The 69,750-nt window shown below is 40.3% G+C and overlaps 1 protein-coding gene across 5 annotated transcripts; it reads right to left on the bottom strand.

Annotated features, from left to right (window-relative positions):
• Positions 1-13,225: 13,225 nt before the first annotated feature.
• On the bottom strand, positions 13,226-64,272 carry TSNAX (translin associated factor X). Of its 5 annotated transcripts, none has more exons than XM_060125797.1 (7): positions 64,116-64,272; positions 63,575-63,679; positions 60,608-60,722; positions 56,133-56,263; positions 37,357-37,484; positions 21,143-21,295; positions 13,226-13,390 (listed from the first exon to the last, which is right to left on the bottom strand). In XM_060125797.1, the coding sequence occupies exons 1-6, from the start codon at positions 64,129-64,131 to the stop codon at positions 21,185-21,187; spliced, it is 606 nt and encodes a 201-aa protein (XP_059981780.1). In that variant the 5' UTR covers positions 64,132-64,272; the 3' UTR covers positions 13,226-13,390; positions 21,143-21,184. The 5 variants fall into 5 exon arrangements, 4 of the variants coding, with proteins under 4 accessions (XP_059981780.1, XP_059981777.1, XP_059981778.1 ...); XR_009535985.1 differs by lacking the exons at positions 13,226-13,390; positions 21,143-21,295 and adding exons at positions 33,145-33,298; positions 34,209-34,373; XM_060125794.1 differs by lacking the exons at positions 13,226-13,390; positions 21,143-21,295 and adding an exon at positions 31,373-33,298.
• Between the last annotated feature and the right edge of the window lie 5,478 nt (positions 64,273-69,750).

Genomic DNA, 69,750 nt, shown 5'->3' with positions numbered 1-69,750 from the left:
AGCTAGTGGGAAGCAACCGCATAGCACAGGGAGATCAGCTCAGTGCTTTGTGACCACCTAGAGGGGTGGGATAGGGAGGGTGGGAGGGAGACGCAAGAGGGAGGGGATACGGGGATATATGTATATGTATAGCTGATTCACTTTGTTATAAAACAGAAACTAACACATCATTGTAAAGCAATTATACTCCAATAAAGATGTTAAAAAAAATGACCCCAAAAAAAAGAGATGGGAATTTGTAATATGATTATGTTGAAGGAGAAGGGGACATTACAGCACCTTCCTATTTAAGGTAAACATTTTATATCTTATCACATATAGATGGCACATTTGTCACTGACTCTAAATAAAGCCTTTAAAATCTATATACCATAGACAAAAACATAATTGGTTTTTGGGCCAAGCGCAGTAGGTTTGAAAATGATGTTCTTTTTATTGTGCTTTAAATCATTTAATAAACGAAAATACATAACTAAAAAAAACCAAGATATATTTGGAGGGAAAAAAGACTGGGCATACAACCAGGATTTGTAGCAAAGTTAATACACACCTTTTTTTTTTATAATTGGACTATAATTGCTTTACAATGTTGTGTTAGTTTCTGCTGTACAGTGAAGTGAATCAGCTGTACTGATACATATATCCCCTCCCTCCCACCCCCCATCCCACCCATCTAGGTCATCACAGAGCACGGAGCTGAGCTCCCTGTGCTATACAGCAGGTTCCCACTAGCTATCTATTCTACACATGGTGGTGTATGTATGTCAATCCTAATCTCCCAGTTTGTCCCACCCTCCCCTTCCCGCCCTGTGTCCAAATGTCCGTTCTCTATGTCTGCGTCTCTATTCCTGCCCTGCAAATAGGTCCATCTGTACCATTTTTCTTGATTCCACATATATGTGTTAACATACGATATTTGTTTTTCTCTTTCTGACTTACTTCATTCTGTATGACAGACTTAAGGTCCATCTACATCTCTACAAATGACCCAGTTTCGTTCCTTTTTATGGCTGAGAAATGCAAATCAAAACTACAGTGAGGTATCACCTCACACTGTCAGAATGGCCATCATCAGAAAATCTACAAACAATAAATGCTAGAGAGGGTGTGGAGAAAAGGGAACACTCTTGCACTGCTGGTGGGAATGTAAACTGATACAGCCACTATGGAGAACAGTATGGAGGTTCCTTAAAAAACTAAAAATAGAACTACAATATGACCTAGCAATCCCACTACTGGGCATATACCCCGAGAAAACCATAATTCAAAAAGAGTCATGCACCCCAGTGTTCATTGCAGCACTATTTACAATAGTCGGGACATGGAAACAACCTAAATGTCCAACGACAGATGAATGGATAAAGAAGATGTGGTCCATATATACAATACACACCTTTATTTTACTTATTTATTTTGTCTCCCATGGTGCCTTCGAAATACATTTATGGAAGTAGCTTCCCCCATCTCTGCATGGAGACATGGCCAGAGCCCATGACCCCTCTGCTCACTCTTCAATCACAGACGGCTGTACACTGTTACATCACAAAGCCAAGGTTAGTTTAGTAATCTGTGTCCATGGTAAGAGATGGACAAACCTTTCAGCCCCCGTTCAGAGTCCTCCCTTTCTCCCTTGCTTAACTGAGCCAGGCCTGCGATTTGGGGAGGAAGGTGTGATAACCTCCTCTGCTCGTTCACCAGCTGCAGCTGAAGCTCCGCCCTGCAGGGGAGTGGATTTTCCCTGGGTGGGTGGCTTCCTGTCCTCTGGGCCTGACACATAGTGAAAGCAAACTCTTTCTTCCAAGAATCCAGTTCACGAGCTTTTGTTTTAATTCCTGAGGCCTCTCACCTAATTCTCATGCTTTGAATCCTGCACTCTGTTCTCCCAGGCTGCTGCCCTGTCCACTCCACACAGTTTCATGCAGCTGCAGACTTTTTCCAGAAGCTTCTCCTGGGCAGGACTTATAAACACCTCCTGACAGCTCTGTCCCTGTGTGGTCCACTCTGGTCAGCAGGACATACTCAGGGATCCTTGGCCTTGAAGCTCCCAAGGCCTCAGCACAGACCTGACTCCGCCACTGGTAGTGAACCTGCCTCTCACCCTCTACATTTCCTAGGAAGTGTCAGACCCTGTTCCAAATGGGCTCCAGCTTCAGTAAACACACGTGGAGCCCATGAAACTCCTGACCGTAACCTTGGGCGGGGTGGTGGGAGCAGATTTGGAGACAGGGCATGGCATGAAGCCCCCTCCTCTGGACACACTCTGATCCCCCCTTTTTCTTTTTTGATTATTGTAATATACATAACGTACATTTTACCATTTTTAGGTGTACAGTTCAACTGTATTAAGTACAATCACATTGTTGGGCAACCATCACCATCACCCATCTCCAAAATTTTTTCATCTTCCCAAACTGAAACTCTGTACCTTTCACAATAAGTCCTCAACCCCGTGCCCCCCAGCCCCTGACACCTACCATTCTGTTTTCTGTGTCTATGAATCTGACTGCTCTGGGTACCTCTTATAAGTAGTATCATATAGTCCTTTTGTGTCTGGATTATTTCGCTCAGCGTAATGTCCTTCAGGTTCATCCATGTTGTAGCATGTGTCAGAATTTCCTTCCTTTTTTTTTTTTTTTTTTTTGCGCTATGTGGGCCTCTCACTGTTGTGGCCTCTCCCGTTGCGGAGCACAGGCTCAGCGGCCATGGCTCACGGGCCCAGCCGCTCCACGGCATGTGGGATCTTCCCGGACCGGGGCACGAACCCATGTCCCCTGCATCGGCAGGCGGACTCTCAACCACTGCGCCACCAGGGAAGCCCTTTCCTTCCTTTTTAAGGTTGAATAATATTCCCTTGTATGGATAGACCACCTTTTGTTTATCCATTCATCCATCCATGGACACTTGGGCTGCTTCCACTTTTCAGCTATGGTGAATAACGCTGCTATGAACATAGGTGTGTAAATATCTGTTCTGATTCCCCTTTTATACCCTTGAACTTTTCTAAATTTTGCCCATGTAGGTTTCATTCTCACATTCATTTTGGTGTTTGATGCCCATTGCATTGGTACCTCAGTCAAAACTCAGGAAGAAATTCATCTTAACATTCTGCTACAGTAAGACTCAAAGGTAACCTTAAGCTCTAAGCAAAGTCCTGTAACTTTAGACATTATTCCAGACAGGTCTTGTCACTCAGGGAAAAGGAGCCTGAGTGAAAAGGCCTCCAAAGCTCATGACTCCTTTTTCCAGTGGAAGTTTTCGGTACAGATTGGTCCCGGTAAGCTCCTCAAGAAATAGAATCCAAATGCTAGCACAGGGTTTACATACAATCCAGCGATTGCACTCTTAGTTGTACACCCAGGAGAAATGAAAACGTGTCCACACAAAAACTTGTGGACAAATGTTCATAGCAGCATAATTCAGAATAGCTGAAAAGCAGAAGAAACTCAAATGTCCATCAACTGACAAATGGACAAAATGTGTGATATCCAGCCAATGAACTACTTACTATTCAGCAATAAAGTCAATGAAGTATTGATACAATTTATGATATACTGAGCCTCAAAAACATTATACTAAGTGAAAGAAGCCAAACACAAAAGCCCACATATTGTGTGACTCCATGTATATGAAATGTGCAGAAAAAGCAAATCCATGGAGACAGGAAGTTGATTAGCGGTTGCCTTAGGCTGGTTGGTGAAAGTGGAAAGTGACTCCAGATGGACACAAATAGAAAGAAAGGGCTTCTTTCTGCGGTGATGAAAATGTTCTAAAATTGGATTGTGGTGATGATTGCACAACTGTCATTTTACTGAAAATCACTTACTTTAAATGAGTGATTTTTATGGCATAACAATTATACCTCAATAAAGCTGCTTTAAAATATAATTCAAGGACTTCCCTGGTGGCACAGTGGTTGAGAATCCGCCTGCCAATGCAGGGGACACGGGTTCGAGCCCTGGTCCGGGAAGATCTCACATGCCGCGGAGCAACTAAGCCCATGCGCCACAGCTACTGAGCCTGCGCTCTAGAGCCTGTGAGCCACAACTTCTGAAGCCCGCGCGCCTAGAGCCCATCCTCTGCAACAAAAGAAGCCACCGCAATGAGAAGCCCACGCACCGCAAGGAAGAGTAGCCCCCGCTCACTGCAACTAGAGAGAACCCGCGCGCAGCAACGAAGACCCAACGCAGCCATAAATTAATTAATATATATATATAATTTAAATATTTAACAATTATAGCTCCTGACATAATCAAAACACAGCCTTAATTAATTATCAAACAGAATTAAAGACTGGAACTTTCTATGGCAAAATGTTCATAGTGGGCTTTCCTGGTGGTGCAGTGGTTGAGAGCCCGCCTGCCAGTGCAGGGGACACGGGTTCGTGCCCCGGTCCGGGAAGATCCCACATGCCGCGGCGCTGCTGGGCCCGTGAGCCATGGCCACTGAGCCTGCGCGTCCGGAGGCTGTGCTCCGCAACGGGAGAGGCCACAACAGTGAGAGGCCCGCGTACCGCAAAAAAAACAAAAACAAAAAAAAATGTTCATAGTGACTATCTCTGGCAATTAGGACTCTTTTCTTTTGGCTTATATGTATTTTACAAACTTTCTTCATTGAACATATGACTTTCCTAACAATAAAAGGGGTGTGTGTGTGTGTGTGTGTGTGTGTGTGTGTGTGTGTGTGTGTTTTAAATAAAAGGCATGGGTGAATTGATTGACTGATTGTAAGTAGTAGTAAGTAGTTCATTGACTGGATATAATTAATTGATGGATTGATTGTAGTGGGGAAGGCGTTTCAAAATTAGATGGACAACCCACAAGCATAAAAGCACTCTGCCAAATTTGTTAAAATCTGTAAAATTTGTTAAAAGTTCTCTGTTGCAAAAACCAAACCAAAACCAAACCAATAATTAAACACAAAGTTAAAACACAGAAGGCAAATTGGGAAAACATTTGCAGAACACAATGACAGACAAAAGGATAATTTCTTTCATTTATAAAGCCCAGCTGAATCAGTAAGAAAAATGCAAAGAATGTGAATAAGCAATTCAAAGAAAAAGAAATACTGACTGTCATTTTACATATACAGAGGTGTTCAACCTCATTCACATTTTGGTGAGGGTATAAATTTGTGCAATTTTTTAAAAGGGCAATTGAACAAAATCTACCAATACCTCTTTAAAGTGTAGTTCTATAGTTTAGGACTTAGCATTTCCACTCCTAGGAAGATTTTAGTTTTGTTTCCAAGGTTTAAGAGGTCCATGTTTGGTAGCATTAAGTTAAATGACGTCACGAAGATGTTTTGGTGGCACTTTTGTAAATGAATTGCTTCCAGAGCACCAAGAACCAAGCCTAAAACTCGTCTAGCTGTGAATACTTAGATCTGTAGATTAGTTGTGTTCTAGATTTGTGAGTTGAGTGACAAGCACTTGAACAAAAACGTAGCATTTAAAAATTTCTTTATATTAGATAAAATATGGTACTTTACAAATGGAACTCTATGCATCTTTAAAAATTACTAGATTTAGATGTTCAAATGTGGAAATATCCCTAAGAACTATGAAGGGGGGCGGGGGGGAGAGCAGAAGAATGATCAGTAAAAATCCATATTGTATAACTATTAAAAAGGTAAGAATACAAACATATATAAATATGTACATATTTGGGGGGAACATAATATTGGTTACCTTTGGAAAGAGGGATTGCTGGTAAGGAGGGCTATTGACTTTTCATTTTGAATCTTTCTATGCTGTTTTGCGTGTTTTAAGCCCATGTCTGTCTTTTCCTTAAAGTCCAGAAAGGTGGTCGCAAGGATTACGAGACATTTTTGTTTTCTTCTTTTTAACTTTTCTGTATTTAAAAACAACTGAATGGATTTGTAATCTAAACAGGTTATTTTCTGCTTGACCTCCAGTCACAGAGCTGCCAGATGTGGTGGTGAAGGATTCCCGTTGCCGCCAGGGCGCTGGGGCAGCGCGCACGTGCGGGCGGCCCGGCGGCCGCGCCCCGAGCATCCCGCGGTCGCCTGGGGTCGCGGGTCACACCCCTCCGCGGCGAGCAGACAGTGCGCATGCGCGGAAGGGCGGCCTGCGCGCGCCGAGCCGCGGCGAGACGGGAGCCGGGTGCGAGCGCCGCGGGGCTGGGGCGGTCCTCGCTCGGCTCCCGATGGTTCCCCTTTCTCCTTTCTTGCGGTGATTTGCCTTCTCGTGCTGGAATTTCTTACCTAAGCCCATTCCCCAACGGGCACCCCTAGGGCGGCGAAGGCCGGGCCGGGAAAGGAGAAGAGCTGGTGGGCACACGCTTTGGGGTCCACTTGACTGTATCCTCCCAGATTTTCTCTTTCATCGATCTTTACAGAATTTGCCATGAACCTGCGGTACTCGGCTCCAGCCGGTTGATTTTAGAATGTTCTCACACTGAGTCAACATGCGTACATTTACCGAGGAAGCCAGGATAAACAGGCGTGGTGACCCCTCCTGCGAGGCGCTAGATGGCAGAAGCGCCCAGGAAATGCCTCAAGTCCCACAATGCCCAAGGAGGGGACCGCTCCCGCCCGACTGTGGCCGCCTCGGCTTCAGTGTTTAAGACCATGTCACCGAGTCGCTCTTCTCTCAACGTTCTGCCTCATGATGAAAGAAAAGGAGAGAATAAAGAGGGAGGGAGGGAGGGAGGGAGGGAGGAGTGGAGAGAGAGAGAGAAAGAAAGAGAGAAAGAGAGAGAGAGGAGGAGATGGGGAGAGAGGGAGAGAAAGAACCCACAACTTTAATTCCGTGTTGGCCTCATTAGGCCAATAGGTTCTTTTCTAGAGACTCGATTCCCCCAAGTGTTACCTTGGGGATTCTCACCTCTTGACTCTGGGTATCCTTAACGCTCTGCTCTTCTGGGCGGTGTTTGCTTCTCCACAGGATGAATGCTGTGCATTTGAGCTCTGAGAACCAGAGTTTATTCAGGATGGAGGGTGTATACAAAGGAGGGGGAACTGGGGCACAAAGAGAGGAAACTGGTCCCCATTCCTTAGCTTGCTCCCCGTTCCGGCCTCCTTTTCACACAAAGGCAGGCGTAGCTGGCAGATGCCGACGGGGACGTCCTGAGGTCTTCCACTTCCTGGCTTCAGGTTGACTCCGCATGGCTTTGTCAGCGCTCCTCTGGCAGCCCCCTGTGTTCTCGGGTCTCTTGCCCTGACCCTCGCTCGTTTGTGTGAGTCCCCACCTGCGGTGTCCCTAGCCCTGGATGTGCCCTCTCCCCGAGTCTCTCCTACGGGCCGCTATGTGCCCACAATTTCTGTCCTCTCAGTGTCTTTCCACTGTCACCTTCTCAGCTAACCCCCTTTATTTATTTATTTCACCAAAACAGTTTTTATTTCCAGGGTTTAATTGGGTATGCACACAGGCATGACACAGGTTTGGATCCATTAAGTCCTCATGCAGAATGATATTCTCCATAAAGAAGCCAGTTTCACCCAAGCAACTATCTACACACCTATGTTACAACACTTAACATCAAATCTGGTATCTGAAGAAAAGATACACATATAATTAAATTACGTATTTTACAGAAAGATTAAAACTTCAAGTCACACAAAACTCAAAAACTGTATTAAAAGTTAGAATAGAAAACTCAGAGATCCACCTGGAATGACTAGAGAATGGAAGCTCTGTATCCACCTGTGTTAAAACTGGTAAATGTGGTGAAATTTGTTACCAGTAAAATGCATTCGTTTACTCAATGTAAGTTATCTAATTTTAACAATATGGCATCCTAAAAACCAAATGTATTTTTATGACGAGGCACTTTCTCAGCTAACCCCATTTAAAATGAGGTTTTGTTCAGGTTATTTGTATGGAAATACGTTAACATAAATGTTTCAGACATTACATGAGATTTCTAAAAGTTTTTATTTATTTATTTTATTATAAAATAATAATTTTATTATTTTATTATTATATAATAATAGATATTATTTATTTTATTATTTTATTATATAATAAAAATTTATTATAAAATAAAATTTATTTTATTTTTTTAAGTATTATTTAAAAAATAAAAATAAATAAAATGAGGTTTTGCTTTGCTCATACCTTTGGAATGTGATGAACAATCAGGCTTCTTTTGAGTGCCACCACCAGATCTCCACCTCATATGGCTCCAGGAAATCCTATGCTTTCCCGCCATTTGTTGTTACTCAGTAAACCCCTAACTTCTTGTTGGGGGATTCGAAGGGGTACTAGAAAGATTTATTGCTTTCAAAAAGACTAAGCACACGCAACAACTAGCGAATAATTCAGGATGACATTTTAGGACAATAATGTTTAAAGTTATTTTTAAAAATAAAAGTGTAGGGACTTCCCTGGCAGTCCAGTGGTTAAGACTTCGCCGTCCAGTGCAGGGGGTGGAGGGTTCCATCCCTGGAAGGGGAGCTAAGATCCCACATGCCTCGGGGCCGAAAAACCAAAACATAAAACAGAAGCATTATGGTAACAAATTCAATAAAGACTTTAAAAAATGGTCCACATCAAGAAAAAAAATCTAAATAAAATAAAAAACACAATAAAAAATAAAAGTGTAATGAAACAACCATGTCTGAAAACAAGGCTACTGCGGGAGATCTTACCTAAAAGCTGCACAGAAATATAGACCATTAAATGACAGGGATGCAATGATGCTTTGAACGCTTGGATGGCTGGGCTTGCAGCTCAGTGAAACGCGTCTGAGTTTCGTGAGACCAAGCAGCTCACGGATCAGTGGTTTACAGGTCGCCACCGCGGCTCTACCCAGAAGAGTCTCTGTTGAGCTTTGTTCCTAAACGAGATCTCCTGCAGTGGAGGAGAAAGACAGGAAGCTCTCGCCAGGAGTGAACATGAAGAGGAGACAGGGAAAGACTCCTTCAGGGGGTTCTGAGAGCGTGCTTTGTGTAGGACAAGGCTGCTCTCATCCTGGTGCTTTCCTGCTCAAAATCATTGGCTTCTCGTTGCCTAAAGCAGCATTTCCAAAGTGAATTCCACAGAACAGCTGTGCTTTATTCCATGAAAAGAGGTTCCACGGGTTAAACCAGCACTTTTCAAACTTTAATCGGTGTATCAGTCACCTTGGGACCTTGTGAAATGAAGATTCTGATTCTGGAGTGGAGCCTGAGATTCTGCATTTTCTACCGAGCTCGCCGGTGGTGCTGATGCTTCTGGTCTGCAGACCACATGCTGAGTGACCAAAGGATCAAAACTGGTTAAACAGATATCTTTTTCTTTAATTTTATTTTTGGCTGCGTTGGGTCTTCGTTGCTGCGCACGGGCTTTCTCTAGTTGCGGCGAGTGGGGGCTACTCTTCGTTGTGGTGCACGGACTTCTCACTGCGGTGGCTTCTCTTGTTGCAGAGCACGGGCTCTAGGCGTGCGGGCTTCAGTAGTTGTGACACGTGGGCTCAGTAGCTGTGGCTCGCGGGCTCTAGAGCACAGGCTCAGTAGTTGTGGCGCATGGGCTTAGTTGCTCTGCGGCATGTGGGATCTTCCTGGACCAGGGCTCGAACCCATGTCCCCTGCATTGGCAGGCGGATTCTTAACCACGGCGCCACCAGGGAAGCCCTTTTTTTTTTTTTAAGGAATTTTAATGCCTTTAATGTGCTCATGTGTACTGTAAATCTCCAAGAGGCATGAACAGAATCCAATGTTTCCCAAATGTATCTGCTCTTGGAATCCTTTCTTCATGGAGCATCTCTGAGGAATAGGTTTTTGGGAAATGCTAATCGAAATGACAAAGCCAAGTTCTGGCATTCCAGAGATGCGTGCTGCTCTCCTACTCACCCTGTTCGCTACTCCTGCAGACTCCTGAGTTCCTAAACAAAGGCTTTGAAAGTTTTAAGTTCGCCATCAGACCCCTACATCACTCTCCTACTCACTTACTCTTTATCTGCATCTCCCCCTTTCCCTTCCTGCCTCCTGGTTCGATTCCCATCGTGCCCACTACTCCTAAGTGCAGTGCCTCCTAAACTTCAATAAGCTTAAGAATCCACCCCCCTCACTGGTTAAATGCAGATTCCTTGGTCCCATCTCCAGAGACCCTGATTTAGGAAGTCTGGAGTGCAGCCTGAAAAGCTGCATTTCTAACAAGCTCCCGGTGACACAGATGCCACCGTCCAAGGACCACACTTTGAGATAGACTCTCCCTCACCAGAGAGGCCCCCTTTCCCACTAACTTTGGAACTTCCTAGTACTTAGCAGGCAACCACTGGATGGCTGTTTACTTTTTCTTGACTGTGTTTTATTCCCTGTAAATCTGTAAGCCTCGAGTGAAGGGACCACGACTTAATTCTTCTTTTCTAGTTGTCTAGTTCAGTACTTTGAATGAACAGCAAATGAAGGCCACCCCTCTGTGAGCCAGGCACCGGCTGCTGAGGCTGGCGGGGGCAAGATGAGCCACCTTCCCTGCTCCAGCCACATGCTTCCCCTCCTCCCGCTGAGGGGCCCAGATCGGCTGGACTTCCTTCACAGTGATGCAAGCTTTCTGGAAAAAGGCAACGGCCTGGCTCATCATCAAATTCGCTTCTTGCTTCTGGCACGTGTGCTGTGTCGCCCAGACCCTTGGGCGGGCACAGACGCGGGCACAGACGCGGGCACAGATATTTTGCCCCTTTACCATGTATCCTGGTTACCGGTATTGGTTTTGTTTTCATGCTCACTCCCTCCCTTCATACCCTGCAGGACCTCTGAAAGGCATACTTGTTTCCTTCTCTCTCTGTCTCTGCCTCTCTGTCTCTCTCTCTTCCCTTCCTCATATTCCTGGCTGATGCCGTGGACTGTCATAGCCTGGGTCGTCTGCCTGACTTTGAAACCCAATCACTTTGTCCTGCCTTCAACAAGGGCACACAAACGTAACTGCATGCAGACAGGTACAGAGAAAAAGTCTGTATTGCCTCCATTTTAATAAAATCCTGCCTCTTGCCATTTGGAGGTATAGCCCAACCTACGTACCAGAGATGACAGCCATAGCGAAAAATACGTAAGGCCCCTGACAAACATTTATCCATCCTCTGTGCTTGGCACTTCAGGTTATATGAAGATGAACCAGACTTCAAGGATCTTGCAGTTTAGAAGGAGAGGCAACACAGCCACATAGAATGTGACACGTTCCATGAACAAAATATAAGTGAAGTAGGGGAAGAACTTCAAAAGAAGGAATTTTATGGGTTGAATCGTGGTCTCCACCAAAATCCACGAGTTGAAGTTCTTACCCCTTTCACCTCGGAATGTAACCATATTTAGAAATAGGCTGTTGCAGGTGTCATTATTTAAGATCGCGTCGTACTGGACTAGGGTGGCCTAATCCAATGTGCCTGGTGTCCTTAATAAAGGGGGAATTTGGAGACAGAAATGCACACAGGGAGAGTGCCATATGAATATGAAGGCAGAGACTCGGGGTGACGCCTCCACAGCCAAAGAACAACAAAGACGACCAGCAAACCACGAGAAACTAGGGGAGGGGCCTGGAGCAGAGCCCTCCTCATAGCCTCAGAAAGAGCCCATCCTGCGCTCAGAACTGTGCCGCAAATTTCCGTCACTGAAGCCTCTCACGGTTCGTGTTACTTTCTTAGAGCGGCCCTAGGAAACAGGGAGAGTTCTTGTGGCAGGCTACTAAGGAAGATTTCATAGAAAACGAAGGAGGCAGAATCCAAGCTCAGACTTAAAGAGAAGACATTCGAAGAAAAGGAAAGAGCATTAGGAAAAACAAGACAGAAAAACACTAAAAGCACTTGGGAAATTGACATGAGCTTTAGAACCTTCGGGGGTCAGGGGAACTGGCAGAGGTAGTATTAGAGATGTCAGAGATGAGTATTGTAGGTTTGGGAAAATGTATTTTGAATTATGACATTATTTCTGTAATTCTGTATATAAGGCACCCAGCTATGCACATCTTATAAATAAAATCTCATTTTTTTTATCCAGAGCATAACATAATTGCTGAACCCAGCTTTGACCATTTCACTACTGCATTTTTTTTTTTTTCACAGTACACGGGCCTCTCACTGTTGCGGCCTCTCCCGTTGCAGAGCACAGGCTCCGGATGCGCAGGCCCAGCGGCCATGGCTCACGGGCCCAGCCGCTGCGCGGCACGTGGGACTCTCCCGGACAGGGGCACGAACCCACGTCCCCTGCATAGGCAGGCAGACTCTCAACCACTGTGCCACCAGGGAAGCCCTCACTACTGCATTTTGAACTTGAACATTCTCAGTTTTATAGCCACTGAATGGAATTTATGATATCAGAATAAAAATTCAGGCCTTAAATTTTTTAAATAAGACAGCATCAGAAGTTTCCCTACTCACTTATCAGCAATAATAACTTTTTTGCTTCTCTTTTAAGCGCTTGTTAGTCCTAGTGCTCTAGGAAGCACAACAGGAGAAGAGTTCTGGGATGGACGTCTAAAGGCCTAGACTCAGGGAAATAGGTCATTTCAATCTAGACTTTTCTAAGTGGCAAAGCCACTCATCCCCCACCCACCCCGCCCCTGCCATACACACATACAAGGTCTCACTGTCATGTCTAAAAACAGAGAAACATCTCCATCGTTTACCTTTCAAAACTGTGGTGAGGGTAAATGAAACGAGATTTTAAAAGATGCTTACGCAGGAAAATATATGTGTTTTACTTGATTTCTTCATTTACTCCGGGGAAAGGGCAGACTACGTGGTCTTTAATATTCCTTCCACTATTAAATCCTAACCAAAGAAAGTAAATTAACTGAATTCTTACAGCACAGGTTTAGAGCAGTGGGAATTGTGTATGTGTATGGGGGCGGGGAGGGAAGTGGGCTATGTAGTGACACAGACACAGCCATACCTCTATCTGTGCCCTTAGATGGCAGCAGGGAGCTAATTCGTGACAAAGTTGGCTTCAGCCGGGCTTCTCTCTTTGTCAGAAAGGTTTCCCTTGACTTTTTACCTCAGAGATTCAACAGGATTCTCAATCGCTCTCTCTCAATCTCTCTCCTCTCCTCTCTCTTGCCCTAGGTTAAAGAAAACACCTTTTTACTACATTATGAAAAATGTCAAATGTTCACAAAGTGAGAATAATATACTGTAATGGGCCCCTGTAAAGTTTTGCCATATTTGCTTCAGTTATCCACCCATTCCTCTCTCCTTCCCTCCCTCCCACGCCATTGAATTTTAAGGCAAATCCCAGACTTCGTGTGCTTTGATATGCCGTCTAAAATACACGTGCACAGGACTTCCCTGGTGGTGCAGTGGTTGAGAGTCCGCCTGCCGATGCAGGGGACACGGGTTCACGCCCTGGTCCGGGAAGATCCCACATGCCGTGGAGCGGCTGGGCCCGTGAGCCATGGCCACTGAGCCTGCGCGTCCGGAGCCTGTGCTCCGCAACGGGAGATGCCACAACAGTGAGAGGCCTGCGTACCGCAAAAAAAAAATAATAATAAATAAGTAAATAAAATACATGTGCATATATTTCTATGACATAATGCTACTACGAAACTTAACAAAATTAATGATAACTTCTTAGAATCATATCATGTCTCTTTTCAATGTTTTTAAGCAAGAAAAATGGCAAGATTTTATATAATCTACAATTTAACCAAAAGAATACTTGAATAATAAACCAGTTCCAGTTGGGAGGTTTCTGATACAGCATTCCGTTATATAAATGGCTTTAGAGAAAAGTATAGCTGGATTGTAACTGGAAGACCTGAGGAATATTCTCCTCTAAATTTTAGTCCATCTCATCACTGTTCTATGCTTCAGTTCTAGTAACCCCAGAATGGTGCTGTTACCTGGCAGGGCTCTAATGAAGATAAAAGAAACAGCATCTGTTAACCTCATTAAAGTTCACCGAGGCAGGATGGGGCTGCATGCTAGTAAATGGAGCACACAAATGTGAGGCATGTACACTGCTCTTCACGTTGAAAAGTAATCACAGAGAACCCTTTCTCCTTCAGCACACGTACTGATACTTCAGAGCACGTGTGACACATGGAACTCCTATTAACTATGACAGGGTGGAGTTAGGTAGGAAAGACATGCCAGACACCACCTCTTAGTGACCTTGGGAGAAAATGCTAGTGCTATGCCTATAGCTGTGGGAAGAGATACATATAAATATATGTTCATGTCATTTAGATCTTTGATACCTGGAAAACAAGAATTTAGGAAAGGGAGTCTGGCTGATAACTGTTCCAGAAGAAAACAACTCAATTTGTCAGTAAATAACAAAAACCTTCATATTACTCAGCTATTCTGTTTTCAGCAACTTACCCTAAATAAGTGAATATAGATGCAGGCAAACATACACTTCTAAGGTCATTTGTGTCAGTCGTGTTTATAACCATAAACATTTTTTATATGTTCAACAACACAGTTGGTTGAATAAATTACATTACAGCATCATGATGAAATACTTTGTAGCCTTTAAAATGCACCTAGCGGGAATATATTAATATGTAAATGTTTTGACATTATCTTTAGTAAAAATAATCATGTTATAAGATAGTACAATGAGGATAATTCCTCTTTAACTATATTAGTGTATTTACACCTGCACACACACATACACATATGCACAGAGAAACAAGGTTAGAAAGATACAGAGTTAACATAATGCTAATAGTAATTATCTCTTTAAGTAGAATAATTTTTTTGCCTCTAGATTTTTCTATAATGTACATACAGAACTTATGTAAAAAATTCTTTTTCTTTCTAAAATTTGACTATCAGATCTGACAACATGGAAGACTGACCTAAAGTAGAATGCCATGTACTACCAACCCAGAGAAATAACACATACAAGGAAGACAGAAAAAGAAAACAAGTCCCTCAGAAATAGAGAGAAATTTGAAACCCAGAATGAGATGCACATGAATTGACCATGCTCATGGTTGAAGGCACCATAGAGAAGGGACCCAGCAGTAGGTACCTAAACACCAAGAGCTTGGATTTTAACGACACACAAGGACAGGAGATGAAACTTTAGGTTAAGTGGTCCACCACAAATTTTAAAAATACATAATATACCTGAACAAATGACCCCCATTCATGCAGCAGGATTAGCCCCTCAAGAACAGTCTGAAGGGGATTATGAAATAAGCATGTTTAAAATTATTAGATATTAAAAGAAAGGAATAGAAACTATGAGGAAAGAATAAGACACTACAAAAAAAGAACAGGAAGATTTGAAAAATAGATAAAACTTACAGAAATTAAAAATAGTTATTGAAACAAAAAATATAGATTCTCTCCTCCTAACAAGTTTAAAAGAAGGATTAAATAGTAAATTAAGTTCCAATGAAGAGATTATGAGAGATCTGCAAGACAGCACTGAGAAAAATTAACCAGAAAGAGTCCAAAATGATAATAGAAAATGTGAAAAAGAGGCTAAGAGATATAGTGGATAAAATAAAAAGGTCCAAGATACATACAAAAAGGAAAAGAAAAGAATATAGATGATGAGGTAAAGGCAGTATTTTAAGAGAATAGGCTCAGAGGTTTCCTGAGTTGATGAAAGGCATGAATCCACATATCCATTGAATCCCAATGAGTCCAAAGAAATATAAACAAAAAGAAGGACTTCCCTGGTGGTCCAGTGGTTAAGACTTCGCCTTCCAATGCAGAGGGTGTGGGTTTGATCCCTGGTCAGAGAGCTAAGATCCCACATGCCTCAGGGCTGAAAATCCAAAACATAAAACAGAAATAATATTGTAACAAATTCAATAAAGACTTTAAAAAATGGTCCACATCAAAAAATAAATAAATAAATTTCTAAACCCATTTTAATGACATTGCAGGATGGCAAGAAAAAAAATCTTAAAAATAACTGGGGGGAAAAAAGAATTTCTACAAAGGAAAAATATAAGTAGCACAATAGAGGCCAGAAGATAATGAAATATTATTTTCAAAGTGCTTCCACAAAATTACTATCAAATTAAAATTCTCTCCTCAGGTAAACTGTTATTCCAGAGTAAGAACAAAATCAAAAGGTTTAAAGACAAAGAGACTAAAACAATTTAACATCTACAGAACTTAGTAGGAAACTAATCAACCCTAGAAGAAAGAAATGGGAGCAAGAAGCAATGATAAACAAAGAATCTGGTCACCTGTGTGTAAACCTAAATGAGCACCAACTGTAACTAAACAACAATATCTAGGGGACGGGCGGGAACAAAGCGCAACTAAAAGACTGGACAACAGTAACAACATATAAAATGAGGGATTGCTAGGGTTACAGCATCCTAGGGGCTTATATCATTCCGAAGGAGGGTAGAAACACTAATTAACCTTAGACTTTAAGAAGACAGGAAAAGGCTTCCCTGGTGGTGCAGTGGTTAAGAATCTGCCTGTCAGTCCAGGGAACATGGGTTCGAGCCCTGGTCCGGGAAGATCCCACATGCCGCAGAGCAACTAAGCCTGTGTGCCACAACTCAACTACTGAGCCTGTGCTCTAGAGCCCGCGAGCCACAACTACTGACCCCGTGTGCCACAACTACTGAAGCCTGCACGACTAGAGCCAGTGCTCCACAACAAGAGAAGCCACCGCAATGAGAAGCCTGCGCACCGCAATGAAGAGTAGCACCTACTCGCTGCAACTAGAGAAAGCCCACGTGCAGCAACCAAGACCCAACACAGCCAAAAATAAATTTTTTTTAAAAAAGAGAACAAGACAGGAAATAAGGAACAACATAATGAACAACTACAAGAGAAGACTTGGTAGATATGAAACATAAAGTAAGAAGAGGAAAAAAATCCAAATCTAACAGCAAACAAAATAAGCTGCTATAGTTAAATTAATGCCAGGCAAAGACGACTCAGAGGCACAACCCCATCCCCCAAATCATTATAAATAATCATGGAAAAGCTTCCCATGCTATGGACCAGGTCTAGAATAAACTTGATAACAAAACCAGAGAAGGACGGCACAAGAAGGAAAAATTACAGGTCAATCTCATTTGTAAACATGGATGCAAAAATCCTAAATAAGATATTAGCAAAACCAAACCAGAAGTGTGTATTTTTAAAAAGGAAGGAAAACATCCTTGCATTATTCCAGGAATACACAAATAGTTTAACATTAGAAAATCCATTAACATAATCCACCATATAAACAGATTAAAGTACAGAAACTATAAGATCTTCTTAGCAGATGCAAGAAAAAGATTTGATTGAATTGACAGAATCATGATTTTAAAAAGAAAAAGTCTTGGCAAACTAGAAAGAGAAGGGAACTTCTTTAAAGAGTATATCAGGGGCTTCCCTGGTGGCGCAGTGGTTAAGAATCCGCCTACCAGTGCACGAGGCAAGGGTTTGAGCCCCGGTCCAGGAAGATCCCACGTGCCGCGGAGCGGCTGGGCCCGTGAGCCATGGCCGCCGAGCCTGTGCATCCGGAGCCTGTGCTCCGCAACGGGAGACGCCACAACAGTGAGAGGCCCGCGTGCCGCAAAAAAAAAAAAAACAACAACAAAAAAGAAAACACAATGTAGAATTCTATCAAATATTGAAAGAAAAAATAATACAAGAACATTAAGAAAATTTTGAAGAAAAATGAGGTGGGAGTAGTTGTCCTCTCATTTATCAAAACTCATTGTAAACTCATAGTAATTAACAAGCATGTTAATGGTACAAGGATAGGCAAATAGACCAGTGAGATAGAAAACAGAGACCCTAGAAAGAAACCCATATTTCTTATGAGAAATTGATGATCGAAAAAGTTTTCAATCCACGTTGAAAAAGAAGACATCTTCTTCATACTACACACCATATTCTGGAATACCAAAAAATTTCCAGATTGATTCCAAACCTAATGGAAAAAAGCAAAACTTTCAAATTTCTAAAAACTTACTGACAAAAATATAGGCTATTTATGACCTCAGGGTATGGCTGACATTCTTAAATAAGACAATAAAAACACAATGCATACAAAACTGGTAAATTTGATGTCATTAAAATAACACATTTCTGCATGAGAAAAGAAAATGCACGCCCAACCACAGATCAGGAGAAGGTATTTATATAAAGAAGAACTACAAAATTAGGGGAGCAGCCACGAGGGGTTTGGGGGAAATGACCTAACAGAAAAATGTCAAAATTATATGAATAAGTAATTTATGAAAGAATATGAGTGGCAAAGAGTTTTAATTGTAGAGATAGTCACTGTTAGATTAGACCACATTAAACTGTCAATTTCAATAGTTTTTGGCTCACAAAAAAAATGCAATTTTATATAGGTAAAACTAGTAGCAGTAAGAGAAAAAATCATATATATATATATAGAGAGAGAGAGAGAGAGAGAGAGAGAGAGAGAGACAGACAGACAGAGAGAGAGAGAGAGAGAGAGAGAGAGAGAGAGAGAGAAAGAAATTGGCTCATGCAGTTATGGAGACTGACAGGTCCCAGAACTGCAGTTGGCAAGCTGAAGGCCCAGGAGAGCCAATTACAGCAACTTACAATGGTGTAAAGCTCCAATTCAAAATCCAGCAGGCTCAAGAACGAATCAAAGCTGATGTTTCGGTCTGAGTCCAAAGGCCAGACAAGACCAATGTCTTAAGCAGTCAGGCAGGAGAAATTCCCAACTCAGTCTTTTTGTTCTATTCACATCCTCAGTTGATTGGATGAGGTCCACCCACATTAGGGAGGGCCATTTGCTCTACCCAGTCTACCAATTCAAATGTGAATTTCATCGAAAAACACCCACACCAGACATACCCAGAATAATGTTTGATCAAATGCGGGGACATTCCAACGGCTGGTCAGCTTGGCACGTGAAGTTAATCATCACAGGCACTCACTCCCATGTTATTTGTAACATCACAGAACTGAAAACCATCCACCTGTCTACTCGTTCCACAAGTATTCACTCCGCACCCATTACGTGCCATGGGTTGTTCAATGTGTCGGGATAGACCAGGGGATACAGACATTCCTCCTCCTGGAAAGCTTATGTATTAGTTATGGGAGACAACTGGCAAGCATAATACTTGAGTTGGCTCCATGTTACTTATGTAAGCAGGAAGTGGTACTTTCCATAGTGTCAGGGAGACCATTCATAGTATATTCTCTATAGATGCCACTCTCTGAAAGTGTGTTGGGAATAAGTGGCAAATGGAGATTTAAATTAAATCAAGGCAGGCCTCATTTGGAAGTAGCCTATTAGCACAAACTTAAAAGTGATGAGGGAAATAGAGTACAGATATCTGGAGAAAAAAAGAGCCAAAAGGTAGAAAAAACAGACCTTGTAAAAAACAAACAAAAAACCCAATAATAATACCAATATTATCCTTGGTTTCGAGCTCTTTATCAGCGGTCCCCAACCCTTTCGGCACCAGGGACCGGTTACGTGGAAGATGATTCTTCCCTGGACGGGGTTGGGGGTCCAGGAATGGGGAGCGGCAGGGAGCAGCGTATGAAGCTTCGCTGGCTGGCTCACCTGCTGCTCCCCTCCTGCCATGCGGCCCGGTTCCTAACAGGCCGTGGACTGGTACCGGTCCATGGCCCGGGGGCTGGGGACCCTTGCTTTACATCACAGCCTACAAATGTGCCACCTATTTTGTACCCTTGCTCACTGATTCACGAGTGGAAGGAGGGCACCAGCAAGCACTCTTGTCATTTTGTGTGTATTTTTCTAGAAATAGTTTGCGCATTAACAAAAGCATATGGACATATTATTTTAACCTTTTCCACAGCAGTGGCATATCTACATTTTGCTATTTTCAGTTAAAACACCATGGATAATTTTCCGTAACAGGACATGCAGAGCTGTCTGATTTTTTTTTTTAAGATGTTGGGGTAGGAGTTTATTAATTAATTAATTTATTTTTGCTGTGTTGGGTCTTCGTTTCTGTGCGAGGGCTTTCTCTAGTTGTGGCAAGCGGGGGCCACTCTTTCATCGCGGTGCGCGGGCCTCTCACTGTCGCAGCCTCTCTTGTTGCGGAGCACAGGCTCCAGACGCGCAGCCTCAGTAGTTGTGGCTCACGGGCCTAGTTGCTCTGCGGCATGTGGGATCCTCCCAGACCAGGGCTCGAACCCGTGTCCCCTGCATTAGCAGGCAGATTCTCAACCACTGTGCCACCAGGGAAGCCCTATCTCATTCTTTTTAATGGCTTTATAGCATCTAATTTTATGGTTGCACCATAATTGATTTAATTTGTCCTTCATGGAAGGACACTCACATTTGACTTTTTAATATTCAAAACATTGCTATAATGAGTATATTTTGAACATGTAATTTCACAAATGTATGAATAAACTTGACAGATGCTACCAAAACACCCCTCGTAGAGATCAATGTCAATTTCATAGATCAATATCAATTTCTACTTTTCACAGCAGCCTGAGTCCCCGTTTCCCTCATATCAACATAGTGTTACCAGTCTTCAACTCTTTTTGTGTGTGTGTGTTACGTGGGCCTCTCACTGTTGTGGCCTCTCCCGTTGTGGAGCACAGGCTCTGGACGTGCAGGCTCAGCGGCCATGGCTCACAGGCCCAGCCGCTCCGCGGCATGTGGGATCTTCCCGGACCGCGGCACGAACCCGCGCCCCCTGCATCGGCAGGCGGACTCTCAACCACTGCGCCACCTGGGAAGCCCCAGTCTTCAACTCTTAACCCATCTGATAAGTGAAAAGGGCCAACTTGTAGTTTTAACTTGCATTTCTTCAACGAGAGAGATCGGGCACCTCTTCTCAGGCTTAAGAACCACTTGTTCCCTGAAGTCAGCATTCAGTCAGGAAAACAGAAAGCACTCGAGGTAACAGAAAGCATACAGGAAAGGATTTAACACAGGTGCTTCCAAAACCTTGGAAGGGCTGGGTGAAAGGAAGGTCAGGGAAAGCTGCCAGTGAATTCAGGAAACCCAGAAGTCACAGGAATTGCAGGAAACCACGGCTGATGATCTCAGCTGCCGGCAGCCCTGAAGCAGGTATCAGTCGAGTGTGGAAGCTCCTGCAAGACCTCACGTATGCCATCTGAGCAAGCCTGACCCTGCCTCTGATGCTGAAGGAGCAATCAAGGCTTTTGTTTCTCTTCTGCTTTTCAAATATTACATGTGCCTCTCACTGGGAGACTGCAAGTAAACCCTCTTAGCAAGGGAATCAAGGAAGTGTGGTTTCTAGGCTTCCAGTTCCTACAATGCAGAATGAGAGTTTAGGAGGCAGGCCTAGTACCAAGTATCAGCAGGCAGTGCCCGGCACGGTCTACTCCTCTGGCTAGGCGGCACTCACACCTTTCCAGCTAGGTTTAAACCTCCAGGCGACTTCATGCTTCCACCGAATAGGATGCATCGATCCTCCCCACAACCAAGGCTGTTCACTTTCTTCCTAAGAGGGGAGAGAGGAAGTCCTATCAGTCACTACCCACCTCTGATCTTCATTCCTCTTTTGGTTCAATACAACTTGCCTTTGCCATCCTGTAGCTTGAAGACTAGATTAAAAGTTTACTCAACAAAAACATGCCCTATATGAAATAACGAGGAAAAGGGGAGGAAAAAAAAAGGCACAACTGATTAAAATATAAAAGATACATTACAAAGCAATGAGAAAATATGCATTGTCACTAAAGTCCTTGTTTCTGCAACTGCTCCCAAGGTGAGAGTTGATATTTAAAATTTTCTTCTTTTACTATTTATTCTATGTTCCCCGTGCCTTGAGTCAAAACCTCAGTTAATTGAGATGCTTTACCTGGTGCGTGGCTCAAATCGTGACTGCTAAAGGATCAGTGCCATTAGGATTCTGCCTCTTCAACGCTGCCAAAGCCTTCTATCCATTCTCCCTCCACGCAGGGAAGTACTAAGAGGTATCCAGAAAAACTACTGTGGGTGTGTGTGTGCACGCAGGCTTGCATGTGTACGTGTGGGTTCTGTTAGGTAGACAAAGAGTTTTGGAGGCTTTTATTTACATTATGATATGGAAGAAAGTTCTGGACTTTGAGTCCTGTGTTCTTGTATTTCCTAGATGCTGTTCTGTCATGTTTCTTAAAGCAAGACTTGGGATTTGGCATATGTAATTGCTTATACTATTCAAAAGATCATTGAGATGGGTTACAAATAGGATTTTCCCCCCAAAAGGTAGACCAGTAAAAAATAAACATTTTTATGGCAAAAGCACAGCAACAAAAGCAAAAACAAGTAAGTGGGACTACATCAAACTAAGAAGCTTCTGCTTAGCAAAAGAAATCAACAAAATGAAAAGGCAATCTACTGAATGGGAGAAAATATCTGCAAGTCATATAACTGAAAAGGGGTTAATATTCAAAATATATAAGGAGTAGCAAGAAAACTAACAACCTGATTAAAAAATGAGCTGAGGAATTGGACAGTTTTCCAAAGAAGACAAACAAATGGCAACAGGTACATGAAAGGATGCTCAATATCGTTAATCATCGGGGAAATGCAAATCAAAACCACGATGAGATACTACCTCATTCCTGTTAGAAATGCTATTATCAAAAAGACAGGAGATAACAAGTGTTGGCGAGGGTGTGGAGGAAAGGGAACCCTAGTGCATTGTTGGTGGGAATGTAACATGGTGCAGCCACTATAGAAAACAGTATGGAGTTTCCTCAAAAAATTAAACACAGAACTATCGTATGATCCAGCAATCCCACTTCTGAGTATACATCCAAAGGAAATGAGAACAGGATATCAAAAAGATGTCTGGGGCTTCCCTGGTGGCGCAGTCGTTGAGAGTCCACCTGCCGATGCAGGGGACGCGGGTTCGTGCCCCGGTCCGGGAGGATCCCACATGCTGCGGAGCAGCTGGGCCCGTGAGCCATGGCCGCTGAGCCTGTGTGTCCGGAGCCTGTGCTCTGCAACGGGAGAGGCCACAACAGTGAGAGGCCCGCGTACCAAAAAAAAAAAAAAAAAAAAAAAAAGATGTCTGTACTCCCATGTTTATGGCAGCATTATTCACAATAGCCAAGGTATGGAAACAACCTAAGTGTCCATCAATGGATAAGCGAATAAAGAGTGGTATATATAGTCATCCTCAGTATCCAAGGACAATTGGTTCCAGGACCTACCCTGCAGGTACCAAAATCCATGGATACTCAAGTCCCTTATATAAAAAAATGTAGTATTTGCACGTAACCCATACACATCCTCCCACATACTTTAAATCACCTCTCAATTACTTATAATATCTAATACAATGTAAATGCTATGTAAATAGTTGTAGATATAATGTAAATAGTTGCCAGTATACAGCAAATTCAAGTTTGGTTTTTGGAACTTTCTGCAATTTTTTTCCCTGATATTTTTTATCTGCACTTGGTGGAATCCACAGATGCAGAACCTGAGGATACAAAGGACTGACTGTATACAATGGAATATTATTCAGCCGTGAGAAAGAAGGAAATCCTGTCATTTGCAACAATCTGGAAGGAACTTGACAGCATTGTACTAGTGAAATAAGGTGGGCAAAGACAAACACTATATGATGTCACTTATAGGTGGAATCTAAAAAGGACAAACTCAGAGGAACAGAGAATAGAGTAGTGGTTGCCAGAGGCTGCGAAGTAGGGGAAACGGGGAGATAGTGTTCAAAGAGTACACCCTCCCCGGGATAAAATTATCAAGTGTGGGGATCTAATACATAGCATGGTGATCATATATTTGAATGTTGCTCAAAGAGTAGATCTTAAATGTTCTCACCACCAAAAAGAAATGGCTTGTCTCTATGTACAGTGACAGAAGTAACAAAAAAAAGGAAAGAAAGAAAAGAAATGGTAACTATGTGATGGGATGGGGATCAACAGAGGCAGTAGCTAATAGTATGACGGCTGGTAGTAATTTTGTAATTTATAAATGTTTCAAATCAACACATTCTACATCTTAAACTTACACAATGTCATGTGTCAAGTATATCAAAATTAAGCCGGAAAAATATTGAATAAAGGTTAAAAAAAGAGAAATAATCACTTTTACCCTAAAATTTGAAGACGGTATGACTGAAAATTAACTATGTATAATTTATTCCACAAGGCAAAAACCTTCTCTCTTGAAACACACCAATTATAGATGCATAAGGAACAAGCGCAATAGGTAGTCTCTGAATTAAAATATCAGTGTGCTTCTACCAAATGAGAACTTGCATTAGGGGACAAGGGAAGGGACAACGCTGGAACATGCACTCAACAGAACTTCACTTATTGTTTAAAAAACAAACGAACCGAAGAAAAGCCCACTACTTCATAAATCCTAGAAATTGCTTCATCTAGTTAGGATCCTTGGATTTATAAAGACTTCTTTTTATTATTATCTTTAAAATATTTATTTATTTATTTATTTGGCTGTGCCAGGTCTTAGCTGAGGCATGTATGTGGGATCTAATTCCCTGACCAGGGATCGAACCCAGGCCCCCTGCATTGGAAGTGCAGAGTCTTAACCTCACTACCTGAGAAGTCCCTTATAAAGTCTTTGATGGTGCATGGGACCTTAAGAAATCATCTAGACCGGTGATTCTTGGCTTTTTAAGGTCAAAGACGCATTTCAGAATGACATGAAAGTCGTGTGCATTTCTAACTAGAGAAATTCTCTAACATAATATCAGCATTTCACTCACACAACTATAACAAAATTGAGTATCTGCCCCTGTCAGAGTATCACCATGGAAACTGCATGCTTATACAAGTGTACGATGTGAAAGACATATTTGGACTCCTCCAATAACAAGGTCTCTTTTTTTTTTGCGGTACGCGGGCCTCTCACTGTTGTGGCCTCTCCCGTTGCGGAGCACAGGCTCCGGACGCGCAGGCTCAGTGGCCATGGCTCACGGGCCCAGCCGCTCCGCGGCATGTGGGATCTTCCCAGACTGGGGCGCGAACCCGTGTCCCCTGCATCGGCAGGCGGACTCTCAACCACTGCGCCACCAGGGAAGCCCCAACAAGGTCTCTTAATCTGGGTCTCAGGGACTTAGTTTTAGAGCATCCATAGATGGATTTCTGAAGGTCCATGCCATCTCCTTAAATTACATGCAAAATTTTGCAGGTAGAGTCTATTCAGTAAGTTATATTCCTGGGTTCTTCATGCCCTGAAATGCTTTTTCACACAGATTATATGGCTCAATCATAAAAACACCTGAGAAAAGTGAGGCACATATTATTTAACAGATGATAAAACTAAGGTGCAGAAAGAATAAGGCTTAAGGTAAACCTGTTCAAGGTCACATATAATATTAAGAACCACAAAAAGTGGTGTGTCATTGCAGAAAGGCTGTCATCTAAGTTTCATTAGACGTAGTTTCTAATCCCAAATCTTTGTCTAGTGTGGTAGGTAACCTTGAGCGTGTTACTTAGCCTCTCTAGGTCTCAGTTACATTATTTACATATAAAGGGGGCAGTGGGAGGGAATATTACCATTCCCTGCCTACCTCAGAGCTCTAAGAATCAGCTGAATTTACATAAATGCACTTTTAGACAAAATGTAAGAAAGTCCTATAGTTAACCTGTGGGTTGTAATTTAATGTATAAATCATTTAAAAACTTTCAAGTCTCAACTTCAAAAAAAAATTATGAGTTGCAAATGTGACACCCCATCAACATGAACAAATTGTTGACCACGAGGTACTTTCTAGAATTCTGGATGGCTCTAAGTATAGAGGGTCCAAGGACACTGGTCCTGTCCATAACCCCTCCAGGGATCGACAGAGCCCCAAATGAGAGTGTGCTGAACAGGGATACTGAAGACCTCACCAACCCTGATAGAAATCAGGACCTGATCTATTGTTTGGAGAGCCACTCTGAATCAGGAACCAACAGGGGCTCCTTTAGCAAGATCATCTGGAAGATAAACAGATGATTGATTTGGCTGCAATGCTACTGCTCTAGGCTGCAAGTTACCACATTCACAATTCTGGATGCAACAAACTGTGCACTCAAAGAAAGACAGACTCGAAGTATTTCTTCAAAAATAAACTGCAGGGGGACTTCCCTGGTTAAGAATCCACCTGCCAACACAGGGGACACGGATTCAATCCCTAGCCCGGGAAGATCCTACATGCCGCGAAGCAACTAAGCCGTGTGCCACAACTACTGAACCTGCACTCTAGAGCCCGCGAGCCACAACTACTGAGCCCATGCACCACAACTACTGAAGCCCGTGTACCTAAAGCCTGTGCTGTGCAACAAGAGAAGCTACCGCAATGAGAAGCCCGCGCACTGCAACGAAGAGTAGCCCCCGCTCACCGCAACTAGAGAAAGCCCATGCACAGCAAGGAAGACCCAATGCAGGCAAAAAAAATAATAAGTAAATAAAAATACCTTTAAAAAATTTTTAAAAAACAATAAACTGCAGAACTTCCACAAGATTTCAATGGTATTTTTTGAATAGATTTTTTTGAAACTGTCAAAAGATAGAAAGGTGATACCAATAGAAACCACAGAATTAACAAATAGAAGCTAATCAAGTACCTACTAATTCCCAGATTTGCGAGGAGGGGGCGGGATCCCTTAGTCCCCTAAAAATAAGAGATCAAGGTAGATCAGTACAGGATTATATAGAAAGTAGACTAGTCAGCACAATATCTTACTAATAAAAGTACTCCACATTTATTGAAATTAATTATAAAACCAACGTTCAAGGCCCAGTGGAAAAAGTCTAAAAATAAGCAAAAATGTAAAAAATATAATGTATTATAAAAATATTAGAACATAAACCCCCAAAAAGTATACAAGGAAATAATAAATCAGAGTATAAATCAATGAGATAAAAAACAGACTAGCAAAAAGCCAAAGCCAAATAAAGCAAGAATTAATTCTTTAAAAATACTAACATAATGGAGACACATTTGGCAAAAATGACTAAAAACATCTATACAGAGAGACAACACAAATATATACTATGAATACATATATAGCCAGGATATAAATATAATAACATATTAACAACACTGTATCAAAAAAAATTGAAAATGAAGACAAAATGGACTAATCCTGTGAAAAATGTAATTTATCAAAACTTGCCATTAAGAAATGATGAAAAACTTATATAGCCCTATACAATTAAAGAAACTGAATAATTAAAAAAGAAGTCTTCCCATAAGCAAAATACCAGGCAATTTCAAGCAAATTTTCAAGGAAACAATAAATCCACTTTTTAAAAAACATTAAAATACTATTATAGAGATACAATTCACATAACATGAAGTTCACCATCTTAAAGTGCACAATTCAGTGGGTTTTAATATATTCACAAGGTTGCACAGTCCCACTAATTCCAGAACATTTCCATCACCTCATCAAAAACCCCACATTGTTAGTCACTCCAAACCCCTCAAGCACCCCAATGCCACCAATATTTCATATCAATACATAATACAATATGCGGCCTTCTGTATCTAGTTTCTTTCACTTAGCATAGTTTTCTAGGCTCATCCATGAGGCAAGTAACAGCACTTAATTTTTTATGGCCGAATAATATTTCATTGCAGGGGTATAACACACCTTGTTTATCCATTCATCAGCTGATGGACATTTGCGTTGTTTCCACTTTTTGGCTACCATAAATAATGCTGTTGGAAACATTCATGCACAAGTCTCCCTCTCCTTCTGTTTTTCTTTTTCTCTCCCTTCTTCCCTCTTCTTCCTTCCTTTCCTTCTTTCTCTTTTATTATATAAAAGATATAGATATAAAATGTATATATATAGTGGGTGTAGAGTGGTACTTCGTGATTTTGATTTCCCTAATGGCTAATGAAGTTTAACATCTTTTCGTGTGCTTATTGGTCATTTGCGTGTCATTTTTACAAAACTGTCTACTCAAATCCTTTGCCTACTGTTAAACTGGGTTGTCTCTTTACTGTTAAGTTGTTAAGAAGAGTTCCGTTCATATTTTAGATACATATATCTATTATCATTATATCACTATATTATCGGATTATGATCTGCAAATATTTTCTCCCATTCAGGGGGTTGCCTTTTCACTTTCTTGATAGTGTCCTTTGATGCACAAAAGTTTTTCATTGTGATGGAAGTTTCAATTTATTTTTTTCTTTGGATGCTTGTGCTTTTGATGTTATACCTAAGAAACCACTGCCTAATCTATGGTCAAGAAAATGTACACCTGTTTCTAAGGATTTTATAGTTTTAGGTCATATTTGTATTCGCTCCATTTTAAATTAATTTTTGTATATGATTTGAAGGATCTAACTTCATTCTTTTCATGTGGACACTCAGCTGTCCCAGCACCATTTGTTCAAGACTATTCTTTCCCCATTGAATGGTCTTGGCACCTTTGTCAAAAATCAATTGACCTGGGTTTCCCTGGTGGCTCAGTGGTTGGGAGTCCGCCTGCCGATGCAGGGGACACGGGTTCGTGCCCCGGTCCGGGAAGATCCCACATGCCGCGGAGCGGCTGGGCCCGTGAGCCATGGCCACTGGGCCTGCGCGTCCGGAGCCTGTGCTCCGCAACGGGAGAGACCACAACAGTGAGAGGCCCGCGTACCGTTAAAAAAAAAAAAAAAAAAAAAAAAAAAATCAATTGACCTATTCAAACCCATAGAATGTCCAAACCCATAGATTCCACGAACACAGGATGCCTTTTTCTTCTGCAACATTTTATAGCTTTCAGTGTACAATTTGCACTTCTTAGGGTAAGTTTATTTCTGTATATTTCATTCTTTGTAATGCTATTGTAAATGCAATTATTGCCTTGACTTTGATTTTTAATTGCTAGTGTAGAGAAACAGAACTGATTTTTATGTATTGATCTTGTATCCTGCGACCTTGCTTAATTCATTAATTATTACTAATAGTTTGGGGGGTTTTGAGGGTTCTTTAAAGAGGTTTTCTATATATAAGATCATGTTATCTCCACATAGAGACAGTTTTACGTCTTTCTCTCCAATCTGGAGGCCCTCTGTTTCTTTTTCTTGCTTAATTGCCTTAGCTAGAACCTCCAGTACAATGTTGGACATCCTCGTCTTGTTCCTGATCTTAGAGGGAAAGCTTTCCGTTCTTTCACCATTAAGTACAATGTTGTGTGCTTTTCGAATACCCTTTACCAGGATGAGAAATTTCGCTTCTACTCTAAGTTTGAGTGTTTATGTCATGAAAGGGTGTTGGATTTTGTCAAGTGACTTTTCTGTTTCTACTGAGATAAACCATGGTTTTTTCCTCTTCATGCTATTAATATGGCGTATTACATTTGATTTTCATGTTGAACCAACCTTGCATTCCTGAGATGCAATTCCACGGTGTTGGTCATGGTGTACAATCATTTTTTACTTGTGACTGAATTTGGTTTCCTAGTATATTGTTGAGGATTTTTGCATCTGTATTCATGAAGGACACTGGTCTGTAGTTCTGTCTGGCTTTGGTATGACAATGATACTGGCCTCATAAAATGAGTTAGAAACTGTTCCCTACTTTTTTGGAAAGAACTTGAGGACTGGTGTTAATCTTTATATGTTTGGTAGAACTTAACAGTGAAGCCATTTGGTCCTGGGCTTTTCTTCACTGGGAGTTTTATTAGTAACCTTACCTCTTTGCTATAGTTCTATTTAGATTTTCCGTGTCCTCCTGAGTCAGTTTTGTGAGTTCCTAGGAATCTGTCCATTTATCTAGGTTATGTAACTTTAGAATTGTTCATTGTGTTCCCTTATAAACTTTCTGCTTCTGTAAGGTCAGTGGTAATGTCTCCTCTTTAACTCCTGATCTCAGTAATTTGAATCATCTTTTCCTTGGTCAGTCTAGCCAAAGGTTTCTTTAATCTTGTTCATCTTTTCAAAGAACCAACTGATATTCTCCACTGTCTGGTATTCTCTATTGTTTTCCTATTCTCTGTTTCATTTATATCTGCTCTAATCTTTATTTCCTTTCTTCTGCTTGCTTTGTGGTTTGCTTTGCTATTCTTTTTCTAGTTTCTTAAGACAGAAGTTTAGGTTATTGATTTGATATCGTTCTTTTTAAATGCAGGGATTTAAAGCTATAAAGTTCCCTCTGAGCACTGCTTTTGCTGAACACCGTAAGTTGTATACTGTGTTTTTTTCATTCTTCTCAAAATATTTTCTAATTTCCCTCTGATTTCATCTTTGACCCACTATTTAGGAGTATGTTGCTTCATTTATCTTCCCAATTTACTTCTAGTATTAATTTCTAACTTCATTCCATTGTGGTCAGAGAACATACTTTGTATAATTTCAATCTTTTTAATTGCATTGAGACTTGTTCTGTGGCCTGACATTTTGTGGATAATGTTCCACACACACTTGAGAAAAATATATCTTCTCTTGTTGGGATTAGTGTTCTATATACGGGTGTCAGGTCTAATTGGTTGACAGTGTTGTTCAAGTCCTCTATTTCCTTACTGATCTGTCTTGTTCTTCCATCCATTATAGGAAGTTGGGTATTAAATTATCCAACTATTACTACTGAATTGTCCATTTCTCCCTTCAGTTATCTCAGATTTTGCTTCATGTATTTTGGGGCTCTGCTGTTTTATATATCAATGTACATATGTTTGTAATTGCTATGCATTCTCAATGGATTGGGCCTTTTACCATTACATGTTGTTGTCTGTCTCTAGCCAAAAGAAAAAGAAGGTCTTGATGTCTATTTGTTTAGCTCTCTTGGTTACTGTTTGCATGGAATGCCTTTTCCCATTCTTTTAATCCATTTGTGTCTCTGAATCTAAAGTGAGTCTTTTGCAGACAGCAAAGAGTTTGTATGAAGTTTTTAAATCCATTCCACCAATCCCTCATTTAAATAACACCTTTCTTTGATCACCTTCAAAAAAAGCCCTAGGGCTCTGCAATGTGTATGGTGGAAAAAACACTGATTTCATAAATGCAGCAATTACTTATGAAGGAAATAACCCAATTTTATTTTAGAATTTCTCAGGAACTTGCCATGTTACCTAGAACCAATTTCTTTTTATAATAAAGATGAAAAACATCACCACAGGTGATGATATGAGAGCAACCACTTTAAAACTGAAACATTCAGGATACATTTAGAGATCCTCTACCATCCTGGTCTAACACCCACTGTATTAGTATAACATGCAATGTAGAAATGTATCAGTAGGCCCGGCACCAATCCACCTGTAGCAGATACTGCTGACTGCGGACCTAAAGGCCATTTCCCCTTCCCCGAAGATGGCAACACCTTAACTCGGTTTCTTGTGTTTGCTCTTCTCTCAGATAAAGGGCACTTTGATCTATCAAGGTGATCTCATCCTCCTTTCCACTAACTGGTTTTGAGGGACTGGAAAGTTACCCAGTCTAGGTCAATGAGATGTGAAAAGATGTCTTTTCTGAACTCTCCTTACTTCTGGACCCATTTTAAGAAAGAAATCATAAATCTCCACATTAAGCGAGTCTATATCAAGTTTCCTGTTTAGGCTAAAAAGTCTATAACAGTTTGATTAAGTATTTCTCAACTGATCAAAAAATAAGCTTAACTTTTGTATTTTAATATTTTATTCAAAGAGTTCAGTTTTAAACATCTGTAAGACATTCATCAATCCATTATTACTTTACTTTTAACATTATAAATTTAACTTCAAGTGGCAGAGGAAAGAAAAATATGTAATAAAACTATATTTCAGCTGTATACCTTCGAGTAGGGAAACGGAAAAAACTACCACCAAAACAAACAAACAAACAAACAAACCTAATCTATTAGGCATGTATATATTTTATTTTCCTTTAGGTGATCATTTTTGGAAAATTACCCTTTCCAAGAATAAGCCCTTGCAAACAGAGCTGCTAATCTTTCCAAAAATAAAATCCAGTATCTAGATTCTCAAAACTCACAAAACCAAATGGAAATGTCTAGTTGTCAGCCAACAGTGCCATGCTCAAGTCAGTTTCACACCACAGTGAATGGTATAACTATTTTCAGTAGGCAAATTCCTAATATAACTAATTCCTAATATTCCTAAAATAACTAATTTCAGTAGGCAAATTCCAATTCTAAATATTAATAGTGAGACTACTTCTACTACTAGTGATACTACTTGCTATTCCCAACTGTGTTGACAACTGTCTTATTGCTGAATTGTACGTGATAAATCTTCTTTGGCAACTTTTCATACTATGCATTAACACAACTGGACAACTATAAAGATTTGGATTAACTTAATATTTCAGAATTTTCAAAACTTCATTATAATTATTTAGATGTAATTTCTGATAGATGTTAGAATAGGAAAGCCTCCAAACATGCCTAATTAAATATAATAACAACAACAAAAACTGCTAAATAATCACTACCTTTTCAGTTGTATGTGCAAGTATATAATTCAACTCAAACATCAGTGAAAATATTACAATGTTAGTGCCAATTCTCTATCAGACTTTCTGTGATAAAGGACAAAAATTAAATGTAGAAACTAACATCTGGGTACCTGTCAATTTTTCTGGAAGGCTGTTTCATATGCATTCAAAATGACCTAAAATTAGCCAGAACATAACATGAATTCTCACTACAAGACCTCATGAAGTATACTGGTAATGTGATTTTAAACTCTTGGTCTATGAATTAAGCCTATTTTGGAGGCTTGGCACAATATTATCAAGAAATTTAAACAGGAAGCTCAAGTCCAGATGTATAACTAAATATATATTTTTTAAAAATCACCAACTTAAACTATAACTGTCTTCCACTAAATATTACCGCTCCAAAATTCACACACACTAAATTAAAACAGGTACGGCAGAAAGTGCACTCTGAAGCATGTTCACATTTACAAAGATAAATGATGAGGTTTAGCCAGCAAAAAGTCAAACAGGCATATAAGCAAACATCTGTATGCAAATTTTCACGAGTAAGATATAAGAAATGATTTGTTTCGGTAATTTTATGTACAGCCTGTATACAATTTAAAACAAGTACAACTGAAAACATTTCTAAAGCCACAATAAAGTCAAATGATATACTAAATAACAGTCTTACAAATTGGTCTCTCTCAGGAGTTCTTAAGAGAAAGAAAACTGAGTAATGTTACTCTAAGAAATGCCCTCTTCTTGATCAATCATTTCTGTTTTAACTGAAAAGACATCTGCCAGCATGTGTTTTGGAATTTCTGAACCTCTGACTTTCAAGGCATAACAAGCATTCTCCACTTTGGCCAGACTTTGTTTCAAGGTATACAGCTTCTTAGAAACCTCATAAGGTCCAGTATTGCCAATGAATGAAAACCCATCATAAACCTGACGTAAAAACTGGCTCACTTCAAAGGGGGTGTCAATGTCCCCATTCCCGACACTGTTAATACACATTCGCATCAACTCTCCAGTTAAATCAGCCACTCCCAGAAGGTAATCAACAGGCGTGATTTTCAGTCTCCAGGTACCGCATTGCTTATCCTGTGCATCAGAAGAGGGCTGGTAAAAAACAAAAAAAAAAACAAAACAAAAAAAGTAACACACACACAAAGAAAATACACTGTGTGAAAGAGTGACTATGCATGTATCTCATATAAGGAACAAAATCAACAGCAGGTCAATCATACTAATCTTCTCTCAATAAAATGATCCGTTTTGTTAAATGACCATTCGAGACATTACAAGACGAATTCATGCCCTCAGTAGGGAGTTTAACTTATGACTTCAAGATAATTTTGACATCTAATATTGTATCATTATAAAATCAACCATTTCCAATTTCACTTGACATACAAGATAAAATCAAAACATTCTTAAACAAGGCCTACTGACGTTACTGCAAGACAATGACTGACTTACTTAAACGACAAATCATAAAGCCCTCCAGGTTCAGGATCCAGTCATGTTTTCCTCAATCACTTAGTCCCTTTCTGGCCTCTCTCCTGTCCCCCTCGGAACTAGCCATCAGGATTTATTACTCTCTCGCTACACCCACCTCAGTTCCTTTAGGCTCCTATTTTTCTACTGCACCTGCCCAGCAAAAACACAACCCTAAATCAGTAATAAAAATCTACTCTTGATAGTGCTTTATTCAAGTGGCTGAGTACCACTGGGCTAAAAAATGATAACACTCACAACTGTATAGCGTTTGTACCACTACAAATTACTCACCAGTCCTTTTGCTTATTTCTTAGATGGTTGTCTCCAGTCTCTTCAAACACTACTCCAAACCTTCACCACTCTCCTCCTCAGCCCTTACTCAATCCCAAACCTCTTCACTCTCAGTAAACAATCTTGCCTACTTTCACTGGCCTGGTTATCTGCTAGACCACCTGGCACAAGCTCTCTCAATTACCTTATCCCTAAAAAAAAAACAAAAAAACTTATTTATGTCCACATCCATCTTTACCTTCTATCCTCCAGTCTCAGATGATGAGTTGTCCCTCCTCTTGTTTGAGGTTAACTCTTCCAAATGACCTTGACCCATCTCCTCCCACCTCTTCCAGGACCTTGCTTCATAAGGTGTATGCCCTTGGGCAAGTTATTTCATCTCTCTAAACCTCAGTTTCCTCATCTGTAAAATGGGATAACAGTACCTACCTCAGAGGTTTATTTTAAGGATGAGATAACATTTACCAAGTTCTTGGCATAATGCCCAACACAAAGTAAATACTCAATAAATGTTAGCTGGTATCACCATTACCATCACTATGTCAGTCTCCTCTCTCCACATCAATTTCTCTCTCTATTGGATTCTGTCTAAAAGAGGCAATGTCTAAATTGTTATTAAAAGTCTGTATGAGACTTAGCTAGGTGGGGTGCAATTATATTGGAGGACATTTTAGGCAGAGGGAACTGCAAAGGCGTACAGGTGAGAATCGAGCTGTATATTTGAGGAACTAGTGAGGTATTTCTTTGGAGTAAAATTTAAAGTAAGAAGTGGTACAGGATGAGTCTAGAAAGATAGAGCGAGGGGACAAAGTCACATTAAGAAATTAGAACTTTACCTATAGGTAACAGAGTCGTTGAGAATTAGGCAAGGAAATGACAGAGTCAAATTTAGGTTTTATTAAGATGACTCTGGTTGCTCTGTATCCAATACATAAATCCTAGCACTGCTGGACTCTTCAGAGACCATCTGTTCCAACCTTCTCAATGTAGAGTATAAGAATGAGGTCCAAGAAACACTGTAGGTAATATAACTAGTTAATGGTAGAACTGGGTAAGTATACAAAGTCAGCTTCCCAATTATCCTGACATAATTCCCAATTATCCTGACCTGCTATGTGTTGTTTCTATTAACTGTTAAGAGAACTGGCATCTTTTTGGAAAGGACAGACTGTGGGTGGTGAGGGTAGAGGAGGTGGGGAGGTGGCGGGCATTTTCATAAAGTCATTTATAAAAGTAACCTTTGCTTAAGAAAACATTAATGTTCTTTGTTTCTCTCATTAGACAGAAGGAGTTCCCTGATTATAAACTAAGTTGATTTTGAAGAAAAAAGTGTGTTAAAAAACGAACAAATTTCAACTAATTGTCAAGGAAATAAATTCTGCTTTACCAATAATACATATTAGAAACTAGGGAAAAGAAAATCACTTAAAAAGCAGTTTTTCAAGATGGACCTGAAGTATTTAGGGGTAAAACATCGTGACATCCATAACTTAAAGTAGTTTAGCAAAAAACATTTAGATGAAGCAAATATGGCAAAATGTTCATTACTGAATCCAGGTAGTGGGTATATGGATGTTCATGTGCTACTACTATTCTCTCCACTTTTTTGTGTATTTGAAATTTTTCATAATAAAAAGTTTAAAAAAAATTAAATGGTTTTGACACTACTCTCAATAGGCATGTCAGAGCAAAATACCTTCCCCTACTGAATTCCCAGAATTTTCAGCACCAAGAACAAACTTTAGCACTAAAGGGAAAAATTATTTATGAATGTGGTCTTCACATTTTGAGAACTATATGTATATGAATATTATGACACCTTAATCTTACAATAATTTACTACCTAAATCCTCAGAATAGTGTTTTAACTCTCAGCTTCTCTTTACCTTTTGCCTTTATATTTCCATTCTGAACTAGAGAGAACTTTGAAAGGGAGGCATGGTAATTTGCCTGATATATTTAAGAAGCAGGGTCGAGATTCCCTGGTGGAGCAGAGGTTGAGGGTCCACCTGCCGATGCAGGGGACATGGGTTCGTGCCCCGGTCCAGGAAGATCCCACATGCCGCTGAGTGGCTGAGCCCATGAGCCATGGCCGCTGGGCCCGCGCGTCCGGAGCCTGTGCTCCACAATGGGAGAGGCCACAACAGTGAAAGGCCCGCATACCACAAAAAAAAAAAGAAGCAGGGTCAAACAGGCTTACCTTACTTCTTTCCGTAATTCAATCTTTACTAAATAAATAAAAGGTATGAAGGAATTTTACTTCTCAAGATGAATTTCCTCCTTAATAAACTTCACATGATTTTTAAAATTGAGACAATACATGGTTTCCTTGAAGTAAGTTATATCTGTCATGCCAAATTATATCTCACTTTTCAAAATTAATGTTTTATTAACATTCAAGAAAAGATGATTTCCGTAGCTTCTTCCACTTTCTGCCTGCCTATCCTAACTCTTTGAGTGATTTTTAAAAAAATAATAATGAAAGAAAAACTGATGAAAAATAAAGAAAGGAAAAAAACTGTTTAATTGTATCTTTATGTGTACTGGTATCTCAGGAGGTTACCAAACAGTCAAAATTTTACCTCATGGCCTGAATACTGTATCTTGAAACCCAGGGGAAAAAAATAGTATTTATTTAAAAGCTGAACTGCCAAAGTTTCTCTTTTCTTAATTTAGAGAAGCTATGTAATATTTCAGATAAAAGCATTATGAACTCAGTAACTAACATCTCTCACTATGTAATAACAACTTGATATTGACATTGATAATGACAACTAACTACTGAGCACTTATGTGGCATGTGCTGTATACTACCTAATTTAAAACCTTTAAATCAAATCCTTTAAAACACTCCTTTGAGGTAGACACCTGGCACAGGGGTCCCTGGGGCACATGGTGAGAAACACCGGCAGCGTGGACAAGGACACTCATGACTCTGGATGCGAGACACCTGGTTTCAAAGTTACCTGTCATGCTTACTAGCTAACTAGGTTTTGGTAAGTTACTTAAACTCCCTAAAGGCCTTTTTTGAAAAATGAGGGTAATAATTCTTACCGCATAAGGTTAAAAAAAGGATTAAATGAGACAGTGCTTATAAAGGGCACATAGTAAAATACACAGTAAAACCAAAGGTGGACTTACGTAATTACTCAATAATGCTTTATGTAAAGAGTAATGTTTTCCCCCAACATACCCACGGTTGTTTGAGCCACTAACTAAAATATTTAAAAAGACCATTTCCCTAGTTGGGAATCTATGAAATCACACTGTAGAAAGAACCTTCCCATCTCAATATTCTTAGCATCATAAGCCAATAAACCGCCTACAATCATTATACTGTTACATAAATTATGTAATAAATGTGAAATATGATTTTAAATTCTTACAGTCTTATTTTCTTTCCCATTGTCTTCTGTTGAAAAAATCAACTGTTTATTAATTTCATCCATACTGATAAGTGATCGTGTTTTGATGAAGTGTTGAAAAGAGACAGCCTCCACATATTCCTGCAGTCCTGAAAAACCAACCAAGAAATTACTAAGGAACCACCACTGAATTAATAATAAGGAAGTCATTATAAAGAACTTCAAACTAATCATCACCTAGCTCAACAAAAGCTTAATGGGTGCCTCCTATGAATATTAGCCCTAGATTCAGGTCTTAGAAAGAACACAAGGGACCACCTGGGAATAGATGGTGGGGACTACACTGAACACGCAAACATTTCTGTGGCTGAACTTTAGACAGCTCAAGCACAAAGGTGTTCAATTTCTTCTTCGTGCTTCATGAGCCCATTTGTCTTAAAAATCTACTCTTTCCGACAGAGAAATGGCAAAGATTTTCAGAGAAATATTTTTTGAAGAATTTAAGAAAGGGCTATTACAAAAATTCTGATAGGCTTTAACAGAAACTATACAGATTATTTTTTGCTCCCTTCAGCAGCAAAATAGACAATGATTCAATCAAATGAGACATAAAATTAAAGATCATTTGGCTCTTTCCTAAAATTTTAATAGGTAAAAAAACACAGTAAATAATGCAGACTAAAGTGTCAAAATTCAGAATACTGTTTTCCTCATACTTCAAAATCAATCCTTTCTGCTTCAGTAGTTTACGTTAAAAAAAAAAAAAAGCTAATGAGTAATACCAGATGTACCAGATGTAAATTCTACAGAGTCCTCACTGAATTAAAAATACATCTTGGTGGGCTTCCCTGGTGGCACCGGGTTCGTGCCCCGGTCCAGGAGGATCCTGCATGCTGTGGAGCAGCTGGGCCCGTGAGCCACGGCCGCTGAGCCCGCGTGTCCGGAGCCTGTGCCCCGCAACGGGAGAGGCCACAACAGTGAGAGGCCCGCATACGGGGGGGGGGGGGGGGGGGGGGGGGGAAAGCTCGGTAAAGGTTGAAAATAGTACTATAAATACTTTTTCAAGTGTTTTGAAACAACCAAATTTTATCGTCACAATTTTCAGCATTACTTTATTATGTCTTAATCTATAAGGTAATACAGGGAAAAAGTATTTCTTAAAATGATTATCATTACTGTCAGGTTAAGAAACTCAGTCTTCTTTTTAAAGGCGTTATTGTAAAAACAGGAAGAGGGGAACAAATTCAGAAAGAAAACTCAGAACTTGGTAGGGTCATCGGTATTCAAGTTCTCTCTCTAACACTTCTCCTGACAGAGTCCTGCACTCACAGAGCCTCCCAGAAGCTGACACTAAAAGTCAGGCCTGGCAGCAACAGTGTTGAGAAGGCTGGCCACTGTGGTATTGTCACAAATGCCACACTAGGGTCAAAGACACAAAAGGAAATGCATGACCTGGTTTTTATAGCAATAAGAGGAAACAACTAAATGAAAATACCCTGACTCATTTTGAGCAGCAAATGATGCTAAAGTAAGGTTAGAAAATAAGTGTCTCCTGCTGACAAAGTAAGACAAGATAGGACACTTTGCTTAATAAACCTAACATGCTGAGAAATGAAACAATAAAGTGGAGTTTAACAAAACAGGTAACACCCCTTAACATTTACAACTAAATTTCTGTCACATTTTAGTTTTATGACTAGGTTCATAAAACCCAGTTCCCTTCCCTAACGACAATCTGTATTTCTCATTTCCTTCCAGAAACACTTCAGGCATACAAAAGCAAACAGCAACACTTGAGAACCACTCATCACATCTCTAAATATGCTCTAACGTGACTGGCTCTTAAGAATAAGAGCTAAAGATGAAGATATGCAGAAAGATTTATGGACAAGGATATTCATCATCACAGTCACTACAACAACAAAAACTGAAAAGCCTGAAAGGCCAGTAACAGAAGTGCCACCGCCAGCGCCCCGCCCCTCAGCTCCACCGGCGCAGGCCGTGGAGGCGGGCCCTAGCCGTGGAGGCGGGCCCTAGCGCGCTTCTCTTGCTAGCTGGCATGCTAGTGAGCCCCGCTGGTGGGCCCGGAAGGACAGCAAGGGAGGGGAAGCTCTCTTCCGGATTCTGGTGTGCCCGTCTTTGGCAGCCTTCTAAGCGTGGGGAACCTGCAGCTCCAGGTGGGCAGCAGCACGAGGCCCCTCTGTGGGGGCAGATTCCCTTTGTGACCCAGAGAGCATCTCCCAGGGAGCCACCTCCCTGGGCAAGGGGTCTCCCGGCCCAGCACCTCCCCATGGACAGCTTCCCAGTGATGCCATCAGCACGACATCTCAGCCATCCAATGGCCCACGACTTCAGGGGGGAGGGAGGGGGGACTCCTCGAGATGTGTTTCTGCCTCTGCCCTGGGGTAGTGGATGCCTCCTGTCTGATACTCCTGTACTCTTCAGAGTTCATGTTTCCTCTTATAAGGCAGTCCCCTTCACAGTTAATTCGTTATATTAAACTTTCCCTGTTCAAATTACTACGCAGGACACTGATGAATACAACAGGGACTTAGGAAGATACATAATGGTACCGTATCCCCTTCACCCCTATTACCATGGACGAGGTGTTCCATCCTTTGAGGCCAGCCAGCAAGCCTAGCCTCAGAAATCAAGACACAATCCCAGCAGGAACCTTAATGTGGATTCTCCCTTCCACATATGAGGTTTTCCACCTGATGTCCCCTACTGGACGCTATCAGCATCAACACTCTCAGATCTCTCCCATCCACTGGGCCTACCTTCCTCACACCTACTGCCCCAACTCTCTCCTCGCCTTAGCTCACCTCACACTTCTCAGCCTACTTCCTTCTAGCTTGAATGCATCTCTACATCAAAACAGCTCTCACTTCAAGTTATCATAGTTGATGAGTCTAATGGACATTTTTTCAGTCTTAACTGTAGCAGCATTCAGCATTTTGACCCCTTTTTCCCTTCTTTAAACAAGCTCCCCTTTGGTTCCTTTGAATGGCATCATCTCCTAGTTCCCCGTTTTTCTAACTCTCTGGCCATGTCTTCTTAGTCTCTGCCTCAATTAATCCCAGGCTCTCAAATTTACCTATACTTGGCTTCAATCCCTCAACTTTACATCTCTGGCTTCGAGTCACACGTATCCAAATGCGTATTTGACAATCCCATCAGAGGACCTCAAGACCAACATGTCCCACAAGGTGTTCACAATCTTCCTTCCCAGCCTAGCCCTCTTCGTTTTGCCAGTTCTAAGAGCCTCCTGCCCGCCCTTTCTTCCATCCATTTTCTTCCTTCTTATCCACTCTCACACCACAGACTGTTTGCCTTTTTAATAACTATGACCACGTCACTCCCCCACTTAAAGCCTCAATAGCTTTCCATGGCTCTCCGAATACGGAGCAAAACCATTAACGTGGTTTATAAACACCTGCTTAATTTCACCCTCCACCAACCATCATCAGCCTCAACTCACGCTATGGTCAAGTTATAACTCACGTAGTTATACATTTCAAAGGTGGGTATGTAAACCCATATAAATATCCTTTAAATTAACAACAGTACAAGGCTTGTATGTACTCTATAATATGAATTTTCCTACAGTTAATACAAAACACTACTTCTTCAATATTTCTAGGCATAATCCTGCCCCCAAGTTCCTACAGTTGGCTTATACTTCATAGCCACGTCGAGCAAAAATAGTAGTGTTTTAAATGCTGGAATCAAATATCAAGGTTCTTGTCATACATGTGGTAATTGATGGGGGAGAGAGCATAAAAACTAAGGTTCTATCAGTTGAAGGTGGTGTACACAAGCTTTCCCAGGGCTTCATGGTGAGGCTCGATGATTTCATCATGTGAACATTAATTATCAAGATTAATGGGTATAAGCCAGTGTACCCACAGATGGAGGATGGCCGTATCTATATACCTATAATCTCAAGCTGATTTGACAGACAAAGTGCAAATTCCAGTGTGTAGTTCAAGGCAGAAGAAATCAGTCAGAAGTGAGGGTATCACTTAAACTGAACCCGTCTCTCATCTATTCTCTCATGGTAACACTATGTGTGACGGTCCATTTGGCTAGCTATGGTGCCCAGCTGTTCTGTCAAACACCTGTCTAAATGTGGCTGTGAAAGTATTTTCTAGATTGATTAACACTTAAATCAACAGACTCAGAGTAAAGCAGATGACCCTCCATAATGGGGTGGGGCGGGGAGAGACACTCATCCCATCAACTGAAGGCCTTAAGAACAAAGAATGAGGCTTCCCAACCAAGAAACCGGTTGGGAAAACTGCCACGAAGACACCCTGCCTGAGCCTCCAGCCTGCAGACTTCAGACTCAAGACTGCAACATCAACTCTTCCATGAAATTCCAGCCTGCTGGCCTGCTCTACACATTTCATACTTCCTAGCCCCCAAATCATGTGAGCCAATTCCTTCAAATAAGTTACTTCCTACCTATCCCACTCCCTCCCCCACCCCCATGACTCCTGTTGGTTCGGTTTCTCTGGAGAACCCTGACGTCAAACAGTGGAACGGCATGTCTGGTGAGGCAGAGTGCTCACATAACCTAAGTGCGCACACAAGGCACACACCTGTCTCCTCTCCTTGACTCTCCGTGCTTTCCCTTTTTCATTCCACACGCACACTGCACCTTCTCTGATTTCAAGGGGTTTCGTTTGCTGGCCCTCAGCCTTCCCTCCATGCCCTCCTCCCTCTTTCACCTGATTAATTACTACTAAACCTTTCACATTCCATCAAACAGAACCTTTGAAGAAACTGTCTGACACCATCCCATTCTAAGTCAAGCCCTTATTATATGTTTTCCTAGTACAATGTGCCTTTACTTTGAGGCACTAATCAAAGTTGTATTTATTTATTTATTTTAAATACATCTTTATTGGAGTATAATTGCTTCACAATACTGTGTTAGTTTCTGCTGTACAACAAAGTGAATCAGCCATATGCATACATGTATCCCCATATCCCCTCCCTCTTGCGTCTCCCTCCCACCCTCCCTATTCCACCCCTCTAGGTGGTCACAAAGCACTGAGCTGATCTCCATGTGCTATGCAGCTGCTTCGCACTAGCTATCTATTTCACATTTGGTAGTGTATATATGTCCATGGCACTCCATGCCATGTCACATTTGGTAGTGTATATATGTCCATGTCCAAGCTTCGTCCCAGCTTATCCTTCCCTCTCCCCGTGTCCTCAAGTCCATTCTCTATGTCTACATCTTTACTCCTGCCCTGCCACTAGGTTTATCAGTACCAGTTTTTTTTTTAGATTCCATATATATGCGTTAGCATATGGTATTTGTTTTTCTGACTTACTTCACTCTGTATGACAGACTCTAGGTCCATCCACCTCACTACAAATAACTCAATTTCATTTCTTTTTATGGCCGAGTAATACTCCATTGTATATATGTGCCACATCTTCTTTACCCATTCATCTAAATGTCGATGGACATTTAGGTCAAAGTTGCATTTAAATAATGTAAAATTCCAAGACTTCCCTGGTGGTCCAGTGGTTAAGACTGCACTCCCAATGCAGGGGGCCCGGGTTCAGGGAACTGGATCCCACATGCCGAAACTAAGAGCCCCTGTGCCAAACTAAGACCCAGCGCAGCCGAAATAAATAAATAAAATAAAATAAAATAAAAATTTTTAAAGTATTAAAAAATTAACATAGAATTCCTTATCTACCATCCATTTCTATCCCTTGCTAGGAGGGCAATATGATGACTACCTTGTTCACTGCTTATCCCTTGTTCCTAATGTAACAGGCACAAAAACATAATTATATAAGGCAGATCCATTTTTGAAAAACTATTTAGTAATTTTAAATTATGTTTCATAGGGACATTTAATAAATAAGAAAATGACCATTTTGGAAAAAACCCAAAATATAATAAAGAAATAAGTAAAAATTAAAACATAATATATACACTATGATTATAAATAAAGACAGTGGGAAACAGGAAAAACCTGCAACTTAAAACAACATCAAAAGGATTCTTATTACCTCAGCTCTCTAAGCAAGCTGGTTTAAACCATTCTAGTGGGAGTACTGTTATACTGTGCTATTCTGCTTACAGAGATCACTGGGGAAAAACTATGTCTAAGAATTTGATTGCATTCAAGGAAAGACTTAAATTCCAGGACCTATCCCACAATGTTTAAGAAAAGTATCCCAATATCCCTGTTATCCACATGGCTCAGAATAAAAGGGAGAAAAAAAGGAAAAGATAAACTAAAATTAAATGAAATAACATAAAATAGTTATTAAAATAATTTTAAAAAAAATTTTAAATGTAATCAAAAGAAGGAAAGAAGAATGCAACTAGACTGAAAAACAAGTCCACCAATTATAACAAGTGCTAAAAACTACACTAAAAAAAAAGAAAAAAAGGGCTTCCCTGGTGGCACAGTGGTTGAGAGTCCACCTGCCGATGCAGGGGACACGGGTTCGTGCCACGGTCTGGGAAGATCTCACATGCCGCGGAGCGGCTGGGCCCATGAGTCATGGCCGCTGAGCCTGCGCGTCCGGAGCCTGTGCATCCGGAGCCTGTGCTCCGCAATAGGAGAGGCCACAACAGTGAGAGGCCCGCGTTCCGGTAAAAAAAAAAAAAAAAAAAAGAAAAGAAAAGTATCCCAGAGTAGATGTACCTTTGCTTAACAGAGTCCTTTAAGGAGTGTTTGATGTGCAAGGGGAGAAATGGAGCTCAGCTTAGGGCAGGGACAACAGAGTTGAAATGCCCTGCATAATTAAAAAGAAATAATTTCAAGTTTCAAAGTTCAGCAATGGAAGAGAAAGAATTTTTAAAAAGAAAACAAGCAGTGAAAAAGCAAGATAGTATTTTTAATACTATTCCTGATTCTGAATGAACTTTATTTAACAAAGATGCTAACTACAGGAGAGCATATTGGTGAAACATCACTTCTTTGTGAATGGAAAAAGATATCTGGCTGAATTCATTAGCTGTAGAATTGTTTTACCCACATGAGCCAATTCAAAACATGGAAAATCATTTTAATGAATATATTTTTTTAAATGATTTGTAGTTAATAAAATCAACTAAGTACAACCAACTTCCAGGACTATGCCTCAACTATAAAACAAAAGTACTAGACACCACGATCTCCGTGGTACTTTTCAGATTTAGATTGGTATGAACTATTCTTCCTATTGAAATGGCAAAAAAAATCCACCTTAGTGAAACTAAATTATATGGCAAACAGGAATGCCATTTGCTTCTGCAACAAAGCACTCCTGAATGATGCTGCTAAAATGTTTGCAGTCTCATGAATAAATGCACATGAAAAATATTAAATTCACCAAATAGGGTAAAGAACATAAAATTTACCATTTTAGCCATTTTTTAAGTGTACAGATGTGTCGCATTAGGTTCACTGACACCGTTGTGCAACCAAAACCACCATCTATCTCCAGAACTCTTTTTATCTTACAAAACTGAATCTCGGGAATTCCCTGGCGGTCCAGTGGTTAGGACTCCGTGCTTTCACTGCTGAGGGCACGGGTTCGATCCCTGGTCAGGGAACTAAGATCCCACGAGCCGCGCGGTGTGGCCCCAAAAGACACAAATAAACAAAAACAAAACTGAATCTCTATTCCCATTAAATAACTTCTCATTCCCTGCCCCTCAGCCTCTAACAGCCAGCATTCTACTTTGTCTCTATGGATTGAACTCCTCTGGGGACCTCATATAAATGGAACCATATGGTATTTGTCCCTTTGTGACTGGCTTATTTCACTGAGCATTTATCCATGTTGCAGCATGTGTCAGAATTCCCTTCCTTTATAAGGCTGAATAATACTCCACTGCATGAATAGACCACACTGGGTTTATCCATTCATCTGCTGATGGACACTTGGGTTGCTTCTACTTTTTGGGTATGGTAACTAATGCTGCTATGAACATGGGTGTGCAAATATCTGCTCGAGTCCCTGCTTTCAATTCTTTGGGGTATATACTCAGCAGCCCCCAACAAGATTTCTTAAAATATATAAATAAAATATTGGTAGTACTTAAGTCTGACTTAGGTACTACCAATTATATGTAAGACAATGTATCTGATACTTTACATCCATCTTTTTAACGCTCATTATAACCTTATGTAGCCAAGGTTATACTATCCTTCCTTTATGGATGAACAAATTGGGGCTCTAAGGAATTCAGAAATTCACCCAGGTCACATAAGGAGTGGTGAAAAAACATTTCTATAATTCAAAAGCTCAAGCCCTTCCCACCTTGCCTGCTTCCTTACATTCAACTCTATATAAAACATATTCACTTTTTCTCACTTTTTTCCCCACTAAATCCCTAGGTCAGCTTTTCTCCATGCTTCGTTCACCTTATTCTCTAGTCTCTGATACTGTATTCTTTCGTGATTCTGTGCTAGTCTGTGCCTAGCCTATGTTGCCCTCTCTCAAATCTTCTTCTACCTGTAAAAAAAAGTTTAAACGTTTTGATACACTCCAATCAAGGCAGCACTCATTTCTTCAAACCCACTACATAAAGCTTATACTACAATTAAATGTTTCAGAACCTCTGTATTATAAAAGCTGTATGATCACCAATGTTGCACCCTGGAACTGTGAAGGCAAGAATCATCCTTTTGTTACACCTTTCCTCCTTCCTCCATTCCCAAAGACAGCACTTCACATACAGAAGAGATTCAAATGCTTAGTAAATTGCTTAAAATAATCTCTCCCTGTTCCTCCTCATTAGCTTTATGAAACTCTAGGTGCTTTGCCAAAACTATTCTAAAATTTGGTATTCAAATGTTCAGAACTATCTAATTGTCCTTTATTTATAGTACTTTGGATTTAAGTCCACTAAGAAAGGCATATTTTTACAAGATTGGAGTTCAAACTGACGAAGCTCAGAATCAGAGGTCTTATGGTTATCTAGTTTATTTTTTATAGGGGAAAAAAGAAGATGCGGACAAGAGCCCTCAAAATTCATCTGTTTGTATATCAATCTCTATTAAGGGGGGTGGCTGTCAAATATTACGTTTTCCAGTATATCTAAAGTCATTAGTTAAGTTGTCCTTGGGATGTGTTTGATTAAGTTACCCCAGACATGACGGTGCCATTTCTACTCCATAGAAATTAGGTTTCAGTATATACCATAGAGAAAGTTCAACGACATCTGGCCCCAAACACCGAAAGCATTTTTGGTCACATCTAGGTAAAAGGATGTTTAAACAAGTTATGTTTCAACTTGATGAAAAGGACATCCGCTATTTTCAGTGAATAATCCCCAAGGTGAAAATTTTCAATCTACTGCCATATTCCATCAAACAATGGCTTCCCCTTCTGCTTCTGCTTCTGCTTGGATGAAATCCAATTAGAATTATTTACAAAATCAGCTGCCAGTAAGACAGAAGTTTGTAGACTGGTTTTATGTAATTTGTTATTTTTCTCCTTCTTCTCCTATTAGAACATATACAAGGAAACCCAATTAAAGGCTTCTGATTATTTTTACTTATTCTTATAATATTTAAGCGGTATATATCCCATCCAAAACTCCACAGAAAACCATACAGAGGTTTCATCATAAATTCGATCTACAAGTCTCAACTTTCTTCCCAGGCTTCTAGTGTTTTAGAATACTATCTGACATTTGACCCAGCAATTCCACTCCTAGGTATATACCCAAGAGAACTGAACTGAAACCGTATGTTCACACACAGACTTGTACGAACGTTCACAGCAGTGTTATTTTTAGCCAAGTAGAAACAACCCAAATGTCCATCAACTGACGAATGCATAAACAAAATGGTACATATGTACAATAAAATATTATTCAGCCATAAAAAGGAGTAAAGTGCTGACAGATGCTATGACACAGATGAACCTTGAAACATTATTCTAAGTGAAAGAATCCAGTCACAATAGGCCGCTCATTGCACACTCCTGTTTCTACGAGATGTCTAGAACAGGCAAATCCATGGAGACAGAAAGCAGCTTAGTAGCTGCCTTGGGGTGGGGGAAGGGAGCTGGGGAGTGACTGCTAATGGGTAAGGGGTTTCTGGTTGGGGTGATGAAAATATTCTGGAATTATCCAGTGATGACAGCAGTACAACCTTGTGGTTATATTAGAAACCACGGAACTGTACAGTTTAAAAGGGTCAATTTTATGACATGTAAATTATATCTCAATTTTTAAAACTGCATTTATAACTATTTGTAAGAATACCACCTGAATTTCTGCAGAAGTGAGCTTTACCAGATCACTGAAATGTAAAAGTATAATCATGTCTAGGTTTGATTCACAGCCCACTCTGCTAAAAACTGTACCCTCAAACACATAACTCGTACATAGAAAATAAGTGTGTGCAATTATACTACCAATAGTAAAACAAATGCAATTCCACTACTTTGGATTTTGTCTAATTTGGACTTTGTCTGAGCAAGGCTTTTACTTTAGCACCAAAGAGTGTATGTTGGGCAAATCAGTATTCCTGAGTTTTTATCTAACATGAAAACAAATTTTAGAATTTAGCATACTCTTACAGATTAATTCTGCTAAATTCCAGAGGGAAGAGAACAAACTTTTGTTAACAGCTATGTCCCAGACTAAGAAATGCTTTCCACGAACATATTCCATTTAATTTTCAAAGCAGTCCACGAGGCAGCTGTTACTGTTCCCGAGTTACAGGCTGAGAAAGCTGAAACTGAAAGAGGCCGCACGTTCCAAGGTTACAGATCTAAGGAATATCACAGCAAACACAGAAGCCCAGGTCTGTACGGCAGCAAAGTCTCTTCTGCTTCACCTCACTCAGTAAATTTTACCTGTTAAAAGCAAACCTGAATGAGTAGAAAACTTAATAGCCACCTGGGGATCTTCTAAATCCCCCCGAGCTGACTCTGGGATCCTGGGAAGAGGACCACACTGTTCCTGTCTCAGTCGCTACAGAGTCATCCCTGGAACAGTTCTGGTCAGCACCGTCAGCTCCCCTGTCCCTTGGAGTGATATTCAAAATATTTTAACAGGAATATAAATTATTACATAAATCAACATAAATCTAGCATTTTAAATATATTCTTCTATTCCCTTATGATATCAAATTACCTTTATTATGAAACCTGCTTCCCAAGTGATTTAAGATACAGCATAAATTATCCATCAAATCATTCTGCTAATTCTCAAATCATTTCTTGATTTTTAGATGTTGTTGGAAGTATCTTTCGTTTGATTTGTCTTTCCGCAGCTAAACGATGCCCCTGACTGAGCCATGATTTGATACTGGGAACATCATCAAACTTCGCATGACTTCTTCCATTAAATGACAGTCACTAGGTGACTGATCCTGCCACGTGGGGATTCACAGGCCTGCCTCCATTTCAGCTTCCAACTCTCCCCACCGTTCAACAAATCTCTGTTCTCATCATCCTCTCTCCTCTAACCACTGGGGGATGAAGAGAGTAGAAAGAGAAGAGAAAAGGAGGTTCGTGATGTCACTTGTTGGGCGTGTGTGCTGTCCTTTGGTCGTTCAGTAAGACCCAGGGCAGAGCGCCCTCCCCAGACCTCTTTCCTACGTGCAGAGACAGTCGCTACCCTCTCCTCCAAGGGGGGTGTCTCAAACAAAGCAGAGCTCCCTGAACCCACCTCAAAGCCTGTTAACTGCAACCTGAGGGAATGTGCTCGTGTGAAAGACTTGTTTATATCCCTGGTCCCAGGAGACCTCCCAAATACTGTTTGCTTCTCCCCACAGGGCACTTATTTGGGGGCACAGCTCAGCTGCACCACACAAACCCACCCCACTCCACTCCTGGACTTGACTTAAAGCAACTCCCCAGGATGGACCTAGAGTCTGTCATACAGAGTGAAGTAAGTCAGAAAGAGAAAAACAAATACCGCATGCTAACACATGTATATGGAATCTAAGAAAAAAAAAAAAGGTCGTGAAGAACCTAGGGGCAAGACAGGAATAAAGACACAGACCTACTACAGAATGGACTTGAGGACACGGGGAGGGGGAAGGGTAAGCTGGGACGAAGTGAGAGAGTGGCATGGACATATATACACTACCAAATGTAAAACAGATAGCTAGTGGGAAGCAGCCGCATAGCACAGGGAGATCAGCTCGGTGCTTTGTGACCACCTAGAGGGGTGGGATAGGGAGGGTGGGAGGGAGGGAGACGCAAGAGGGAAGACATATGGGGACATACGTATATGTATAACTGATTCACTTTGTTATAAAGTAGAAACTAACACACCATTGCAAAGCAATTATACTCCAATAAAGACGTTAAAAAAAAAAAAAAGCAACTCCCCACCCAAAATAATGTATTATCTGCAGCCTGTGCCCTAGCTGTAGTGCACAAACCAAAAAGTATGTCACGGGCTGAATTATGCCCTCCTAAAAGCCGTATGTTGAAGCCCTAACTCCTAGTACCTCAGAATGTGACTATATTTGGAGACAGGGCCTCTAAAGGTGATTAAGTTAAAACAGGAACATTAGGGTGGGCCTGAATCCAACCTGACTGGTGTCTGGATAAGAACAGATTAGGACACCCCAGACACCAGGGATGCCCAGAGGGAAGACCACGTGAAGACACTGGGGCGGCCATCTTTAGGCTAGAGAGAGAGGCCTCAGAAAAGCCAACGCTGCCGACACCTTGACCTCGGACCTCAAGCCTCCGGAACTGGGAGAAAATAAACTTCTGTTGCTTAAGCCACCCAGTCTGTGGCAGTGCCAGCAAACTAATACAGCATCTTGGAATCACAGTGTATGCTTGGCTTTTGAGATAAATCAGATATGCTGAAATCTGTATTATTAATTAATTTGACTAATCACAGTTAATAACATACTACTTATCAACAGACACAAAAGTATGTTTTAACAACCAAAATGGTCATAATAGTGTGTCAAGCTGAATATCTTGCCCAACTTCTCCCACTGTTATCGTGCTACAACTAACTAGCAAAATGCTAGCCAGGAATGAATCTAACTTCCTACCTCATTCATTCCAATCACATTTATCGATCAGGTAAACTTTCCAAAATCATTAGTAATAACTATTAAATGCTGCTGGTTAAGTTCCCACCCCCACTCCCTTGGAGTCATTCTTGTATCTCCAGGCCCCCATGAATTCCAAACTACTGTTCTACCTCCTGCCCGTTCTCAGCACGTGACTGGAAGACAGAGGTTTCTGACCAAGAATGTCCTCCCCTGCCGGCCTCTACACCCCTCCTGAAATGCCAATCTCCAAAGCGGTGGCCTTCATCGCATACAAGGCTTGTCAATTTACCTATGCTACAGAACCCACGCTCTCCTGATTCCTCAGGGATCCTATTCCATCAAAGATTCCATTCTATTCCCTTTGGTTTAGGTCCGGAGGACCCAGTCTTCGGCTTTCTTCTCACTCTACACTCTCTCCGGACCATTTTATCCATGTCTATAACTTCAACTCTAGCTTATAAGCTGAAGCCTTCAAGGCTACAACCGTACCCTGAGTTCTCAAAACCAATATATTCAATTGCTATTAGGAAGCTGCTTGCATGCCACACCAATCACATCCAAAACCCATTCTGTCTTCCATTTCCTCCCTTAACAAATAACATCTGCACTCAACCAGCTGGCCAAACCAGGAAGTCTATTAAGTTACTGCACTTCAATTTCCTCGTCTGTAAAGTACAAACATCTACCTACATTGTAGGACTTATATAAAATAATGTCAGTGTCTGGTACAAGGGCCCTCTGTAACTACTGAATTAAACTGAGGTGGGAATTATTAAAATAAGAATGATGGGCATTAATTTTTGTTCGATAGTATTTAAAACTTTTTTAGGGGCTTCCCTGGTGGCGCAGTGGTTGAGAGTCCGCCTGCCGATGCAGGGGACACGGGTTCACGCCCCGGTCCAGGAAGATCCCACATGCCGCGCAGTGGCTGGGCCTGTGAGCCATGGCCACTGAGCCTGCGCGTCCAGAGCCTGTGCTCCGCAGCAGGAGAGGCCACAACAGTAAGGGGCCCGCATACCGCAAAAAAAAAAAAGAAAAAATTCAGAAAAAAATTTACATCCATCAACATGCATATGCCTGGATTTCCCACTAAACCAAATGGACACCAAACTACTGTAGTGGGCAGAGAAAAATTAACTATTCATCAAACATATTTCATTGTCTTTGGCACAGAGACCATATTCCCCATTCTCCCTTGAAATCAGGTGTGGACTGGCCAATAAAATGTGGACAGAAGTGGTCGATGCCACTTGGAGGGCTGGCCCATAAAAACCTCAGGCATGACCCTGCACTCCTCTCTTCCACAACCTGCCAGTTGTATGCTGATGTCCTGACTGATCTTGGAAACCACGTACTGGTAGTAGCAGAGCCCCAAGATCCTGGGGCTCTGAATGACTAAGTGCGAAGAGCACACTCAAGACACCATCACAAAGCCGGAACTTTAAATGAGAAAGAAACGATTTCTATTTTGTTAAGCCACCAAAATTTCACAGGTTTATTCATTTGTTCCAGTACTTAGCTTTACCTGAACTAACATCTCTACTGACGACTTAATCTCACTTACAAACAGAAAAATTCAGTGTTTAGCTATATCTCTCCCCTCACTAAATTCCAAAGGCTTACAGATCTTCATGTCCTAGTTCATTTTTTCAGTGAGCCTTCTCAATTTTGCTACTATGCTGAAATGATATCAAATTTCTCTGTACTGATATAATGAGCTTTAGCACGCCCCTAAATATTAACATTGATCCTATTTCTGCACTTATGTCTAAGTAACAGCCCCTGGAAATATGCTTCCTTTTAGAAGGAACAAAAAATAGTCAAACAAAAATTCGCAAAAGCAAATCATCAAATAAAAGATTTGATTGAACAACAAAAAAAGCCCTTTTAAAATACTTCTGCTCTTCATTCTGTCAACATTTATCAAACAACTATTAAGTGTCTGGGATACATCAGTTAATAGTAAAAAACTTTTGTAGAGACTTGTCAAGTCCACATTCTAGTAGAGGAAAAAGAAATAATAAAGAAAGAAACATAATAAATATGGCGATTACAGAGTAAGTCAAAACGTGTTAAGTGCTATGGAAAATTAAAAAGAGCAACACAAGAGCTATGTGTGCTGGGTTTTTAAGAAACACCTTCATATTTAAGCAAAGAGAAATTTAAGCAAGATAAAGCCTTTACTCAGGGTTAGGTTCTGAAGTCTACAGGTAAATTAAATCCATATAATAAGAAAGCAATCGTACCACTTACTAGCTTATGACCATGGACAAGTTGCTTAACTCCTGTGAGTCTCAATTTCCCCACTTATGAAGTGGTAAAAATAATATTTATGATTTAGGGATACTGCAAAGGTTATATAAATATAAATATTTAATATATAAAGAACAATGGCTTTAAAAAAATATCTGTAACTGGCCTAAAACACTCACTTAACCCATCATTCACATTCTCAGATGAGAGAATTAAAATATTAGTTAGGGTCTGAACTGAGTTTTGCGCACCTGAATGTCTCAAAATTAAATGACAATTTTTAGTATTATCACAGTGATATAAACTAAACCAAAAAAAGGAAGAAATATTTTTTTCTTTGAGATGGAGGACATTTCCCCCAACTGTTAATTTTTCAACGAGAAAAAAAAAAAAAAACCAAAAACATGACAGGGCACGAGAAAAAGTTTTAAGTGACTTATTTCAAGTAACTAATTATCTGTCATTTGTTTAACCATCCCTTGGGACAATCTGTAACCCACTCTGATAAGAAATGTGTAGAAAACAGACCTAGCTTTTTGTTGTTGTTCAATTATTAGTAGGACACTCAATGTTTGAGCTCACACAAGTATCCCTTAGGGACATGCTCTGCGTGCCATTGGCACTGTTCTTAATGAGGAAAAGCACAGAACTCCTTTAGTTCAATGCCAGAATTGTTTTATCTTCAAGTCAAAAGAACAACTATTTGGAGTAACACCAAAACAAGCATTTAACAATTACAAGCAGCAAGCTATTCATAAGCGTCACATTGTTAATGCTACTCTAATTATAAATAACCGTATTTTATCAAATAAAATATCTGTCAGCAAATTTTTAAGTCCCAGACACCTCTTTGACTGCTTTATTCCTTAACTTTAAGAAAAAAAATCTTTATTGTTTCAATTTAAAGAACCTCACTTAATTTTAAAGACTTCCTACAGAAAAGTGAGACACAGGGAATCCTTAAATTTTTAATTCATGGGTAGGTAATCTCAAAGAAAACTTACAAATCATAAACAAAGGCCTTAAACAGAATATGGTGCTTACAACAATCCTCAATGATAGTGAACCGGGAATATCTGAAGAAAGACTGCTCCCATTTTACTAACGTCCTATCTAAACTTTTTCCAAGAATGTAGTGCTTCCTTCCTGATTTAAGAAACACTCTACTGACTCAATGAAATGTCCCCTTTGCCTCTTTTTCTCCATTTCTGTTTTATTCTAAAAGCCAAGTATGACTTCCTAGGTTTCTTTTAGTGTCATTATCCATATGGTCCTTGCTCTTATTTAAAGCCTTTCCTTATACTTTACTCATTGATCCATGAAGGACCTACAAAATAAATGACTGGGCCAAATAAAGCAAAGATCAGTGTCCCTAGATTAACTGTGCTTTTTGAACGTCACACAAATGGAAGTATACAGTTAGATACTCTTCTGTGTCTGCTTATCTTGCCCAACACAATGTCAAATTCATATTTGCTGTCGCATACGGTTACTTTTTACTGCTATGTAGTACTACATTGTACAACTACACCACAATGTACCCATTTTCCTGTTGACAGACATTTGGGTCATCTTTTACTTTTAGGATATTGTGATTACAGCTGTTATGAGGTGTCTTGCACATGTCTTTTGGTGACATAAGCCTCACTCCTCTTGGGTATATACGCAGAAGTAATCATATAGTAGACATGTTCCCAGCTAGATACTGCCACCAAAGTTTTTTTAAATGGTACAGGCAGTATTTATGATTTAGTCATGCTGGTGAGTGAATGGTATCTCACTGTGGTTTCACTTTACATTACTCTAGTGAATAATGATGCTGAACACCGTTTAGTGAACATTCAGTCATCTGAATATTCACATTTTTAAGGCCCCTATTCACCTTTTATGGTCCTTTTTTTTATAATAAATTTATTTATTTTTGGCTGCATTGGGTCTTCATTGCTGCACGTGGGCTTTCTCTAGTTGTGGCAAGTGGGGGCTACTCTTTGTTGCGGTGCGTGGGCTTCTCACTGCGGTGGCTTCTCTTGTTGCGGAGCACGGGCTCTAGGCACACGGGCTTCAGTAGTTGTTGATCCGATTTTCCTTTAGCAGTTAATGCTTTTTTGTGTCATTAAAAAAAAAATCTTTCCTACCACAAGGTCACGAAGATACACTCGTATGTTTTCTTCTAGAGGCTTGTTTCAGCTTTCACTTCACCCTTCTTTCTCCCATTATCTCTGATCTTCTCTCCCAACCCTGCCAAATCTGTCACATGCAAGGCTGTGCTTGCATGTGGCAACATAAACTGAATTCATGAAATCTTTTTTATTATATGTGCTATTATTTTGAAAATGAAATAAATCCCTGATAGTAAATAATAAATGATGAGGATGGGAATGTACCCCCTTTCAGAATATACTATAATGACTCCTCATGGAAATGTGTTATCACTTTAGTTTATAATAACACGCCTCCAGTTTTAACCGATACACGCAGGCACCTTCTCTTACTAATATCAACACGTTTCAACAACCACAGGTCGACATTTCTGCAAAACAAGTGCTGAAATGATAACCAGACTAAAACTGAACATATATTGACCAGGTACCAAATGAACTCATTTCCTACTACTGTACTTACCTGAGCTCAGTGGAATCAGCTATTCGATAAAAGGAATACAGAACTTCCATTTACTTCTATAAATATGCATCAGCCTTTGATTTTGTCTTTCTGGAAATTTCAGGGTATGTCTGAATTATACATTATCTCTCCTCACAGTGAACTCACAATAAGAAAAGGATGAAGAGGATCAGATCAAGTACCTTAAACATTTGTGCCAACTAATTTCCAAATGGTGATAATCACCAAGATCCAGTACTCCATGAAACATTTTAAATGAATATATAAAACCCAGTACTGGGCTTCCCTGGTGGCGCAGTGGTTGAGAGTCCACCTGCAGATGCAGGGTACACAGGTTCGTGCCCCGATACGGGAAGATCCCACGTGCTGCGGAGCGGCTGGGCCCGTGAGCCATGGCCGCTGAGCCTGCGCGTCCAGAGCCTGTGCTCCACAACGGGAGAGGCCACAACAGTGACAGGCCTGCATACCCCCCCCAAAAAAAAAACCCAGTACTACCCTAAACTTCCCAGTATGGAGTCACACTATGAGATGTTCTGGTCCACCTGGCTAAGTGATACATTCTCTTTCATGAACTTACTATGACTGAAACTTAGAGCCACAAGTGAGATATACCCATAGTGGGAAATGAGTTATGCCCTGCCTGAATACACCCTACTCACTCAAGAATAAAGTTCATCTATTAAGTCTGTGTCCTCAGTTACTTTATTAAAATCTATCAATGACTGTCACTACACAGAAAAATAAAGCCCATTAAGCATTTTTAGATTACCTTTACATTACTATTCAGAAGTTCTAATTTTTTAAAGCCAGTAATGTTTCACCAAGCATCAATTAAAATTCAGGCAATGCACATAAATCATGTAACGAACTTTTTTTTTTTTAATGTTACCACTACAATGAACCTAGACTCACCTGTAGTAATGGCTCTGTGGAACTGATGCATGTCTTCTCCTGAGAGCTCCTGGGCTACCTGCAATATCTTTTGTCTGACACCATCCAATTTAATTTCTGCTTCAGTCAGTATTTCGTCCATATAAGGAGCACTGTAATCAAGATATTGGGAACTTTTAAAACATCAGTCAGATGTTTTGATAGTGAAAAACTGAGATAATCTACATATCAATTAACATAGGGCTAAATAAATATCCTATGTATCTGGAAACTTCTAACGCAAAACTACAACTATAGTTTACTAAAAAAAGGTTAAAAAATAAAAACATGGAAAAATGCTATAATATTAAGTGAAAAGAGAAGTATAAAAAGTTGTACTTATAATATGACCATAACTACAAGAAAAATTATGTTCATAAAAATATGACATCTGGAGACGTCTACTTTTAGTCAGGATGGAGTAACATGGACAGGATATATCATCCCACCATAAAACTAAACAACTAAAGAGAAATACATATATACAAAAAAAATGGTTTTCAGACGTTGGGCAACAGGCAGCATGGGACAGTGATCCCTGAGAGAAGGGTGAAGAAAAGGACATGTGCCTTATTATGACTGTCCCATCTAACTGCCTGCAGTGCAGTGACAGTGCAGGGATGAGAAACTTAGGTGGACCCTGGGAGTCTCCCTGAGCAGAGGGGGAGGAAGTGGGAGTTCAGGTTGGTAAAGATGGCTAAAACTTGCAAGGCAGAGTAACAAAGGAGAAAACTACACACAGAGTTTTTAGAGATCTACACAGGGGACCCACTCAAGTCTTCAGCTGAACTCTGATCAGTGCAGACTTGTGAGGAAACTACCCAAGGCTGAAAAATGAACCACCCTACGTGAGCAAGCAAAATGATATACAGAGCTCACACAAGACCAGAAATAGTTGATTCATCACTGGCAGACTGACACTACAAAAAGTATTAAAGGAAGTTCTCTAGGCAAAAGGAAAATGATACCAGATGAAAATCTGGATCTGTACATAAAGGAATAAAGGACACCAGAAATGGGAAATATATATAAAAATATAATTTTTAAAAAAACATATTGTTTAAGTAAAAATAATAATGTATTATGGGGATTATAAATAATATAGAAGTAGCATATATTTTAAAGTAGCACAAAGGCCAAGCCTGTAGAGGTGAAATGGAAAAGGAAGTATACTATTATAGGGTTCATATACTATAGGCAAAGTGATATGCAAGCTGTCCTTACCTTGTACAGTATCACATTAACTGAAAAGTGTGCGTATCAATATTATGACCTCAATTTGCAAAGTAAATGTTACCACAGAACCATGCAAAGGACAGACATGATTCTGAGATGCACAAGTTTCAATTAACACAGTATTGTGCAAAGTAAGGACAGCAGACTGTGACAAGTCATATATTATAAACCATAAAACAACCACTATAAAAATAAAACAAAAAGGTACAGCTAATAAGCCAACAAATAAGATAAAATGGAATTATAAAAAATAGTCTTCACAACATTGTAAAGCAATGATACCCCAATTTAAAGAATATATATTCAACCCAAAATAAGGCAAAAAAGTGGAAAATGGATCATAAATTTAATTCCTACCATATCAATAATCACATTAAATGTAAACAGTCTAAACACCTCCATAAAAGGCAGAGACTGGATAAAATGGATAAATGGATAAAAAAGCAAGAAAGACAAGAAATCCTCTTTAAATAGACACAAATAGGTTAAAAGCAAAAGGACAAATAAAGATATACCCTGTTAACACTAATCAAAAGAAAACTAGAGTAGCTGTATTAACAAAATAGAATTCAAAACAAAGAATATTTCCAGGGATACTATCATAAAAATAAAGGGTCAATTCATCAAGTGAACAGAACAATCCTCAATATTAATGCATCAAATAAAAGAGCTTAAATACATCAAGCAAAAATTAATAAAAGGGCAAAAAGAAATAGACAAATCCACAAGTATCATCAAGAGATTTGAACCTCTCTCAATAATTGTAGAACAAGTATACAGAAAATCAGTAATAACACAGATGACTGAACAACATCATCAACCAATTTAATTGACATTTATAGGACACTACACCCAACAACAGCAGAATACATATACTTTTCAAGTGTACAAGGTCCAGACAGACCATATTCTGAGCCAAAACCAAGCTTCAGTAAATTTACAAGAATTCAAATCATAAAAAATATGCTTGGAAAATTCCTAAATATTTGGAAACAAAATAACATCCAAACAACCAATGGGTCAAAGATGAAATCAAAATGAAAATCAGAAAGCATTTTGAACTGAATGAAAATGAAAAAACAACATACCAGAATTCATGGAATGTAGCTAAAGTGTACTTAGAGCCATAAAAGGGAAATTTATAGCACTAAATGCCTATATTAGAAAAGAAGAAATGATCTCAGTTTCTTCTTTGTGATCTCAGCTTCCGTCTTAAGAAACTCTTTAGAAAAGGAGTAAATGAATCCCAAGTAAGCAGAAAGAAGGAAATAACAGAAATCAATGTGTCAGAAAACCAAAACATACAGAATATCAATGAAATCAACAGCAGTCCTTTAAGATTAATAAAATTGATAAACCTCTAGCCAGACAGATCAGGAAAAAGAGAGGATACAAATTCAGGAATGAGAGAGAGAACATTACAACAGATTCTACAGAAATTAAAGGATAATAAAAGAACATTATGAGATGAAATGGAAAAATTCCTTAAAAGACCAAACTATCAAAGCTCACTAGCAGAGATATCTACCTATTAAAGAAAATAAAGTACAGTTAAAATATGAAATCTGCTCATTAACAGTAGTTATCTTTATGTACTCTAGCTGATTTCTCTCATAAAGTATTTTTACTTTCTGTAGTTTATAATTTTTCTGAAGCTTACCATTTTCTCAGTTTACTAATCAAAATATATGTATAATATGGACACAATTATGATAAAAAATATAAAATATGAAATCTGCTCATTGATAGTGGCTATCCTAGTGTATTGTCACTGACTTCTTTCACTCGGTATCTTTACTTTTCTGTCATTTTGTATTTTTCTAAAGATTACTATTTTCTAAGTTTACCATAACGCATATTTATTATTTTTTGGTGGACAAATATTTACAAGATGACTGTACACAATAACATGGCTTTTTCTAAAATATTAAATTCTCCTGTCACAGTTCTACTATTTCTTTAAACTGCTGAAAATTGAGAGCAATTGTTTTAAAACTGCAATTTCTAGTGGAAAAAAGCATTCATAACTAACCAGATCAGTGTTGCTTCTTTCCATAATACAAGCTCAAGTGTGTACAAGCTATGTGAAAACTGGTTCAAAAAACAAGCAAAAACTAATTTTAGAGTCAAGGATGAAAAAGAAAATGTTAACAGTGCCACATTCCAATAAACCTATATATGGCAAATTTGCTTCCACTTAGTAGAATAAAAATTAAAGCATTTCAGAATTACCTTAAAAGTTATAACTGAATAGAATACTTCAATAATATTTTAATAATAAAAAGCTCATAAATTATATTTGGTCTTTCTTAAATACTTAAAAGACACATGGTGGGAAGTCAATCATTGCTATCCTTCTAAAGGCATTTGGAATTGGTAATGTAACCAGAATCTCTCTTTGGGAGTTGCAGGGTGGGTGCTTTCTACCCCCATGTAGAACAGAGAAGCAAAGAAAGCTAGTCAAATGGAATATGAAGCAAACCAAGATAAGAGATGGAGATACCCAACTGCATTCATAAAATACTCCTGAATCTTCTTTCTAATTCACTCCCTTCCTCTTAATTTAGGCTACTTTAAGCTGGCTTCTTTTACTTGCAACAAAGAAATCTATTAAATATACAGAGCCTACCTAGAAAAATATTAAAGTCCTAGAGAACGAACGTCACAGAGCTGAAGGTAGAGGAACTTTCAAAGAATTAAGCAGTCAACACTATCACATGCTGCAAAAATGTGAGTCAGAAAAAAAGCAGAAGAGTGTGTACTAGACTCAGCAATGTGAAAGTAACAAGGGCAATTTCAATTTTGTGAGGCAGAAAGCCACACCGCAATGAACTGAAAAATGAATGGGAAAGTAAGTTAAGCAGAATATAACATTTATCTAATATTAAAATTTCTGCACACATCATCCAAGGAAAGCTTTAATGTAACAGGTGCTAGTAAACCATTAAAAATTTAATATTTCACAAATAGTAGCTCTATCTTGGTGAACGACCTTAACAGAACATAAATCCCTAGCTGTTCCGAGAATAAGAATTGGTCCCTATTTTTATTAAAATGTTTATTCTTAAAATCTACCTGCTACTAACGTCCTCTGACCCCAGTGTTCAAAAAAAGTCAGCTAGTTACTGTCCACTGACTTACGATATATATTAAATACGATATATATAAAACACGTATAAAACTGTATCCAACTGTGACAAATTTTGAAGATATTTACTCACCTTGTAATCCTGTGGAGGAGAAAAATTGTCCTTTTACTTTCAACAGTTATATCCCGACTAAGTTTCACAAGTCTCTCGTATTTGTCATGTCTTGCATCAAGTTCCTGTTGAAATGCTAAGAACACATTATTATGAACATAAGCATGCTTATTCTGCACTTGAAGCCTATCAAACAATATTGGAGAAACCACCTTATTTACTTTTAAAGTACTTGGAAATCAAAGACTGCTACTAACCGAGGTATTTTTTCTTTAAGTAGAGGCACGCCTTCGCTGGATTTTACCACTCAGAGGCTCACAGTGAGACATGTATTTTGTAACAAGTATCTGTTCTAATAAACATGAGACTTTTACCACAAAATTATCACATATAACTACCTACAAAAACTACTTTCAACTACCTCGCTAGGTTATGTAAAGTTATTTTTAATCACCTTACCATATACAATAAAAATATCTACAAAAAATAAACTGGAATTTTAAAATTAAGCTTATAGGGCTTTCCTGGTGGCACAGTGGTTGAGAGTCTGCCTGCCGATGCAGGGGACACGGGTTCGTGCCCCGGTCTGGGAAGATCCCACATGCCGTGGAGCGGCTGGGCCCGTGAGCCATGGCCGCTGAGCCTGTGCGTCCGGAGCCTGTGCTCCGCAACGGGAGAGGCCACAACAGTGAGAGGCCCGCGTACCGCAAAAAAAACCAAAAAAAAATAAAATAAAATTAAGTTTATAACTCCTTAATAACATCAACTTTCTGAATTCTCAAGCTCTAGTTGTTGAAATACCCATAAACCACTCACTTATCTTAATAACCACTTTATTTTAGAAGCACTGTCACTCCAAAGACCTAGCAAGTTGCCTGTCCTATAGGGAGCAATCCACAGAGGAATTCTGAATACAAAGGTTTATTCAGAACCTGACTTAACTATGAACCAAATTAGTAGTTGACAAAGACCTAAATAGATCTGGTCTTTTATTACTGAGATAATATTTAGGCTAGGATTTTGCCCAATATTTCAAGACAATGAAATGTATTCACTATTTATTTTGACTACATTAATGACCACTGTGAATTATATACTATAAATACAAAGTTAAGGCAATTTCTACCCTCAATGAGCTCAGTCCAGTATGAGACAGAGATGTAAACAAAGAATTAAATGTAATCATGCTATAATAAATATATAGAAAAGGTTCAGTAAAGCAGGAACTACATTTTTCTTGTTCACTATCAACACATGCCAGAACATAGATGCTCAATAAATATCTCCTGACTGAATGGATGGATGTTCAATGAATGCAATGTTTGTCACCAAGTTTGCTTGGGAGGAAAATCCGAAAGGCTTCAAAGGGAAGAAGCTACTTGACCTGGGTCTTGAAGAAAGCTACAGTACACCAGGTGGGCAACAGGGCACCAAGTTAGAAGCAATTCCAAGCTTAAAGAACTATGTGCACAAAGGCAGGTAGAAACATAAAACAGCAAAATATGCTTGGAAACAAGCAGCTCAGTATGGGGTGTGTGAGAACATACCGGTGGGGAATATTGGCTTGGCCAAAACGTTCGTTCGGTTAATGAATACGTTGCTCAATAAGGTTCTTGGTGAAACTGAAAAATGCCTTTTATAGTTACTTAAAACCAAAAGAACTTTCTGGCCAACCCAATACTTGCCCCAGTGTACCGATAGTTTTTCCACTGAGTATATAGCTCTATCAATATGCTTTCTGCTCAATTACAACTAGTTGTCTTACACCCCTGAAGATCACTGTATGTGCTGTGGCAGTTCTAAAATATGTCCACAAATCACCTGATACCCCTCCCTTCAAAAAGAGGAACCTAATTCCCTTCCTCTTAAATATGAGGCAGAGGTTTAAAACTACCTCATTGGTAACAAAAGAACTGTAGCAAAAGTGACAGTGTATGATGTCCAAGATTAGGACATAAGAGAATTGTGGTCTCTTTTCCTCGGTCCGGGGGAAGCCAGATGCCACAACACGAGGACACTCAAGCAGTACTACGGAGGGGTCCACGTGGAGAGGAACCCAGAGCTGGCTGTTGGCAGAAGGCCTACCTTGCCGATAGCTGTGGATCCTTCAACCCAATTCAAGCCTTCAGATGGCTGCACGTTAGAACCAACAGCTAACTAAGCCCCCTCTCGGATTCCTGAACTACAGAAACTGTAAAGAACAGGGTGCTGCAGTAATTCCCTGGTGGTCCAGTGGTTAGGACTCCACACTTCCACGGCAGGGGGGCATGGGTTCGATCCCTGGTCAGGGAAATAAGATCCTGCGTGCCATGCGGCATGGCCAAAAAAAAAATAGGATGCTGGGCAGAAGAGTTAGGTGCATTTTGTTTTATGCTGAGTTTTGCAACAGCTTGCCCAAGTTAATATACTGAGAAAAGGGGAGCTATGAACACATGTACATGTACAATTTACATGTACACGGATTCCCACTCTCTGCAAGGTGCTGCCGTCAAAACAAAACTACAGGCCCTGTCTTCAAAAGTCTAGCTGGGAAAACAAAACCAATACACGTTAAAAATTGAAAAATTAAACACACGTATATATACAGCTGTTTTATATATATATATATACACACACACACACACACATAGCTGATACATATACACTTTAAACATACACCTAATGAAAATACACATATATACCTGATACACACACACACACACACACCCCGGGGGGGGGGGTGAGTATATATATTTATAAGGTCCACAGTAATTTTTAGTTACGTGGCACGTCTGATGTTAATTAACTAATGTTTACCTGCGAAACTGTAATGGGAAAAAGAGTCAAGACGTCTGTAATCTCAACTCTGAGGGCAGAGCCAGCACTATGGCAAAGCCCCCGGGGAAATTCTCAGAGGCTGTTTTCACGTGCATAACATGACTAATCGATCCTTCTTACAAACTCTTTAGTTCTCTTCCCTTCGCCAGCTTACATGACAAGAGAACTTACATTTGAAGGCCAACATCACAGGTGAAGAGGAATTAACATCCTTCTCTTCTCTTCTCTGGTTATGTGGGAAATTGTCATGCTTCCTTTTCCTGAACCCTCCTGATCCTTACGTAGAGAAGGAGAAAAAGGTTGGACAAGGCTCTTCCATCGCCAAGGAGCTGACAAAACATGACACAGGCAAACCCCTCCCTTCCTTTAAAAGCAGGCACCCCCAAGGCCCTCGCCCCAGAGGCTTCCTCAGCAGACGACAGAAAAGCAACCCTGCCTTCTCCCCCCCAAACCTTACGCTCAGCCAGGCCTCCCCCAACAAGTACCTTGATCTGGTACAAGGTGGGGCAATTACCGAACTAAGATAAAAACGGCTCGAGGATTAAAAACAGAGGCGCAAACAGGGCCAATGTGGCCGGGAAATCACCAGGGCCGCCGCCCCTCCCGGAGCCTGCGCGGGGAGAGGGCACCTTTAAGGGGTGGGAAGTGGAAAACGCGACCAAAAGGCTGGATGAGATAAATAAATAACGCCCAAAGCCGTTGAGGACGCCACCTTCTTTGCTGCTCATGTCGTCACGGCCTACGGCGAGAAGAGACGACACTCCGCGCCTCGGGGCGTGCACGATGCGTACAGCAGCGGCCGAAGACCCTGAAGCGCTAACCTGCGCAGCCGGCCGACGTCGACGCCCCGGCCGGAAGCGCACGCCCGCAGCCACTCAAGCTTCTCCCTTTTCCTCATACACTTCCGGCCGCGTCCCAGTCCCGCCTCCGCTGGCTCCGCCCCGCGCGTGGCCCGGGGGACCTCGCTCCCTCGAGCCGTTGTCACGCCTGCCCTCTGCTGTGCCTGAAGATAGAAACGACTTTACACGCTTCTCTGCATGAGCCGTCCATTAAAAAAGACGATGCATCCCCCTGAGGCTGAGAGCAGTGTGAAGGCGGGAAAGCGACGAAAGATGTACGTGATGTTTTTTTTTTTTTTTCTCAAGGCACCTTTGGAGCACCCTCGCGTTCCCTCGGCTTGGCCCCCGCCTCCCACGCGGTGCATAGTGGGGGGTTGTAGTTTGCCGCTGGAGCCGGCCCTGCAGCGTCCGGGGCTGGTAGGTGAGGAAGGGATCAGCGTCGCGTGTCCTGTGGGATGGTCTTCTTGGGATCGAGGCGGAACCTTACAGAGTTAGGAGTCTTTAATTTTCCATTCCTGGCGGTGACGCCAGAAGCTTAGGTGATGGAAATGTGCAAATCAGTCAGTGGAAGGCGTTGCTGGTACTTTCTCCGCTGTGTCCCATCCCCGCCCCCCCGCTCCGCCCTGTCCCACTTTACCTCCCTCCTCCTCCGTCCTCCGCTGGGCTCCTCTCCCGCCTCCCCGTAACCAGACTGCCTACCTTCACGGTGGTCTCCGCCGCTGAGTGGTTGTGTGACATTGAGAAAGTAATTCACCCCTAGCTCAATTTCTTCATCTGTAAAATAGAGGTAAAGTAGGACCCGCCTCGTAGGATTATTGGACCACCAAATGAGTTACCACTAAGGCGCAGTCTTTGGTATAGTAAAGGCTCAGTTAAATACTAGCTATGATACCCTTCTCCCACCGTCGCTTTCCAGAAAGAACATGCTCAAGATGGGCAGCTAAGTGGCGCGCCAGCATCCTCTAGATAAAAGCTCAGGCGGAGGCTTCGTTAGTTGGGTGGCCTAGGGCTGGTTGGGAAAACACAAATACTATATCTTATTACGTTTTCCCTAAATAGACTCCATATTGTAGGCACTTGTACACGCAGTCTTTCCTCCTTGTAAATTTAGGAACAAAGGCACAGTAAATGAAACAACTTGGCTAGAATATGGCAGTGATTTCAAGCCCCTGACAGGCCTGTGTCATAGGAAGGTAGTTTGCTCTAGGTAATCTTTAGGGTCTCTTCCCACTCGAGCCATTATATCTCTGCAGCTCTTTGCATACATGTGTTGATTAGCCAGATTCCTTGTGGATAAATCAGGCTCCAGAGGACCTGGGCTGAATTCTTGTTTTGCTGATGTTGGGCATAAAGTTCTCAGTTTGTGGGAGGTCTGACCCTGCTCACCCCTTATCCACCAGTGGTCTTCTACTCTTTGCTTAGAGGTGACGTGACCATGGGGAGAAAAAAAAAAAGACAACTTTCATATAATTGTAATCATTGTAATGTGACTCCTTTTACATTCAAGGAAGCCAGTAAGTTATGGACATTCTGAGAGTTAATGCTTACTTTAACTGTAGTCTGGGAAAAGGGTATTTTCCCTCACTCTACTGGTATAGCAGCTCTCAAGACCTCAACTTTCCAAACCCTGGATCCGTCATTATTTTCCTTCAGTAATCACCACTCCTGTTCAACTGTCCATCTACGGCTGTGCTTCTTGAACTGCTTTTTACTGCTTTCCCCTAAGTATTAGGTCTAGAACACTTAAGTTTCACAACCTGTAATGACTCCGCAAAGTATCAATACTTAATGGAGGTGAGGCCCACGAACACTTTCCCAGCACTCATTTGCATATGCAGTTACCCAGGTGGCCCAACGGTAGCTACTCCTTTGTCAGGAAATGCCTTTCAACCTGTGTGGCAACCTGCAGAATGCATCTCCACCCTGTCTCCTTGTTGTATTGCTTCAAATGCATACATGTAAGTTTCGGAATTTGGTGGAACATACTTTCTTTTGTTTTTAAGGTGGGGAGAGGAAGGTAAAGGTTTTCAGTAAGATTCCTCTTCTGGGATGGTGTTTTTTCCTCCTCACGTTGCATTCTGATTGCCCACATTTGACTCTGACTAAAGCTCTACGCCTTCCAACAGCACCTGTTTTTATTCAGTCTATAAATCCTCACATTTGTCACCTTTACAGAAAAAAAATCAATACCGAAATTGGTTTTGGTTATTTTAAAAAGCATATAATCAAGTAAGAGAAGAAATATAGGCCCTCAAGAGATTTTCTACTTCAGCATTTACTTTATTATGTACTTATAACATAAACTGGGGACGGGGTATCAGGGAGCTGGGCGGGCACAGGGAATCATGAGAAATTGCCGGAACCTTGAGTGACCATTTCTAAAATGATAACCATAATATTTAAAAGATACCTGTAGGGTCGGAAGTGGTATTGTGAAGTGTACACATACCATTTCACAGATTTATTTTTTAAGCAATGCTAGGACATAGTAGGAGAAAATTGATGTTCCAGATCTTTTACTGGAGAAGGAAGCTGGTATTTGAGGAAGTAAAAAGGGATGGACAAAAAAACCACAATGAGATACCACTTCACATCCCACTAGGATGGCCATAATCAAAAGTAACAGAAAATAACAAGTGTTAGTGGGGATACGGAGAAATTGGAACGCTCATATGTTGCTGGTAGGAATGTAAAATGGTTCAGTCACTGTAGAGGATGGTTTGGCAGTCTCAAAAAGTTAAACATGGAATTGCCATATGACCCAATAATTCTACTTCTAGATGTATACCTTGTACACAGATGTTCATAGCAGCACCATTCACAATAACCAAAAGGTGGAAACCACCCAAATGCCACCAGCAGATGATTGGATAAACAAAATATGGTATATCCATGCAATGGAATATTATTTGGCAACAAAAAGAAAAGAAATACTATCCATGGTACAATATGGATACATTATACTAAGTGAGAGATGTCACTCACAAAAGACCACATATATGATTCCATTTATTTGTAATGTTTAGACTAGACAAATCCATAGAGACAGAAAGTTTCATTACTTAGGGCTGAGAGCAATGGGGCACAGGGGATAGAAGGGTGATAGCTAAAGGATATTGCATTTCTTTTTGAGGTGATGAAGATGTTCTAAAATTGACGGATGATGGTTGCACATATCTGTGAACGTGGTAAAAACTATTGAATTGGATGAACTGTAAATAGGTGAATTATATCTCAAGAAAGCTGTTAAAACATTTTAAAGTGTGAAGGGAAACAATCTTCAAATCCAGTAAATATATACATGTAGGTATATAGACATACTTCAATGTTATTAGGGAAAAGCATTAAGCAAAATACCTTAATTTTTAATAATCTGTAATAAAATATATTTTTCCTTTACAGATTATATAATCTTCAACAAATACTTCTGTGAACAGTTTATGCCTGGCAATTTGATTTGTGCCATTAAGGACACAACTATTTTCTTATTTATTCAACAAATATTCATTGAGTACCTACCATGTCATAGGTGCTATTCTAAGCCTTGGTGATCCCTAATCTTATGAAGTTTATTTCCTAGTGAGAGGAGACAGATGAAGAACAAAATAAATAAGTAAAGTATTTGGCATTAGAAAATGATCATTGCTGTAAAGAAAAATAAAGTGAAGGAAAGAAAAAGAGATGAAGGGTGAGGTTTCCTGCGGTGAGGGTAAGAGTTGCAGTTGAGAGAGGATGGTCAGAAAAGGCCTTGCTGGGAAGCAGACATGTGACCACAGATCTGAAGGAGGAACAAGTGGGCCACGCAAATATCTGGAGTATTTGCCCTGCCCTGTGTGCCAGTAATTCTCCCTGTTCTCTCCTACATATATTTTTTATTTGTTTGTTTTCTTCTGCATCATTCCCATCACCATAGAAACTTGGTGTCATATAGCACCTGGCACATCATGGATATTCAATATTTGTTGAATGAGCAAATGATATGCAAATTCATTATCCCCATCTGTAGATCACCTTTTATTTTTGTTATAGTACCTGGTTGAAAGGAAGTTTTAAATATTTTTTTAAAGATTCTTAAGCCCATGTAGCTTCTTTTTCATCTTTTTAATTTAATTTAATTTATTTAGGCTGCTCTCGGTTTTAGTTGCAGCACGAGGACTCCTAGTTGTAGCATGCGGACTTCTTAGTTGCAGCACGCATGCGGGATCTAGTTCCCTGACCAGGGATCGAACCGAGGCCCCCTGCATTGGGAGCGCAGATTCTTACCTGCTGGAGCACCAGGGGAGTCCCCTAAAGTTTTAGTATAGTCAGATTTATCAACTTTTTCCTTCAGATTTGTGTATTTGATGCCTTGTTTAATAAAGCCTTTCCTACATTAGGTTATGAAAATATCGCCATATACTTTCTTGTAAAAGTATAAAACTTGCATTTTCCATTTAGGTTTTTAATCTACCTGGAATCAATGTGTATATTAATAAATGATTATCTCACAACCACGTATTGACTCTTTTATCATTTCTCCACTGATTTAGAACACCACAGTGGTCATATATCAAGATTCCATATATGCCTGGGTCTGTCTCTAGGTTTCTTGTTCTGTTCCACTGGTCTATTTGTTTATATACCGATAGCACATTCTCTTAATCACTATAGCTTTGTATTATGGCTGGATCTCAGGAAGGCCAAGTTCCCATAGCCTCCTCTCCCTACAATATTCTTCACAGTTTTTGCAAGTGGTCTTTACTCTTTCATATCAGTTTTAACAGTTTTTAAAATTGAGATGTAATTCATATACTATAAAAGTCACCCTTTTAAAGTGTAAAATTCAGTGGTTTTTAGTATGTTCACAAGGTTGTACATCATCTATTTAATTCCAAAACATTTTCTCTACCCCAAAAAGAAACCCAACCCCATTTACAGTCATATCCCATCCTCCCTCCTCAGCCCCTGTCAACCACTAAATCTATTTTCTGTCTCTGCAGATTTGCTTATTCTGGACATTTCATACAAACGGAATCATACAGTGTGTGGCCTTTTATGTCTAGCTTCTTGCACACTGCATAATGTTTAAAAATTCATCTACCTCATAGCATATATCAGTACTCCATTCCTTTTCATGGCTGAATAACATTCCCTTGTAAAGATATATGTTTGTTTATCCATTCACCAGTTAATAGACATTTGGGTGGTTTCCACTTTTTGGCTATTCTGAGTAATACTGCTATGAACATCTGCCTACAAGTCTGTGTGTGAACATAAACTTTCAGTTCTCTTCAGTATATACCTAGGAGCAGAACTGCTAGGTCGTTTGGTTCCTACCTATTTTGGAATTGGCTTTCCAAGGTCTATGAAAAACCTTGTCAATCTATTAATTAAAATGCACTGAATGTATAGAGTAATTGGGGGAAGAATTTATGGCAATGAGTTTTCTATTAGCTCTGTAAACTGTGGGAATCTCTCCTGATATATTCCTTTTTTTAAGTTCTTCATAAATAGACTTTCGCTTAACTT

Source organism: Lagenorhynchus albirostris, chromosome 16 (genome assembly GCF_949774975.1).
Source record: "Lagenorhynchus albirostris chromosome 16, mLagAlb1.1, whole genome shotgun sequence".
NCBI lineage: Eukaryota > Metazoa > Chordata > Mammalia > Artiodactyla > Delphinidae > Lagenorhynchus > Lagenorhynchus albirostris.
Note: the sequence above shows the minus strand (reverse complement) of the source record. Positions and strands in the feature narration are given on the sequence as shown.

Bases quoted from the DNA above. Each gene is read 5' to 3' on its own strand.
- TSNAX (XM_060125794.1), bottom strand. The intron at 60,723-63,574 runs GTAAGTTCTCTT...ATGTGTTCTTAG, and splicing joins TGTGATGTTGGCCTTCAAAT to CATTTCAACAGGAACTTGAT. The intron at 37,485-56,132 runs GTGAGTCTAGGT...TTGGTTTTTCAG, and splicing joins CCACAGAGCCATTACTACAG to GACTGCAGGAATATGTGGAG.